The sequence below is a fragment of the Gadus macrocephalus genome, chromosome 14 (assembly GCF_031168955.1).
Source record: "Gadus macrocephalus chromosome 14, ASM3116895v1".
Classification (NCBI taxonomy): Eukaryota; Metazoa; Chordata; class Actinopteri; order Gadiformes; family Gadidae; genus Gadus; species Gadus macrocephalus.
The window spans coordinates 18,082,368-18,153,086 of NC_082395.1; the positions used below are offsets into that span (position 1 = coordinate 18,082,368).

The window sequence follows — 70,719 nt, forward strand, 5'->3', positions numbered from 1 at the left end:
CCATGGAGGACATATAAAAAGTTGTCTGTCAATTTTTCTTGAAATTTCCTATGCTCATCTTGTATGGCTCGTACCCTCAAAACACCTGCTGTCTGATTCTCGATTGCTGCATGCTCCGAGTCTCCATTTCCCATATTCTTTCACACTCCTTTGGTCTTTCACACGACTTTGCAAATTTATTTGATCAGAAATCGGTCCATCTTTTGTCCGGGCACATCGCGCTTGCTAGAATCGGATGCTTCAATGAATTAGCCACACTAATACTACTACGCTATTACTTCTACCACTAAGTGTGCAGTGTTGCCAGATTGGTGACAGTTTCCACCCCCTTTAAGTAAGAGTAATTTTATTAATTATGTGTATTGGCTGCATTATCACATTATGATTAGCTTCCATGCAGGCCACCAATTCAAGCGGTGACTGAGTGACAATGCTATAGACCGATAAAATGTCGATAATTAAAATCGTAATTTCAGAGACAACATATCCCAGGGTACATTGTCTCTTGTCCCAAATGGCTACATAGGCTTTCTAGTGGTGGGGACATTTACTTTGAATCCGAATTTGGTGGTAGATAGACATAAAATTTGAAACACTCATGAACATGGTGCTAATATGAATAGAATCAACCCTGTTGAGTGGTTCAGTTAATGACTTCTGTAGGGCTTTTGAAATATCCTATTTGAGTGGAGATAGGGGACATTTGTGTCAAGAGACAAATGGCTTTCAGTGTGACCTGCAGCAGAGAAGCTGTTGGTTGTCATCACACACACACACACACACACACACACACACACACACACACACACACACACACACACACACACACACACACACACACACACACACACACACACACACACACACACACACACACACACACACACACACACACACACACACCTGCCAGTCGTTCGGCCCAGCCCGCACACCGTCCCGGTCGCTCCACCCACTCTCTCCTCACTCCTGTCTCTCACCATTGACTCCACCCTGCGTTGAGTTCTCCCATCCTCCTTCCAAATGCTCTGCTTGTCTTCCCTCCCACACACGGCCTTCTCCCAGCCCCCCTTTCCCCCCAAGCTCACATTCGGCCATTTCATGCCCCTCCTTGCACTCTTCTCCCTCCTCATCCTCCTCCACTGTTCTGTCCTTCCTCCCTGTCCCTCCTCTTCCTCAGAGCCCCTGGAGGACCACCATGTGGCCCAGTTGTTGAACCGCTTCTCCATTGACCTTAGCCGTGGGGGGCACCTGTGCCTGGACGGGGCTCTAGCCCACCACCTTCACCAGTGCTCCTACCACCTGCGCCTGTTCCGCAACTGGCTCGTCTCCGGCCAGGACCCCCTAGAGTATATCTACGGTCAGCCCTCCCCCCCCCCCCTGGCCACTCCCTCCCTCTCTCTCCCTCCCTCCCTCTCTCTCTCTCTCCCTCTTTCCCTCCTCCGCTCCGAGCCATCGAGGCGCCTCTGCTTGCTGACTGGTGTGGGCTTGTTGTGAGCGCAGCTGACGCCTCTGTGCCGCCGGCTTGGCCTGATGTTGCTGCTGCTGCATGCTTGACTCATTCTGTACGCCCTCCGGAAGGTTGAACCGAGAGCCTGCGCGGCGTAGCCAGGCTCTATGAGCAGAGCTCCACGTCTGCCGGACAATCCTTTCAGCCGGTTCTGCTGTATGCAAGCTTGTGCTTGAATACTAACCCCGGGAACTTTGGCGAACCGCGAGAGGCCGTTGGTGAGCCCGCCATTGCACAGCTCGAAGTAGCCTCACTTCCCTCTGTCTTTGGATGTGTTTAATGTTTTAACTGGCATGATTGAAGTTTAGTCTCCCTAACAAAACACGTCTGTTTCGTCGCTGAATACCCATGGACACATAGGGCTATAAGCTCCTTTTATTTAGTCCACTTTATTCACTTTGGTTCATACATAAAGGCATTGTTATTATGCATCGTGTGTCTTCCTCCAGAGTACAAACACCTAACGTTGCATTGTTTGAAGGCACACCTCCACTGGTTCGGATAGGAAAAACGCATGTGGATTTCTGTTCCTGGATGTGTTAATGAATGTGCTTTCAAGTGAAAATAGCCAAGGCGTCTTCTTTGAGTTCTTGCGGTTCTTAAAATGTTGTATTTGCGAGTGGTTTGGATTTTCACGTTTGGTGTAAACTAACAGTGGCTGATTTCTCTCTGAGTTGTGCCCTCTGTCGTCGTGTGGATGAACAGCTTTGACTTCTGTGTGGTGGTGCTGTTACTTCTGCTGTGTGGTGCTGTGTGTGCTGCTGTTTGGACTGACTAGAAGAAGGGGAGCTTGGCAAAAAAATGAAAATGGTATTTGTTCTTTTAAGGTGCGCCCCATGTTTAAAGGTGACATATTATACCACCAGGCGTGATAAGCCGTTACAAGCCGTTTTGAAACAGCCTCTTCTGATCACAAGTGGGGGTGTCCACCTAGATGGATGACAGATGGATGAACAACGTTTGCTACAGTCCACTGGGGAGGCTGGTAGACTGATCTATCAAGCATACATCTAGGTGGACTCGCCCACTTGTGATGTGAGAAGAGGCAGATTTCTAAAACGGCTTGTAACGGTCACACCTTTGAAACACAATGAAGACATCCATCCTGTACAGCTAAAGTAGCCACCTCTACGGGGTCCGCAGGACATTTTGTATGACTTACAAGCCTGATTTGAAATAGAAGCTCCAGGACTTTGCAGGAACCTGTAGCACCCAGGGCAGCTTTGAGACATTTATCCAGCCTAGGGCATGCTTTCTCCAATTCACCCAGCACGCCAGGAGGCTGCCAGGAGAGCAGGGTTAGGCTGAACGGGGTGACTAACTATGGATGATAAGCTGAGCTCCAAGTGGCCGCTAGCCCAGTGCTAACCGTGACCGGACAGGCTCCCACGTTTGGCCCCAACTCTCTCTTCCGCATCCTCCTTTCTGCTGCAGGCTTCGAGGGCTGCTCCATGGTGCCGTCCATCTACCCCCTGGAGACGCTGCACAACTCGCTCTCGCTCAAACAGGTCAACGAGTTCCTCACCGCCGTCTGCGAGAACGCCGGAGATTCACAGGCCAGGTCCACCCAGGGTAAGGAGAAACGGGCCAGGGACTCGAATTCGGGCCACCTGGGAAAGATCACGCCTGTCCCTATAACACGTCGGATCTCTCGGCTGCTCTTTGCTCCTTGCAGCTCTGTCGGCCATGTTTGACACGCAGAACCAGCCCAACGTGGACTCGTACCTCCCCCAGAGAGTGCTGTCCTCCTCCTCCTTCAAGACCCGGTCCGACAGGCCGGCTTGGTGTGAGTCCCACCACTCCTCCACAACCGGGGCCTTTTTATTCAGATATTTTGCCACACTATCTCCCTTGGTGTTTCTATTTCTAGCACTTAAGGTGTCTGTTGGTTATCTATTTATGGGATGCACGATTCGCAGTGGCTGCCAGACAGTTCCCTTGTCAAATTGGTGTCCTTATCTCTTGATACTGTGTCGAGCATTGATTCTCAGCAATGCAGTGGTTCACGAAGAAGGGCTTTTGTTTCTAATATTGTTCTTTCAAAAGACATCGGGTATGGGTACAATTGGTACTCTTGGGTATAATAATTGGGTTGCTACCTAAATTCAAGCAAACAAAAAGCATTTCATTTTATGAATTTAAAACATACAACCAACTTTTGACCAACCTATATTTCAACATGTTTCATTAAGTACTGGATGCACTTTTAAAAATCATAAGCATGTACTTCGCTGAAAAGGCTATTTTAGATTTTTTGTGCAATGGCTATTCCAATTCTCATCTTGTCAGTAGTTCTGTATGTAGAGGAATGCAAACAGAACCACCTACTGACATACTTTAGTTCCTGAAGGGGCTATTTGATTTCCATTATACTCTCTGTACTACCTCAACCACTGAGGTAGTACAGAGAGCATAATGGAAAAATCGCAGTGATTCTCAACTGGTTTACTCTTAATTATTTCCAAAATTTACAGTAATCAATTTTACATTTTACAGCAAAAAAGGTGTACTAGCCTAGGCTAACAATTGGGGCTAAATTAAATAATAAGCCATCGATACATGGCATGGAATAACATTCAAACCCGGGCTCCATTCTAAAGATGGCTCTAAAGAGGTCAAATTGCTGTCGGGGTCGTGACCCACCCGTGGAGAACTCCATCAGTATACTTCCTCCACCCCCTCACCATACACCAACCACACCCTACTCCGTCCTCACTACCACCTCTCTCCCCTGCAGACAGCAGCGGTCCTTCCAGCACTGTGTCCAGCGCCGGACCCTCCTCCCCCACCACGGCCGACACCTCCCCGCGCTTCAGCTTCAGCGACAAGGTGGCCCTCAGCCCCCAGGGCAGCGAGGAGGCCCACGCCTGTCACCACGGCTCCTGCCTGCCGACGGTCGGCGCCCTGCGACCTCCGGACCTGACCGGCCCCGGCCTCTGTCCTCCTGAAGACCAGGGGACCTTCGGGAACCCCTCGCCACCAGAGTACCCGGCCCCGGAGACTGCAGCCCCGGGTCCCCACTCGGCCCCGGGGCCCCCAGCCCTGGGTCTCTCGGTCCTGGGTCACTCGGTCCTCGCTCTCCCGGCCCTGGAAGAACAACCCGAACACGGGCACGAGGAGGAGCCAGAGGAAGGCCCCGGCGCGCCGGAGACGCCCCGCTGCGAAAGCGCCGGCGAACCCGGTCCGGGTCGGACCCTCCCTCGCTCCCCCCTGGCCGAGCTCCCTCCGGCCCCCCCGGAGGGCTACTGCTGCCTGCCGGGCTCTCTGCCGGCGCTGCCGGAGCTCAGGGAGAGCGGCAGCGAGGCGGGCTCCAGCGCTCAGACGCCCCAGTCCCCGGAGGTGCCCTCCGAGGAGTTCTTCGACACACAGGAGTCTCTGGAGGGCTGGAGGGACGGCCTCGGCGGCCTCTCCCACTCTGGGACCCCGGTGGAGGTGAGAGCCCCCCACATGGCCGAGCCTTGAGGGGGGGGGGGGCGCCTGAGGGTCATTGATGACATCGACGACATGGACCTTGACGGTCCCTAAGCTCCCTCCTGTTGTCCCAGGGGGTCTGTCACAAAAGTGTTTTGAATCAAATGATCTTAATCTTTGCCTCTCGGGGTGTGCGTAGTGATGTCGTGGATCCTCTCCTTTGTTTTTGAAGTCACTGTAGCAGAACACTTGTTGTCCACCTTGTCCACGTCAATGTGGGCGATTCACAACATGCCGCTGGGCGTAGGGGGCGTCCAACGAAAGAGACCGCCGATCGTTGAAAGATGCATACCGGTGGTCCCCGGCCGCAGTGGCCATACGAGCCCCGGAAGTTCAGCTTTAATGTTTCATGTTTGACTCGACCCCGCCCCGGGGGGGCCCATGCCTCCCCCGCGTCCCCCTCTAGACTTGAGCCTCCGAGGCTCAACCGGCCTCCCTGGACGGGTGGAAGCCCTACACTGGGACTCTACGTGGGTCTCCCCGGAAGGTCCTGCACCATGTGTTCACAGACTGGGTGTCACCAGGGGGGTTATCAGGAGATGCTCCACCACCCCTGACCAGGTGAAGGAACGTCCTGTGGTGGTTCCTGTTGTGCAGGGGCCTGATTAATCGCGCAGACGCCACCACCACATGGAGGGACGCGGTTACAAAGTGAAAGGAGCATAGAGCAAGCTAGGTTCTACAGCTGTGGCCCCGGTGTTTGTGTTCCTGTGTTCGCAAGCACATGCCAGCATACATTGTCTCTGCCGTGTCTACGTGCCGTCACGTGTTGTCTATATACATTGGGTGTGGTGTGTTATGTGATTTTAAACAATGTATTTGTTTCTGACTGCCGTCTTGGCTCTCGTACCGCCTTGTGATGCTAGCGTTGATCCGGGTCCCAGGTCCGTCATATGTGCACTGCTTACTGTTTGGCAACCAGCCCTGGGATGAGTAACGAGGCTGGGTGACGATGCAAAAGCCGACATAGTTATATTTTTAATAGGGGAAGGGAGTGTGGGGAAGGAATGTGTTCTAGAGGGTTCATGATCCATGGACGAGGCGAGGGAGTGAGACACAGTAGGTCTGGGGCAGGGGGTATCCCACCGTAGGACCGCCAATTCTGTCACAGTTACAGCCCGTCGTCGTCGTGTCTGGTTGCTTGAGGGTGATCCGATTATTAACAAATGACAATTGTATTTTTAGTCTGCTTGTTTCCCTCCCTCCCAATCTCTTCTTCTCTACTTACTGTGTTTAACTTACCCTTGGAGATTCGGTTTGCCAGCCTTGCAATCACCTTCATTGTACCGGCTGTGTGCTCTGTGAGGGCATATAAGCCTCCAGGCTTAATAACCCTAGTCCCCCAAATCAGGCTTTAGAACGGGGCCTTTCCATTGCTTTCACTTCATGTTTGTTTTGACCAATCATGTTAGTCAGAGGCCTATTCACTCAAACACAAACTCGGCCAGCAGTAGTATGCTGAAAATTGTCTCTAAAAGTCACAAATCATCATCGTGCAGACTGTAAACGTCAACCTTTAAAGAAGCCTCTAAGAGCTTCATCCATGTTTCCTTCGGTAGATTATCTCCGTAACTAAACTGGAAACCAGGCCCCAGCAGTCCAGGTGTCCGGCCCAGGCTCGGTGTCCCCCTCCCCCCAGACATAGTGCTACTATAGCCCAGTAGGACGGCTGGACCCCAGATTATCGTTCCCCAGATTGTCTCCAGGCGTGTAACCTCCATGATTGCCCGAGCGGGGCTGGGAGGAGTCTGCCCTCCTCTCGGTTCTCCTCTCCATAACTGCCAAAGTCCTTACGCCTCATCTAGAATATAATGCATATAAAAATATATACAGACATTTATATCTAAATATATAAATAATTATTAGAGTAATCATTGAGAAAAATTTCTTATTTATTTTGAATTTGCTTCTGGGAAATGTGTATTTCTTTTGTTTGCCAACCCACTAGAAATGGATAAACATAGCTACTGTTTATTTTCTTATGAAACACCCTACTCTGTGAGAGAATCCTCAACCTAATTCTAAATGTATATTAACTAGAGATCATTTTAAAGTCCCTCAGAGGGGTGGGTCTTTCTTGTAGTGGGTTCTCTGTGGTCCTACTGTGCTAAGCACAGTACAATGTCACTGACATGTAGCAAGGTTTTGCAGGTCTGTGCTTCAAGACTGCAAAGAATTCAAAGCAATTCTGGTCTTGAGCATGTTGTCCCGTGATGTACTGTAGACTGGGGTTGTCTTGAAAGGAACCAGCGAGAGTAAGTTACCGTCAGCACTGCTGTGTGCATAACGTATAACTCCGTCCTGTCGGTGGACGTGTAGTTGAACAGATTTGTGAATGACAATCTGATCCTGTGTTGTTGTTTTTGTTTGTTTGTTTTGTTGTGTGTTCTTGCCGGTGCTATTGTGCAGGATATGCGTTGTATACTAAAAGCTTGCTTTATTTTTTTTCAAAGGAGTGGGTTGATGAGATCAAGCTTTCCTTAACTGAGGATTGATGGTTTATTTGATGTAGTTAAAGAAGCCTTTCTACAGAGCTTGTGTTGCAATTATTTGCTGAGATACGTGAACTGAAATGCACTTGTATAATAAACTTTAGCCTAAAAAGGAGCCTCATTAAGGTGTTAAGAAAGCTATACTTTACTACAGAGGCGTACTGTAATGTGCCGTATGCTAGCCTGCAGCTCTATGCCTTTTCCCTTTCTATAAATGCAGTTTTCATTCTGTAAATGCAGTTTTCATTTTAACTTCATAATGTCCTGCAATAAAATGCTATTCTGGAACATTCATCCAGGTGTGTGTGTGTGTGTGTGTGTGTGTGTGTGTGTGTGTGTGTGTGTGTGTGTGTGTGTGTGTGTGTGTGTGTGTGTGTGTGTGTGTGTGTGTGTGTGTAGTTCAGAATAGTACTTTAAGGGTTAGAGGGTAGGGTTAGCTAGCCGCCTAGCCCTATCACAAGTTACAACAATGTAACAAAAAAGTAGTCTACATGATATCTGCATTACTTTCTGCTAACAATTCAACAATGCAGTGTGGCAAATTGTATAGATGCAAAGATTACCATATACCTTTTTGCAGTTACTAGTTAAATGTTGGAGTAGTAGTATGGCTTGTATGTGCTATGACTATGAAACAGCAAAGTAACAGACCTATTTATGACTTGAACCAGAACCAAACACCAGAAGTGTCTGCTACACCAGTTGGCCGGCAAGACACGCCAAAACAAATTGTTGGTCTGGCTGCGTTTAGCATTGTATGTTTTCCCTCTGATTACACAAGCAATCTTGTTTCTTGTAAGCAGATTCATTGTTTACAAGTATTATTACACAGGTAGACCCTTTTGTATTGGATGAAGATGATCCAGTGTGAAAGTTTAATCTTGCTGATGTCTTATGTACTCAGTTGTGTCACTGGAACTTCTGCTCAGGATTTTGAATGAGCCTTTCCCAGGCATGGTACCAGTAACCAAAATATCTCTTTTGCAAGGCTTATGGAGAATATGCAAATGATGAACCACATTTTTAACTGTCCAGCATGTGGAAACTAAAAGCAGGCTATAGTGTAGTGCTGTATCCTGCGAGTCAGAGAGCTGTCTTAAAAGTAACAGTTTCTTTCTAGTGATTAGTTGTGGCTGCACAGACCAAAACATTGCTAGTGCATTGCTACAAAAAAAACTAGTTCAAAAATGATTTGCTGCCTGCAGATGCCATTTCAGATATCCAGTGTGGAGAAGAGTACCAACAATTTAAAGGTGACATAATGAAAACAACAATTTCTCTGGGATTTGGGGTGTTGTTTTGGGTCTCTGGTGCTGCCATACGCATACAAACTTTGAAATAAGGCCGTACAAGCTTTTTTGGGTGAGATCTGCATTTCTGAAAGTACCCCGCCTGCAGTTTCCAGTTGAGCCAGTCGGTTGGCCAATAGTATAGAGTGTTTGCGAATCACAACGCTCTATACTACAGGCTTTGAAACTGGACCCAAGTCTTGTGTCTCCCACTCCCGTTCCCCATCTACCGGTACTTATCTTACACTTATCTTCCCGCCCTGTATTCCCAGTATATTACTATGAAAAGAAACATCGACATTACAGTAAGAATATGTTACATCTCCAAAATCGTTCCACATAAACTGTGGTGCATTTCACTTAGTTTGTTTATGCAATTATTATGCAGAGTCCTTACACTTTTCCACATTAACAGTATACTTGTAAGAAATTTAAGAAATTACTTGAATATCCTGTTTTACAGGTTGATGAGTGTGCTCGCTGTCAGCGGCATGAAAAAATTAAAACAGTGGCACCTGTCCTCCATCCCATCCCTGTCAAAGAAGCATGGATCGTCCTCGGGGTCGATTTAACCGGTCCTCTTCCTACCACCGACAGGTGCTTCATATTGGAGGTAATCTTTCTTTTTTTTAAACTAGATCCTGTACACCTAAACATCAGGGGAATGTGTTAATAAGCTTGATTTTTCCTGACCTATATTTTACAGATGCTAACATCTGTGCTTTATGAAATCCTCAAAGAGGTGTTGATCCAGGAAGGACATAATGTCTACCAGACATTGGCTCTGGTGTGTTCCACATTCAGAGACATTGTGTCCACCAATTATTTGAAAAGACGGGCACATTTTCAGTGGCTTGACAGCAAGTCCTTTAATAGCAGTGCTATACAATACTTAAGTACTGTGGTGATTTTCATTGTCTCTATGGAAATCTGCTCTTTTGACTCACAATTTTGTTACACAGGTGTTGCTACCTGGAGTAGGTTTTCTGCAATGTACAGAAAAGCTTTCTGCACCATGTACACCATTGACACCTGCCTTGGATGTGGACGACTATATAAAAACTGCACACCAGGTATACATCTTATACAGTACTTGATAGTGTTTGTATCTGTGTGATTACACAGTATAGATGTCATAACTATGCATTGATCACATCTAGAGATCACTTGTCAGTATGTTTTTTGTTTTTTTTCCTCTTTGTTTTACAGGATATGTTGGGACAGGAAAAAGGGGAGTACTGCAAGCAGTCTATTCTGAAACTGTACATCCGGGATACTAAAAAGAAATCACATTGGCATGTTGATTTACGCTGTGTGGGGCTTATTTTCCCGATAAGGACCGGTGTTCTATACCTTGTCCCACTTATTACACGGCTACTTGCCAAAACGAAAAAAAAATAACTTCACAGTGCATCTTTTTACAATTTATTTGTTAGCATTCGTATTGTTGATCAGCAGAGAAATAGTTTGCCAAAGACGTTGACAACGCTTAGTAACCGAATACGCTGGGTATACAAAAATAGTATACAAAAATAATTGACAGCTGAACGTTGGGAAGGCCAATGCAATTGGAGCAGTCTACAGCATTGAGAAGGGCCATAATAATTCAACTCAAGTTTATTTTTTTTCAAGTGGTGGGTATAAAATTAATCTTGACTTAATCTTAATTAAAGTGAGTACTACTCATGTACTCCTTCATGTGAGAGCTTGCCCTGAAGAGCTTCATGCATTGTTTACAAATGTAGGGCTTCTCCCAGGAGTGGGTCCCTGGAGTGAGTCATCATGTGGGTCTTCAGGTTGGATTTTCTAATGAAGCTCTCCGTGCATTGATCACACCTGAAGGGCCTCTCCCCGGAGTGAGTCCTCATGTGGATCTTCAAGTGGGAGTTTCTACTGAAGCTCTTCATGCATTGGTCGCACCCATAGGGCCTCTCCCCGGAGTGAGTCATCATGTGGCGCTTCATGTTGCCTATCCATGTGAAGGGCTTCATGCATTGGTCACACCTGTAGGGCTTCTCCCCGGTGTGAATCTTCATGTGGATCCTCAGGTGGGCACTCCGTACGAAGCGCTTCATGCATTGGTCACAGCCGTACGGTTTCTCTCCGTTGTGGGTGGGCATGGTCATCTTGGTATTGTCGGGAACCCCCTTGCCAAACAAGACACGGGCCCGGCCCTTGCGGCCGCCCCGATGCCCGGGCAGCTCCTCAAGGTGGACGCGCCACTCGCCGCGCTCCAGGCTCTTGGCCACACTCAGGATCCTTAGCTCCTCACTGACCATCTGGGAGGAGCCAGGGGCGTCCACATGCAGACTCTCTGAGGTTGCGCCGTGCTGTGTGCTGCGGTCTCCAAAGTCAACGCAGTCTTCTGCAAAGAGGAAAACAAAGAGAGAAAGTAATTAATTCAAGTATTAATTCATTATTAGCACAAAGGGATACAGTATGTGCTTTGGAAACAGTTGTTTCCGATCACCTGTGATCACCAATACTGTAGTTATATTGGGAATCAGAGCTGATCTCAGCATTCCTGACACCTGTCTGCCATGAAGAAGATGTAACTCATTGTAGTATAAACTGTAGTATCAGGGCTCCGGACTGCGACCAAATGGTTGCATTTTGCGACCAAAATGGTGTGTCACATGTGCGATTTACTGGTCGCACATGTGCGACCAGTACATTTGCCCTTTTAAATTGTTTCATTATTATAAAAAAAGATATTATTATAAAAGAAAAAAGAGTTCCTAACCTGCTACGTGTGTTTGAACAATTCGCAAACTATTAGCTCGTTCTTCCGACATGCGGCTAGTGTGCGGCTACTTAAAACCGCATCAGAACCGTGTTAGTAGCGCGAATTACATTCCACACCCGCCAGACCCGATGAATTGATATCGACGCCCGACCCGCACCCGAAGGAATATTATGACATGGTAGATTGTACGCCGGGGAATTACACTACTTGGTGTTTTGACTGGTGCTTTAGGTTGCTGTGCAAAAAAACCACATCATCCACTGTTGACGGTTTTAGTTGACTCCTCCGCTCCTGAATAACATATCCAGCACCGGAGAAGTCTCGCTCGCAATCGCAAAACCAGCGTCCGACCAGCGCTGTTCAGGCGTCCGACCCGCACCGCACCCGTGTCCGACAAAGTAGCCTACATTATTTTTCACCTGTTTCAAGCCCGAACCAGGTCAGGACTTCATGAGCCATAAAGGGCTTTTCACACGGGAGGCGTTTGTCGCGCCTGCTGCATTCTCAATGGAGAGGCGAGCGGGCAGAGGGGATGCGCACGTACCGTCAAGCGGTACGACAAGCTGTCACACTCCCGTGAAACTGTCGCTTCCGTGCTCGTCGAACGCATGCGCGCACAAGTGGAAACAGTTGGCATAGATGAGAATCACAATAAAATCCGACACTGAATTTGAAACCGCACATTGTAATATCTGCATCCTTTATCAAAATACTTACCGTATTTTCCGGACTATAAGTCGCGGTTTTTTTGTAGTTTGGCTTGCCCTGCGACTTATATTTCGAAGCGATTTATATGCCAAAATTGTGCGTACATAATCTTTGGCCGCAAGATGGCACCGTCATTCATTAGGCCTACAACTGAACGCTGCAAGCCTACTGCACCACCGAATAAATTATAAATAAACTAGACCGTAGACAAAACAAAAGAGAACACAAAATAAAATGCCGCCAAAAAGAAAAAGCTATACTGCACAATTTAAACTGCAGATTATAAAGTATGCAGCCGAAAACGGCAATCGAGCAACAGAAAGAAAGTTTGGGGTGAGTGAAAAACTTGTCCGGGACTGGCGAAAAGCCGGGACTGGCGAATAGCCTATATTGCTAATGCAATTATATGCAGTCTCTCCAGACTAAACGTTCTTGTTTAAATGTTTAAAAATAAATGCGACTTATACACCGATGCGACGTATATATGTTTTTTTCCTCGTCATGGAGCATTTTTTGACTGATGCGACTAATACTCGGGAGCGACGTATAGTCCGGAAAATACGGTATTAGTAATAGTGAAAAAAAAGAAAAAAGAAATCACATTGGCATGTTGATTTACGCTGTGCGCCCCTAAACCTTCAGGTTGTGCTCCTACATTTTTCAGTTAGGGGCCGCAGTGCTCATTGTGAAAAAAAGTTAGTCTACTCTGGAGCCCTGGTAGTCCCTGTGTTTTAGCGGGGCTCTGGTCATGATGCGCTTTCAATAGAGGACCAGGTTTTTTTGCGCAGGTAGAATCGAGTACATTCTCAGTTGATCAAGGTCGTTTGGTGGCTTGCATAGATGCAATATGTATAACTAACCTACAGCGGGCAGGCCTCCACCAATATCCTCTTCAACCTTGATTAAAGTGGCGTCTGGGGTCTGCTGCTTTCCACATAAAGAAGGAAACACACACAAGACAAATTCTTTCATTTGCACAGAATAGTTTTCAATCTCCACTAACGACACATTGAATCATAAAGGTTTATGCCTTCTATGGTTGTGTGCTATAGTTGTAAAGGAAGCCTCTTTTTTGGATGGTGAATGAGAAGATGATTTCCAACCTGCACAGTCAGCTCCTCGCGGTGGACCAGCCGCTCGCCGCGCTCCAGGCTCTTGGCCACGCTCAGGATCCTTAGCGTCTTGCTGTAACTGAACATCTGGGAGGAGCCAGGGGCGTCCACATGCAGACTCTCTGAGGTTGCGCCGTGCTGTGTGCTGCGGTCTCCAAAGTCAACGCAGTCTTCTGCAAAGAGGAAAACAAAGAGAGAAAGTAATTAACTCAAGTATTAATTCATTATTTGCACAAAGGGATACAGTATGTACTGTGTAAACAGTTGTTTCCGATCACCTGTTTTACCAATACTGTAGTTATATTGGGAATCAGAGCTGATCTCAGCATTCCTGACACCTGTCTGCCATGAAGAAGATGTAACTCATTCTAGTCTAAACTGTATAAGTATCAGGGCTCCAGACTGCGACCAAATGGTTGCATTTTGCGACCAAAATGTGACAGTGTGCGACTGAATTTTCGATCTAGTCGCACATGTGCGACCAGTCAATTTGCCCTTTTTCATTTTTTTATTATTACACGTTAAACGGGGAAGGGGTGCGTCAACAAATCCGGATTCTGTAGCAGACCAATGAGTGTGAGAAGGATAGGGAATGACCACTGTTAGTGGATAATGCGTGGAGGGGGAGGGTCCTAGAGATTAAATATCCAGCGTGCGTAAACAACTGTGAGAAGGAGAAGATTTCCTAACCTGCTACTTGTGTTTGAACAATTCGCAAACTATTTGCTCGTTCTTCTGACCTGCGGCTAGTGTGCCAGTGCCAGAGTCCTGCACGGATTTTATTTTGCAAACCCGCACCAGCAATACTTAAAACCGCATCCGACCTGTGTCCCCACAGTAGCACGAATTACATTCCACACCCGACCCGCTATGAATTGATATCGACGCCCGAAAAAAAAAAAATCACATTGGCGTGTTGATTTACGCTGTGCGCCCCTAAACCTTCAGGTTGTGCTCCTACATTTTTCAGTTAGGGGCCGCAGTGCTCATTGTGAAAAAAAGTTAGTCTGGAGCCCTGGTAGTCCCTGTGTTTTAGTGGGGCTCTGGTCATGATGCGCTTTCAATAGAGGACCAGGTTTTTTTGCGCAGGTAGAATCAAGTACATTCTCAGTTGATCAAGGTCGTTTGGTGGCTTGCATAGATGCAATATGTATAACTAACCTACAGCGGGCAGGCCTCCACCAATATCCTCTTCAACCTTGATTAAAGTGGCGTCTGGGGTCTGCTGCTTTCCACATAAAGAAGGAAACACACACAAGACAAATTCTTTCATTTGCACAGAATAGTTTTCAATCTCCACTAACGACACATTGAATCATAAAGGTTTATGCCTTCTATGGTTGTGTGCTATAGTTGTAAAGGAAGCCTCTTTTTTGGAAGGTGAATGAGAAGATGATTTCCAACCTGCACAGTCAGCTCCTCGCGGTGGACCAGCCGCTCGCCGTGCTCCAGGCTCGTGGTCCCGCTTTGGTCTGCAGACAGGGAGCTCAAGGCCTCCACTTCAGACGCAGTGAAGAGGATGTCATGGCCTTCTGCCGCCAGTGGGCCCTCCCCTTTTCCGTCGGCGCTCAGGATCCTCAGCTCCTCGCTATGACTGGACATCTGGGAGGAGCCAGGGGCGTCCACATGCCGACTCTCTGAGGTGGCGCCGTGCTGTGTGCTGCTGTCCCCAAAGTCACCGCAGTCTTCTGCAGAGAGGAAAACAAAGACAGAGAAAGAAATTGCATTAATTAAGACTGATGAGAGGGGGCAGAGAGAGAGGTCATGTTTCCCGAAGCTCTTTTAGTTAATGATTTTATTACCACTTCTAAACTGGATTTTATGTTTTTAACTGAAACATGGCTTGAACAAAATAACACTGCAACCGTTCTGATAGAGACAGCTCCTCCCAACTATAACTTTTTTGATGCATGTACCAATAGATCTGGAAAAAGAGGTGGAGGGGTTGCTGCTATCTTTAAAAATGTATTTCAGGGGAAACAGATGTTATTTGGTGATTTTCCATCATTCAAATACCTTTTTGCTGTATTGAAATGCTCCCCCAGAGTTCTCCTATTAATTATTTACAGGCTACCCACATACTACATGCACATTTTGTCGATGACTTCACAGAATTATTGTCTAGCATCTTCAGAGACTTTGACTGTCTAGTTATAACTGGTGACTTCAATTTTCATACTGATGATTTGAATGACAAGTGTGTAAAAAAACTTTTTACCATTTTGGACACATTTGAACTGTCTCAACATGTGAAAGAGGCTACTCATTGTAAGGGGCACACTCTAGACCTGGTTATCACAAAGGGTCTCAATGTTTCTGATCGCTCTGTGACTGATCCTTCCTTGTCTGACCACTTTTGTGTTTTCTTTAATATATCTTTTATTCCCGACAAACAGACAAAATCCAATACTGTCAAAAAAAAGTTCATCAATAAAGATTCTAATGTACTTTTTAAAACGGCCATCTCCTTGCTACCACCTCTCAACCCATGTTCTGCTGATGATCTTGTAGAAAACTTTAATTTTGAAAATTTTGAAAGTGATGGATGTCATTGCAACTTATAAGGTTAAAAAGATTTCTGGAAAGCAAAAGGCACCCTGGAGAAAAGCTGCTTCTGTAACAGCGCAGAAAAAGGAATGCAGGAAGGTTGAACGCATCTGGCGTAAAACAAAACTTCATATTCACCATGATATCTATAAAGAGAGCCTCCGTGCCTACAATTTAGACTTAAAAAGTGCTAGAGAAAAAAACTTTCCTCCAATATCATTAAAACCAATACTAATATTGCAAAAACCCTATTTGCAACTGTTGACAGACTGACCAACCCCCCCCAACACAAATTCCACCTGATCTCCATTCCACGCAGAAATGCAATGAGTTTGCAGCTTTTTATACTGATAAAATTGAAGGCATCAGACGCGCCATTAATATCTCCACTTCAAACAAAAATGTTGGACTACCACCCCGTTCAGGCAAAAGTAACGTGGCAAGGACGGCATGCATTAATGTTATAGACTCTAAAACTCTTGTGTAAACTGTGACACAACTAAAGCCATCCACCTGTTGCCTTGATATTTTACCTACCAACCTCTTTAAGAATGTTTTTGACTGCCTTGCAATAGACATATTGCAGATAGTTAACAACTCTCTCCAGTCAGGCAATTTCCAAAAAGCCTTGAAAACTGCAGTTATTAAACCCCTTTTAAAAAAGCGGAGCCTAAATGCCCTTTATTATTAACAACTACAGACCAATAGGCCCGAGTTCTGTCTGGGTTAGAGTCCCGACGTGTGTCTGGGTTAGAGTCCTAGAATCTGGGTTACAGTCCTAGAATAGAAATTGACTAGAATCCGGGTTGGAGTCCCAAAGAAAGGACCAAATTCCTTTAGGTCGGGTTGTAGTCCCGACGTGGGTACCAGAGAGACTGTTGATCTGATCTTAAATACATTGCACTTTCTATTTTACTAATTTATTTTCATATGTTTTTTTACTTATCTATTATTTTATTGTATGACAATGTTTATGTGGAGCACTTTGAGTCTGCCTTATGTATGAAAAGTGCTATATAAATAAAGTTGCCTTGCCTAATTCATTATGCACAAAAGGATACAGTGTATTTGTACACGTGAAAGAAACCATTTAAATGTATGTGTATGTAACATTGACACAGAGGATTTAAAATGTGTACTGCAGACACAGATTCAGAGTTTTGGAGAGGGATGTTTCCTCCAGCCCCCTCCTCCCTAGACTCAAAGCTCAAACGGGTGACCAGGTTGAGGACACTGAACGAACACCAGTGCAAAATTATCTGAGCACAACATGACATGCGAGATAAGCACAATTATTATATTTTGACAATAACAAGAGAAACGTGTCATTCCCTGTAAGCTGATCAGCTAACATTTCTACGTTTTGAATGTATTGATGTTTGAGAGTGTTAAATGTGACATCTGTCTTGAAACCCTTCTGGGCTCTTGACTGTTCCCATCTTTGAAATTCAACTTCCAAGTTTGAGTCTTGTTTTATCAGGGCTCTGGTCATGATACATTTCAAAAGTACACCAGGCTTTTCAGCGCAGGTGGAATATAGCAGTCAGCCTAGAATCTATGCTGCCTAGAAACTATGGCTGATGTAAGACGAGGGGAATTTCCAACCGTGCTTTAGGCCGGATGGAAATTATAAAGAATACGTCAAAGACCAATCAAAGACCATTCAAAGTGCAGGAAACTGGCATATCATCAGATGATATTAGGCATGTATTGTGAGGTAGCCTGCTTCTCCGATATAAATAATTATTGATTGTTAATTTTGAATCATGATAAAAAATTACAACATGGTAAAACATAACAACACATATTGCCCCCTGAACACGTGGACCCTCCTGTTTTCCACCTATTACAGCCGGAAGTCAACTCACCATTCCCCAGTGGTTTAGACCCTGGTCGGCAGATGTTGGCTCGAGCCAGGGCCAAACGACTTGCCGTACGCAATGCATCACGCGATGCATTTGTTCTGGTCTGAAGCTGCAAAAAAAGCAGCTCCCTCCTCATCACTTCCATCCTCGTCTTCAGCGCTTCATTTTCTTTCAGGCTCCGAGTTATTTGTAAGCGAAGGGTAGCCGAGCCTTCCGAGAACAGTTGGCTAATTTCACATACGGCAGCTTTCGCCAGTGCGTTCATTATGGGCGAAAGCTGTTCTTCCATGTTGATTAACATATTTTACTCTGCTGTGGATAAAACCCCAAAATCGAATACTCGGCAACAAAACCTGAATTGGTTTGCAAAGAACTACAGTACACAACATCGGGTATCGAGTATCCCGCTTCCCCCAACATGCACTTGGCCAATCACAACGCTCTATACTACGGGCCTTGAAACTGGGCACACCTCTTGTGTCTCGCACTTCCGTTCCCCATACACTTACCTTCCCGCCCTGCTGTATTCAAAGAATATTACAATGAAAAGACGCATCAACATTACAGTAAAAATGATTACAGTGGAAGGAAGTTACATCTTAAACATTAGTTATATCCTAGGTCTTTGATTAAAATCCACTCATCACCTGTTTCATGAACCTGATCTTAAACCGACATGGTTTACCACATGTGTTTAAAGGCACCCAGTGCAACTTTATGTAAACATTCAATGAAAAATAAACATTCAATTTCTAGTCTTTTTTACACGTAGTAAGTTTCAATAACTCCATACCATTACATATCGACATTCAAGGAGCAAAGATGAGACGTCGTTGTGTGGTGAGAACTGATAGAAAATCGTAAACAACAACAATCGCCGGTGGGGAGAAGCCATTTTTCCATTGACTGGAAGCCTGCTTTATTTATTGTAGGTTACAAAAAATAAAGAAAATGGCGGCATTGTTGTTATCGATTTTGTATCAGTTCTCACCACACAACGACGTCTCATCTTTGCTGCTTAAAGGCACCCAGTGCAACTTTATGTAAACATTCAATGAAAAATAAACATTCAATTTCTAGTCTTTTTTACACGTAGTAAGTTTCAATAACTCCATACCATTACATATCGACATTCAAGGAGCAAAGATGAGACGGCGTTGTGTGGTGAGAACTGATAGAAAATCGTAAACAACAACAATCGCCGGTGGGGAGAAGCCATTTTTCCATTGACTGGAAGCCTGCTTTATTTATTGTAGGTTACAAAAAATAAAGAAAATGGCGGCATTGTTGTTGTTATCGATTTTGTATCAGTTCTCACCACACAACGACGTCTCATCTTTGCTGCTTAAATGTCGGTATGTAATGGTATGGAGTTATTGAAACTTACTACGTGTAAAAAAGACTAGAAATTGAATGTTTATTTTTAAGCCTCGAAAGTTGCACTGGGTGCCTTTAAATGTCGGTATGTAATGGTATGGAGTTATTGAAACTTACTACGTGTAAAAAAGACTAGAAATTGAATGTTTATTTTTAAGCCTCGAAAGTTGCACTGGGTGCCTTTAAGGGATGAGCCTTTTTTAACAAATGTTGTTCAAATATTAAAACATGCATTGAAATAATTCACAACAATACCACTATATGTGCCTGTGGTAAATATTCATAACGCTGACAGTGTCTGACTAACTGGAGTTCTGAGTATGTCTCTAACTTCTAAGATAAAGTAAGTAGGCTACCATGAGACAGGGAGACCGCAGGCGGGGCCTTTCTTCCTTTTGGACGTCACAAAGCCCTCGTCTCCCCCGCTCATGGAGACATGAGCCAGACGTCCCTCTCAGGGGCCACTACCACTACTTATGCGTACATTCAGTCAACGAGGTAACCAGGGTTCACCTTTTGTAAAGCAAATGGTGTCAACGAGAATTTTTAGCTTTGGTTGACCTTTCCTTCAAGGAGGCCAGATAATAATAATACAGTGTGTACTAGCAGACCTTGACATCAAAATAACCGGAGAGTCTCTGACGGGTGCAACCTTTTATTGCGGCATTCTTCTGTCAATATAGCACCGTGAAACTAGAAAAAGTAACACGAAATGGTTGCACTATTAGACAAATATATTAACATCAGTGCAGTACAATTTCCATGTTCACAATTTAAAGAAAGTTACACAAATTTTAAGATAGCATCCATGTGTGTGCAAACTACATAAACATCTGAAAGACCGTTACAATATTCACTTAAATTCAAATATTAATACAGTAAATAAAAGAATGACAGAAAACATGTGTGTGTGTGTGTGTGTGTGTGTGTGTGTGTGTGTGTGTGTGTGTGTGTGTGTGTGTGTGTGTGTGTGTGTGGGTGTGGGTGTGGGTGTGTGTGTGTGTGTGTGGGGGGGGGGGGGGGGGGTCACATGTTAATATTAACATGTGACTGCATACAAATGTGTCCGCAGACATGGTGACTAATAAGTAATAATGTATGATAATAAGCATGATTGTCCCTTAACACTTATATTCAGAAACAACACTGCCTCAAATGGCTATTTGCTTAAGCAACACCATAGAAGCATATACTTTTCTTTGAACTTGTACAATTTGCAAACGTTCAGAAACATAATATTTATGTGGCATTCAGTCCAATGCTTAAAGGCACCCAGTGCAACTTTCGAGGCTTAAAAATAAACATTCAATTTCTAGTCTTTTTTACACGTAGTAAGTTTCAATAACTCCGTACCATTACATACCGACATTTAAGCAGCAAAGATGAGACGTCGTTGTGTGGTGAGAACTGATACAAAATCGATAACAACAACAATGCCGCCATTTTCTTTATTTTTTGTAACCTACAATAAATAAAGCAGGCTTCCAGTCAATGGAAAAATGGCTTCTCCCCACCGGCGATTGTTGTTGTTTACGATTTTCTATCAGTTCTCACCACACAACGACGTCTCATCTTTGCTCCTTGAATGTCGATATGTAATGGTATGGAGTTATTGAAACTTAATACGTGTAAAAAAGACTAGAAATTGAATGTTTATTTTTCATTGAATGTTTACATAAAGTTGCACTGGGTGCCTTTAAAGGAGCATTTCACCGGTGGAGGAATGAATATGTATTGAAATTGGGTCCTATATGCAATGTAGTCGAATAATAAAATAAAATTCTAATTTGGTGCCGTCGTGACCGAGAAAAGGAGGTCTCGCTGCAGCCTGTAGGACATGGACATCCAACCATAGATATATTAACATCCATAATATAATAATAATATAATTATTATATTAATAATATAATATTAATATATATGCATCCAATGTCCAAGTGCTGTCACGTGACGACAAGATGGCGGACGCGATGAGACTCCTTAGCTGTGTTCCTATTCCTCTACGAATAGTCAAATCTCCTATCCTTTGCTTAACCTTTGTGGAAAACGTCATCGGGTCAAGGAGAGATGAAAATGTGCTTCCTTTCGAACATAGGAAAAGACAGCGCTGTTTAAAATGAATTCGACTCCACTTTTCCTAACCGACGTCATTGCGCGACGGGGAGTATTGCTGACCTCTAGCGTTTCTATGGTGGAACTACAGTTTTCCGAAGTTGGTCTGCAACAGGGGTTCTCAAAGTTTTGATAGCTGAGGGCCAATTTAGGAACCCAAAATTTGACTGAGGGCCGCCAAAGGAAAAAAATGTAGGCGGGTAACGCCGTCAGCATCCCAGTGGTGGAAAAAAAACTGCACCGTCCGTGGACCTCTGGGAGTGAGGTCTAGTGAGGTCTAACCCTAACCCTAAACCACAAAACGGAGGTTCATCCTTTCAAAGTAATGTACAGTCGGATTAAAACTAACAAATAACAGGATTGAATTGAAAGCTAGAGGGAGTCAACTTTTCTCTTTATATTTATTTATTTTTGTTTAAATTAATATTGATATAATAAAAAAAACAACGTACTGGCAATGATGGAAAAGTATCACAAAATGGGGAACGACTTCCAGTGACAAATGAAGAAAGAGGGAACAGAAATTGTTTGCTTTGCAAAAACGTCTGCATTTTTATTTTCTTGCGGTGCATATCGTATGCTTAATAACCATCAATATATGATTTCATTTCGATTCACAATTCGTTTTTGTAGGTCATTGTTACGGTTGTGTTAATATTGGAATTCACAGCACATCTGCTTCAGAAGAACTATACCCTTCAGTATGGAGATTCTCCAACAAAGTGGAGCACCACCACTTCCTGAGATGTGTTATGTTATGCTGTGGAAGATAACAGTATATCAGTCAGAATTAACTTCCAAAGACTGCAATGAGAGTAGACTGTTTGTACTCGACTACATCATAATTTTGCATTAACTTTAGCTGTTTCATTTTCGTATATTTTCCTTTATATATATTTGCATGTATCTAGTATACTATTTGAAATTTCGTTGAGATTAATAAATTGCATGTAATTATAACTATTATTTAAAGTGTCTGCTATCGTGGATAAATACGTTAGTTTAAGGCAGTGGTATCCCTATGCTGTTTTATTCGGGGCTAAAGCCTCGGACGGTATTTATTAGCCCTGAATATGATCTTTGGGAAAAAAAATTAAAGAATAAAATAAAAATATTCATAAACATTTATAAGTAGCCTAGTCTAGATAGACATAGTCCTTCTGGCAATAGAATAAACAACAACCTGTTTTCCACCTCGAGTGTATTAATCTTTCCTATCCCCAGTCAGATCTGTGCGTGTGTGTGTGTGTGTGTGTGTGTGTGTGTGTGTGTGTGTGTGTGTGTGTGTGTGTGTGTGTGTGTGTGTGTGTGTGTGTGTGTGTGTGTGTGTGTGTGTGTGTGTGTGTGTGTGTGTGTGTATGTGTCAGTGTATGTGTATATCTGTAAGGTCTGCCTCACTTGTATTCATTTGCAATAACTTGAATGGAACTTTAGACATTTGGGGATAAGCAGCATAACAGTCAGGTAGCTATTTAAAGCTATAATAAACCGCGTATTTCGTTTATTTAAATAAAGCATTATGAAAAAGTTTGCATGCACAATAAAGCATACACATAAATTTGGCGCACAGCATTTTCATTTTCACTCTGGGCTAAGCCCCGGATGTTTATGAAACCTATCCCCACCCAAAATCTATTCTCTTGAGTAGAGGCAATAAAAATGTGATATGTGTGGAAGAGAGACGGAAGGAGAGGAGAAAAGGATTAGAGGGGAGAAGGAGAAGAGTGAAGGAGGAGTAGTATTTAGTGACCAGAACTGTATGGAGTGTATCTTTTGCGTGTGTGTGTGTGTGTGTGTGTGTGTGTGTGTGTGTGTGTGTGTGTGTGTGTGTGTGTGTGTGTGTGTGGGTGGGGGGGGGGGTATCTATATAGTTTGTATCTATATTAAGTTAATATTTGGTGTGTGTCTATTTGGTGTGTTTATCTTTATGTTGTGTATCTATATGGTGTGTAACTATGGTGTATGTGTATCTGGTGTATACCTATGGTGTGCGTTGTGGCGTCCCGCCCCTTAAACCTCGGCCCTGACGGGCCCGAGGTTTCATCCTGGACGGAAGATACGACCGTCACCCACCAGCTGGCGACGGAGAGCACCTACCGAACCCCAATCAGCGAGATGGGAGACACCTGGCTGGACAGCCAGGAAGAGACTTTAAAAGGAGCATGAGGACTGACATTTGCGAGGAACGGGAGCCAGAGAGAAGGAAGCGCTCGGGTCCGCGAGGGGCTAGGCTCATGGAGACCCTAGAGTACGTGAGTATAATGTATTGTCTAAGATGTATGCAATAAATGCTGAGTGCGGCTTAACCCTCGCTTAAACGTGTGATTTGTACATGGAACCCGGCTCTTTGGGGAGGTGTGTGTGTTGACTCCAGTGTGTGTTGACTCCAGTGTGTGTTGACTCCAGTGTGTGTTGACTCCAGTGTGTCTGTGTGTGTGTTGACTCCAGTGTGTCTGTGTGTGTGTTGACTCCAGTGTGTGTGTGTTGACTCCAGTGTGTGTGTGTGTGTTGACTCCAGTGTGTGTGTGTGTGTTGACTCCAGTGTGTGTGTTGACTCCAGTGTGTGTGTTGACTCCAGTGTGTGTGTTGACTCCAGTGTGTGTGTTGACTCCAGTGTGTGTGTTGACTCCAGTGTGTGTGTTGACTCCAGTGTGTGTCTGTGGACTCCAGTGAATGTGTGTGTGGACTCCAGTGTGTGTGGACTCCAGTGTGTGTGTGTGTGTGTGTGTTGACTCCAGTGAGTGTGTGTGTGTGTGTGTGTTGACTCCAGTGAATGTGTGTTGACTCCAGTGAATGTGTGTGTGTGTGTGTGTGTGTGTGTTGACTCCAGTGAGTGTGTGGTGTGTGGTGTGTGGTGTGTGGTGTGTGGTGTGTGGTGTGTGTGTGTGTGGTGTGTGTGTGTGTGTGTGTGTGTGTGTGTGTGTGTGTGTGTGTGTGTGTGTGTGTGTGTGTGTGTGTGTGTGGACTCCAGTGTGTGTGTGGACTCCAGTGTGTGTGTGGACTCCAGTGTGTGTGTGTGTGGACTCCAGTGTGTGTGTGTGTGGACTCCAGTGTGTGTGTGTGTGGACTCCAGTGTGTGTGTGTGTGGACTCCAGTGTGTGTGTGTGGACTCCAGTGTGTGTGTGTGGACTCCAGTGTGTGTGTGTGGACTCCAGTGTGTGTGTGTGGACTCCAGTGTGTGTGTGTGGACTCCAGTGTGTGTGTGTGGACTCCAGTGTGTGTGTGTGGACTCCAGTGTGTGTGTGTGGACTCCAGTGTGTGTGTGTGGACTCCAGTGTGTGTGTGTGGACTCCAGTGTGTGTGTGTGGACTCCAGTGTGTGTGTGTGGACTCCAGTGTGTGTGTGTGGACTCCAGTGTGTGTGTGTGGACTCCAGTGTGTGTGTGTGGACTCCAGTGTGTGTGTGTGGACTCCAGTGTGTGTGTGTGGACTCCAGTGTGTGTGTGTGGACTCCAGTGTGTGTGTGTGGACTCCAGTGTGTGTGTGTGGACTCCAGTGTGTGTGTGTGGACTCCAGTGTGTGTGTGTGGACTCGAGTTTAACCAGTGAATGAGTCTCTCTGATGAAAGCTTCCTTCTCACACACTCACTCACTCGCGCACACTCACTCGCGCACACAGTAAGGTGAATTTAATGAAGACTTTTCGTTTTGAAGTATGAATCTAAATCAGTCAAATCAGACTCATCCCTTTAATTAAAATGAGGGAGTTCATTTAAGATCAAACACAGAGCTGAAATAGCCTCTCACTGTTACCAAGAAGACCACAGGGTGCCGAACCTGCATTGAGTTTTACTAATTAGCTCACCTGCCGCCGCTCGGCTGCCAAGTGGTTTTCTTAATTAGTTAATTGGTTGCATCTGGTGCGTTTCACTTAAGAGGGAACCGGACAGTACATTTGTGTGTTTGGCAGTGTAGCGGCTCCCAAACGTATGTTGTGTTCACAGAAACCAGAACGTGTGTGTACTGTTTTATTGAGGTCTGTTGTGACTTATTTAATATCTCTTCCTGTTCTCAGGTTAAAGACTTTTTGAAGTAAAGAGGAGCATCTCATCTGAACCTGATGTGAGTAGAATTGGCAAAGCACAACTGACGTGACTTGTATGTTGAATATAAATCACTGGAAATTGGGGATTTTGGTGGTTTAACTCTCATTTGAAATTTGGACCATGAGTAAACTGTTCCTTCCTTCAAAGGTCTATCATGGATATTTAACTGCAGTTCTGTGAGTATCCCAACTTAACCATGAAGATGAAGATGAACTGCAAACTGTAAGTCATTAATTTCTCATTACTCTTGGGCACATTGATGTATTTTGGCTTCCTGGTGAGTTAACCTGTTACCTGATTGTTGTTCTGAGTAGTAAGGATGTTTTATTGGTTCATGGGTTACTTAGGTGTTTGGTTGATGTTGGTTTTAATGATTTGTTAAAATGGTTACAGGCTAAAGTTATTGTAAGCTGGAATAATGGGTTGGGTTCTGATTTCGTCAGTCTTCTTTCATTCTACTCTCCTGAGCTCTGCATCTTCATCACATGAGTGTTGCTTTACTGATGAGGGTGTGGTCTGAGTGAGCAGAGGTGCATACTGGGAAACGGAGCTTTCTGAAGTCTACAGGTCTGTAGACACGCCTCCTCAGGGGAAACCAAGTGTTTGAGAAACTGTCGTGACGTCAGTTACATGGACTGGAATGTTCTTAAAGATGGACACAGGGATTCAGAAGGAGAAACACCAGGGGGAGATGAGGGGGCTCCTCATCTCAACGACTAAAACACAACTTCAGTCTGACACAGAGAACCATGGAACACATTCAACAGTCCCCTCCAGGCATCGTGACTCCTCAGGAACAGTTTCATTTCCATGATGGTCTTATTTGGGGCCATCCCCAGATGGATCCTGCCCCTCAAGAGCCACCCCACTCCACTGGGTGGTCTTCTGAACAGATGACCTCCTTCCTGTCCTCAGGCGGACAAAAGCTGCACCGTTTCCATCTCTGAAGGCCCCTCATTCAGAAAACCACTGGACTACAAAGACATGAATTTAGAGACGTTGAATCAACCTGGGACACATTTGGAGACGCCAAGCATAATCCATCACCAATGTGGGACGCCACTGAAGAATGTTGTAAATAATTTACGTCTCTGGAGACATTGGTTGTTCTGTTCTGGGTGCCCTGGCAGGAGAGCTGGGGGTGGATGATGGAATTTTATTTGGCATGAGGTTTTTACCCTGCATGATTGTTTGGCCTTTTATGGCTCAGTGGTGTGTGTGTGTGTGTTTGGGTTTGAAATTAAATGGATGCGTCCGTCCGTCCGTGCGTCCGTCCGTGCGTCCGTCCGTCCGTCCGTGCGTCCGTCCGTCCGTGTCCCACTCACACCTGGCATGGGGTTCTACGTGCGTGTCCTGGGTTCTATGTGTGCGTGTCCGGCTTGCTTTGGCAGTGATAATGTTCATACGGGGGTCTGTGTGATTGGCTTGGGATATTGGAATGGTCAAATAAATCATACCTCATGGATGGCCACATGTTTACTGAAGGGCCTCCAGTAGACATGAAGAGCCTGAGCGACGCTCCGGAGCGATATCCAACACACTGGGCAGGAAGGAGAGTATCCAAATCAAGTGTAAAAGGATGAAAGCGGCGTGTTCAGATCAGTGACTTCAAACTAGGACTACACCAATCAGGATCAATGGAGGATGGACACCTAAAGGCATTCCACAAGGAGAGTCTGAAGTTGGAAAGGGTCCTCAATGGATATTCAAGATGACCTTAAGACCTGTAATGAGACTGCTCTTCCTACCTGGCTGGATTGATGGAGAGCCCTGTGGATCTTGTCTTGCTCTCAGTTGCACGTCTTCTCAGGCTGAACTGTATTTGTTTCGGACAGGACTAGCTGAACGATTGGTTCCCTTAAATCAGAACCAATCCGGAAACTCCAGCTAGTGCGCTCTTCGAGCTGAAGTTGTGCTCTTCAGCTGAGGAGGTAAGGAAACCTTCAATGGGGCTTCAAGGTGTAAAGAGGAGAATGTTTCAAAGTGTTCCATGGTACTCTGATGAAGCCCGTTGTTGTGTTCCACTGGCTGAGAGGAAGAACCCACACATCTTCATCTTGGCCTTTCTCCTCTGAGAATCCTGGCGCCATCTTGAAGGATATTCCAGCTCATGTAACTGATGTCACGGCAGATTCTCAAACACTTGGTTTCTCCTGAGGGGCGTGTCTATAGAACTGAGAACTTCAGACAGCACTGTATCCCAGCATGCATCTCTGCTCACTCAGACCCCACCCCCATGAGTAGGATGTAACACTCTAGTGATGGAGATGTAGAGTTTTATAAGTAACGAGGGAGTAGACTAAGGTGATTAGAACACAATGGCATGTCAAGTCTGTAAATCTTTAAACAATGAAGATGGTTGGATAGTTCAGGAATTGGGCTTCTTTTTATTATGGGCAGTCCTTTCACTCAGATGCCCACTTCGCACTGGAGCTGTACATGTGTTGGCTGGCTGGCATGATTTGCTGTTGGTGATGAGGCGGTCAGGATGACGTTGCAGGGCTATGGTCAGCTCTCTGTGAGCACAACGTTTAGATTTGCTCTGTATGGTTTGTACCCTGAATAATCTAGATAATTGTAAAATGTAGACACGGTTTTGTATTGAATGATTCCAGGATTTTAGGTTTAAAGTTGTTTAAACGGATGTACATGGTAGTTTGGTTCTTCGTACGGTTTTGAGTGATATAACTTGTACACACTGGGTGCATAATAATGGAAAGGTACACTGAATTGTAGTTATGACCAACAGCAACAAACAGATCTCCTCAAGGTAAGTCTGTTGGCTGTGTTTTAATGAAGACCATCGCTGGACTTCAGGATCTTCATCCGTTCAGCTCAAGGTGAGGTGCTGGTTCTGTTTTTTCTTTGGTTGGTTCCGGCCGGAATGTTCCGCCGGAACATTCCGGCCGAACATTTGTGCTTCCCGACGTGGAAGGTTCTGAGTGCGATCCCTTGATTTAGTCCCAATGGTTAGCATAGGACGTTGTAGTCTGGTTCTGTTTTTTCTTTGGTTGGTTCCGGCCGGAATGTTCCGCCGGAACATTCCGGCCGAACATTTGTGCTTCCCGCAGTGGAAGGTTCTGAGTGTGATCACTTGAGTGAGTCCCAATGGTTAGCATAGAACGTTGTAGTCTTGACAACCATAACAAACCACCTGGCAGTTAGTTGGACGGGAGTCCCCTGAGGGGATCTGGCGGAACGTTCTGTATTGTATTTGCGTAACCCCGAGCCGTTGCCAACGGAAACAATTTTCAGGCGGTTTCCATTGGGAATTGTTGCCCCCTATCTTAAACAACTTAAGTTAGATATTAAATACATACTGACACGTACGTCGTACAATATGTTAATTTCCGATGGTTGCGCCGTACTTTTAACCACGATGACGTGACGGGACTCTCACTGCGTACAAAACAGCGTTCTACTTGCGGGCCCATTTTTTACATCAGGGAAGGCTGAAAATCATTTCAAGGTGGAAGATAATTTGACATTTCTTCAATGGAACCCACTACCTGAATATGGCTGAGTATATTTGATTTAATATCGATACTGCTTAGTGTTCTTTGTTACTTCAGCTTTTGTACGTTCTAAATATCTGCTGTCATTAATTGCCACAGAAGTTAAACCCTACCCAATGGAATGAGGTTAAACAACGACTTTGGTACAGAGTTACCAACTGGATAATATCAAAGCTAAAATAATGGCCATCATTCCCACATGTTACAGTAGAAGATACTCTAGAACTGTACAAGGTTAAAAAGGTAACATGTAGTTTGTCCCAAGGTGTCTGCCTCCTCACCCAGAGCAAGACCTCCACCTCCTCCCCCAGAGCCAGACCTCCACTTCCTGTCAGAAGTCCTCCAGAACAGGTCAGTGCTCTGTGTGAGTAGAGTCTTCTCACGTCAGTTTCAATGCATGGCCTGAACCACTTCTTTAAACTTGTGGACTGCTCTGTCTTCATTCCCAAAAACGGGCTGCTCATGTCTGGTTTAAGTCTTCTCTAGCCTTGAGTTATAAAATAATAGTTCAATTAATTGTGTACCTCGGTTTCGGATGAGTCAATTAAGTTTATTGTTGGGCAAATGCTGATATAAACCTGCTGCTGTAGCTGAAAGGCGAGGCTGAGAGGCTGGGGACCGGAGGCTTGTGGTGCCAGGGTGGACCGGAGACTGATGCTGGAGACCAGGAGCCTGCAGCACCGGACCAGAGGGTAACCATCACCAAGCTAATCTGAAACATTAAAATCCATGGTAGTTTAGGTCTGGTTTTCATCATCTTATGACTTTAATTCTGTGCCAAGCTGTGATTTGAGTTAATTCATACGGGGGTTATGCAAGAGTCATGAGCCATTAATGTTACTAGTGCTGCTACGACCGTTGTGGATGAATTGCTGAACGCGACAATCTGCAGACGTTGTCTAATTTAAGTGTTTAAATTTGTCATACATTTTACAAGTGAACCTCAGATGCAGGAGGTGGGGTGTGTTGCGTCCCCAGGTGATTTACTGCTGAGACCAACTGTGTTTGTAACCAGACCAGTAATCCATGGCTGAAGGAGCTGATGGAGGTGCCGAGCTGATGGAGGAGCCGTGCTGAAGGAGCTGATGGAGGAGCCGTGCTGAAGGCCCTGGGCTGGTGGAGGAGCTGGTGGAGGGCCTGCCTGGTGAATGACGTCTGTCGTGGGGTAGATGGTGCCTGACTCTGAAGTGATCATCACACTCACTGCCACTTCTCGTAGAATACTGCTATCCCAAACTACCGGCGTTTGTACCATATATACCAGACGACTACATCTGTTTTACCACATGTTGAAGCAAGCCTTCCGCTGTTTGTTCCAGACCAGGACTTTGTCTGAGGAGAGCTGATGGAGGAGCTGAGACGCTGGAGGACAACTAGGAATCGACCAACAAGGATTCCTCGTAAGTTTGTATTTACTTAACATGGTTGACTTAAAGGGCAACATACAGCTGTTACTTTGACATGCGATAACCAACTACCGCTGTGTTTTCTTACTAGAATGTGTTTCTGGAGCGGAGGCGAGTTGGTAGGGGAGCCGTGAATCTGGAGGATGACCATCCCTCTACCAACAAGGATTGTAAGTCTGTATTAACCTAACAAAGTGGAAATAAAGGGCTTTAAAATAAGACAAACTACATGTTGTCACTGACGTCACTTACGTGACTTGAATGTTGAATATAAATTACTGATGTGTGAAGGAAGTCTGGGATTGTGGTGGTTTTACTCATTTGAAATTTAAACAATGATTCTACCTTAAAGTAACATTTTAGAGACTATACATTCAACGTAAGAAGAAAATCACTCTTGACTTATGACAGTCAAATAATAAGTATAACTTGTATCAAAAAGCTGGATTAGTTAATTATCATAATCATTATTTAAAAGTTGCATGATCCCAAAAGCCCTGAATTTGTTGTCGTTCATCTGATTTAATGGAGATGGTAGATGTTGAACTGTGCGACGGTGGCCAAGTTTGGGGACCATGAGAAAACTGTTCTTTCCTTCAAAGGTCTATCATGGATATTCAACTGCAGTTCTGTGAGTATCCCAACTTGACCATGAAGATGAACTGCAAACTGTAAGTCATAAGTTTCTCATTACTCTTGGGCACATTGATGTATTTTGGCTTCCTGGTGAGTTAGCCCGTAACCTGACGGTTGTTCTGAGTAGTGAGGATGTTTTATTGGTTCATGGGTTACTTAGGTGTTTGGTTTATGTTGGTTTTAATGATTTTTTAAAATGGTTACAGGCTCCAAGTTATTGTTGTAAGCTGGAGTAATGGGTTGGGTTCTGATATCATCAGTCTTCTTTTCAGCTACTCTCCTGAGCTCTGCATCTTCATCACATGAGTGTTGCTTTACTGATGAGGGTGTGGTCTGAGTGAGCAGAGGTGCATACTGGGATACAGAGCTGTCTGAAGTCTACAGGTCTGTAGGCACACCCCCTCAGGGGAAAGCGAGTGTTTGAGAAACCGTCGTGACGTCAGTTACATGGACTGGAATGTTCTTTAAAATGGACTCAGGGATTCAGAAGGAGAAACACCAGGGGGAGATGAGGGGGCTCCTCATCTCAACGACTAAAACACAACTTCAGTCTGACACAGAGAACCATGGAACACATTCAACAGTCTCCTCCAGGCATCATGACTCCTCAGGAACAGTTTAATTTCCATGAAGGTCTTATTTGGGGCCATCCCCAGATGGATCCTGCTCCTCAAGAGCCACCCCCCTCCACTGGGTGGTCTTCTGAACAGATGACCTCCTTCCTGTCCTCAGGCTGACTAAAGCTGCACCGTTTCCATCTCTGAAGGCCCCTCATTCAGGAAACCACTGGACTACAAAGACATGACTTCAGAGACGTTGAATCAACCTGGGACACATTTGGAGACGCCAAGCATAATCCATCACCAATGTGGGACGCCACTGAAGAATGTTGTAAATAATTTACGTCTCTGGAGACATTGGTTGTTCTGTTCTGGGTGCCCTGGCAGGAGAGCTGGGGTTGGATGATGGAATGTTATTTGGCATGAGGTTTTTACCCTGCATGATTGTTTGGCCTTTTATGGCTCAGTGGTGTGTGCGTTTGGGTTTGAAATTAAATGGGTCCGTCCGTCCGTCCGTCCGTCCGTGCGTCCGTCCGTGCGTCCGTCCGTGCGTCCGTCCGTGCGTCCGTCCGTGCGTCCGTCCGTGCGTCCGTCCGTGCGTCCGTGTCCCACTCACACCTGGCATGGGGTTTTACGTGCGTGTCCTGGGTTCTATGTGTGCGTGTCCGGCTTGCTTTGACAGTGATAATGTTCATACGGGGGTCTGTGTGATTGGCTTGGGATATTGGAATGGTCAAATAAATCATACCTGATGGATGGCCACACGTTTACTGAAGGGCCTCCAGTAGACATGAAGAGCCCTGAGCAACCCTCCAGAGCGATATCCAACACACTGGGCAGGAAGGAGAGTATCCAAATCAAGTTTAAAAGGATGAAAGCCGCGTGTTCAGATCAGTGACTTCAAACTAGGACTACACCAATCAGGATCAATGGAGGATGGACACCTAAAGGCATTCCACAAGGAGAGTCTGAAGTTGGAAAGGGTCCTCAATGGATATTCAAGATGACCTTCAGACCTGTAATGAGACGGCTCTTCCTACCTGGCTGGATTGATGGAGAGCCCTGTGGATCTTGTCTTGCTCTCAGTTGCATGTCTTCTCAGGCTGAACTGTATTTGTTTCGGACAGGACTAGCTGAATGATTGGTTCTGATTTAAGGGAACCGTTGTTGTGTTCAGACTTAGGTGATTATAACACAATGGCATGTCAAGTCTGTAAATCTTTAGACCATGAAGATGTTTGGATAGTTCAGGAATTGGGCTTCTATATAATTGTAAAATCTAGACACGGTTTTGTATTGAATGATTCCATTGTTCTTAGGCAAGGATTTGAGGTTTAAAGTTGTTGTGGGACGTACATGGTAGTTTGGTTCTTCATACGGTTTTGAGTGATATAACATATACACACTGGGTGCATAATAATGTAAAGGTACACTGAATAGTAGTAATGACCAACAGCAACAAACAGATCTCCTCAAGGTAAGTCTGTTGGCTGTGTTTTAATGAAGACCATCGCTGGACTTCAGGATCTTCCTCCGTTCAGCTCAAGGTGAGGCGCTGGTTCCGTTTTTTCTTTGGTTGGTTCCGGCCGGAATGTTCGGATTCCTGTCGGACGGTGTGTGCTTCCCGCCGTGGAAGTTTCTGAATGTGGTCACTTGATTTAGTCCCAATGGTTAGCATAGAACGTTGTAGTATTGACAACCAGAGCAAGACCTCCACCTCCTCACCCAGAGCCAGACCTCCACCTCCTGTCAGAAGTCCTCCAGAACAGGTCAGTGCTCTGTGAGTAGAGTCTTCTCAGGTCAGTTTTAATGCATGGCCTGAACCACTTCTTTAAACTTGTGGACTGCTCTGTCTTCATTCCCAAAAACGGGATGCTCATGTCCGGTCTCAAGTCTTTCTAGCCTTCAGTTATAAAATAATGGTTCAATTAATTGTAATTCGGTTTCGGATGAGTTAATTAAGTTTATTGTTGGGCAAATGCTGATATAAACCTGCTGCGGTAACTGAAAGGCGAGGCTGAGAGGCTGGGGACCGGAGGCTTGTGGTGCCAGGGTGGACCGGAGACTGGGGCTGGAGACCAGGAGCCTGCAGCACCGGACCAGAGGGTAACTATCACCAAGCTCATCTGAAACACTAAAATCCACGATAGTTTAGGTCTGCTTTTGATCATCTTATGACTTTAAATTTGTGCCAGGCTGTGATTTGAGTTAATTCATACGGGGGTTATGCAAGAGTCAAAGTGACTCTGAAGGGATCATCACACTCACTGCTGCTTCTCGTAGAATACTGCTACCACAAACTATCTGTGTTTGTACCATTGTGAAAAATAGCTTTCTTCACGCACATTGTTGTTGTTAAAAAGCATCTCTTTACTTAAAACACAGCACTACTGTCGAGTCACTTGCACAACTCCAGCCCTCCAGTCTAAAACTCTGGCCCTCTTAAAGAGCACCAGAATGGGTGTGGCTCAATTAGCCTATGAGCCACACCTGCGGACTATCACGGCTAACCAGCCAGACAGGAGCACGTAATCTTTTAAAACATGTTTAAAAACAGTGAAGATGCCATTCACATCTTCACAACCATATATACCAGACAACTACATCTGTTTTACCACATATTGAAGCAAGACTTTCGATGTTTGTTCCAGACCAGGACTCTGTCTGAGGAGAACTGCTGGAGGAGCTGAGACGCTGGAGGACGACTAGGAATCGACCAACAAGGATTCCTTGTAAGTTTATATTTATTTACATGGTTGACTTGAAGGACAAAATACAGCTGTTACTTTGACATGCGTTAACCAACTACCGCTGTGTTTTCTTACTAGAACGTGTTTCTGGAGCGGAGGCGAGCTGGTAGGGGAGCCATGAATCTGGAGGATGACATCACTCTACCAACAAGGATTGTAAGTTTGTATTAACCAAACAAACTGGAAATAAAGGGCTAAAAAATAAGACAAACTACATGTTTGTTACCAGACTTTAGGGCCAGACTTGCGCTGTTTGTTCCAGACCAGGACTCTGGCTGAGGAGAGCTGATGGAGGAGCCAAGACTCTGGAGGACGACCTCACTCCACCAACCAGGATCCTCGTAAGTTTGCCAAAAATTAACAGTGGACTTGTTGTAACGCAGGATTAGTTTGTCCAGTACAAGTTGCGGCATACTATTGTGGTTGTTTACCAGTCAAACTACAGCTGCTACTTTGTTCCGCGCCATTAGAGCCCAACTACTCCTGTGTTTGTGACCTTACATTAGAGACAAACTACTCCTGTGTTTGTTACCTTGCATTAGAGCCCAACTTCTCCTGTGTTTGTTACCTTACATTAGAGACAAACTACTACTGTGTTTGTTACCTTACATTAGAGCCCAACTACTACTGTGTTTGTTACCTGATATAAGAGCCCAACTACTCCTGTGTTTGTTACCTTTCATAAGAGACAAACTACTACTGTGTTTGTTACATTACATTAGAGACAAATTACGTTTGTAACCAGACCAGGAATCTGGAGGACTGATGGAGAAGCCGTACATCTGGAAGGCAAATCCTGAGGACCACCAGGACTCTACCATCAAGGATTCCTCATAAGTTTGCATTATCTGGACATAGTGGACTAGGTAGGGGGTTGGGGGTTCAACTCTCAAACCAATGGTGCCGGGTTCAAGTCCTCAGAATACAGTGATGCGTCCTTGAGCAAGGCGGCCTAAAGACTGCCTGCTCCTTAATGACTTATCTTTGGTTCAGATAATGTTGCATCTTTTGAATATTGAACCTAATCAATGTCCTTGTTTGGTCCGGGCAGACACACCTGAGATGAACCTCACCTGATCCTGTTTGGTCGGGGGTAGACACACCTGTGCTGAACCCGCCCTGATCCAGACATCCTGCTGGTCCCGTCTCCTCAGTTCATCTGAGCCTCGTCCTCCAGAAGACCTGCTGAGCTCAGCAGTCTGAGGCTGATGGATCAATGACCTCCAGTGGGAGTGATCTTCTTGACCCCACATGTAACCGTGTGCTTCCACACGCCTTTCCCTCACGTCTGTCACTAACTTCACTTCTCTCTACTGCTTCCTCTTTTCTTCCTTCTCTGTGGTTCAAACCTTTACACTGAAGGTGCGTCTTCCTGCCCTCAGAGGGTTTAGCGTTAGGGTTGAGAGTCAGGGTTTAGAGTCAGGGACAGAGCTGGTCAGGGAGGACTGCTTTTACACAAACCTCTTCACTTGCTTGGTGGTGACATTTTGAAAAGATTCAATTGGGAAAATGTTTTCCTCTGCTTTCCTTTACAAAATTGTATTAAACTTCTGTCAAGTGTTTTTGTTTATATATTAAAATCCCACATTGACTTCTACATGTTTGGTGCGGTTCATTTAATTGTCCTTTATCTTGGTTAATGTCAAGCTAAACTCCTAAACTACTGTTCCCTCTTATTTCAAGCACACGGTTGTCCAGCCGTTGCTTAAAGGTCCCATGACATGAAAATCTCACTTTATGAGGTTTTCTAACATAAATATGAGTTCCCCTAGCCTGCCTATGGTCCCCCAGTGGCTAAAACTTGCGTTTGGTGTAAAACGAGCACTAGCTGTTCTGCTCGCCTTTGAAAAAACGGAGGCTCAAGTGCGCTGATTTGGAATGTCTGTGTTTAGGATGTCATCAAGCATCTAAGCTCCTCCCCTTACTCTGCCTGGCCTGCCCAGAGACGTTGGCCCGTCAATGAGACTCGACCGTGCGAGCGCCACATGTGTGTGTGACGTGTGAATGCACACACTGTAACGCAAGTGTTTCTTGTCGGTTCTTTGACATGTCTTGTATTTCCACAACGAGACTGTTGTGGGGGTTATCTGAGCCATAGTTGAGAAGGAATTGTGGGAAAGGAACTTTGGCTTTGACTCGCTGAAGTACATGAACTGCGACATGCCGCCGGTTGCCGCGAGGCACCATCATCCGGCGGCAGGCAGCGCGCGGTTCAGTCGACTTCAGGTTGATGTGAAAGTGGAAGAACCAGAGACGTCGCAGAACCAGACAAAGTCGTTTGTGATTCATAATATCGTCTGGAGGCGCACACAGCTTTTGGCCGTGATTCGTATTGGGGGTTATCTCAGCCAAGGTTGAGAATGAATTGGGGGGGAAGGAACTTTGGCTTTGACTCCCTCAAGAACATGAACCACGACATGGAGGAGAAAGAGATTGTTGGCGGCGAATGTCTCCCGCTTGAGCCCCGCTGAGGGACCACTGCCGGAGGCGGAGGTGCCTAAGTGCTGCCCGGCAACGATCCCTTTCTCCTCCTTGTCGCGGTTCACTCTACTTCACATTGATGTGGACGTTGAAGAACCAGGAACGTCGGAGAACCCAATGCGGTCGTTTGAGATTCATAATATCGGCTCACACAGCTTTTGGCTGTTATAAAATATATATGATATAGTTATCTATGTAGGCTATATGATTATATTTAGATATAGAGCTCCAGGACTCCCGTGTGTTCTAGAATATTTACAGAACACGGCTAAAGGCTGTGTGCGCCTCGCCATTGCGATACATCCACTGTAAACAGAGCGCATGGTACCGTGGCTGCAAGCTGGTCAGGGCCACACCCCCACCCTCCTCCTTGACCCGCCTCGCTCCTCATTTGCATTATAGCTACAGACGCCAAAACAGCGCATTTGGGGGAAGCTCAATGTGCGACTGGCTCGGAGTGGCTGTAACTCTGCACCACGGCTGAATTTCGGGAGCGTCTTTGAATACTGTGTTAGTTGCCCACTAATACCTTTATTAAAGAATACATAAAATAGCATGTCATGGGACCTTTAAGAAACATAACCTGGATGTGAACTGCCCAAATAACTACCGTCCCATATCTAAACTACCATTCTTTTAAAAAATTCTGGAAAAAGCAGTCCTCTCTCAAGTACTGCCATTTCTCAACTCTGCCAATGTCTTGGAGCCCTTTCAGTCCGGCTTTAAGGTACGCCACAGCACTGAAACGGCTTTGCTGAAAGTGTCTAATGACCTACTCCTCACGCTAGACACGGGTGAGAATGCCATCTTAGTCTTATTAGACCCAAGTGCTGCCTTTGACACTGTAGACCACCCCACTCTTCGAACCCGTCTCCATCAGTGGGTTGGTATTAGGGGCTCTGCAGTGGTTCTCCTCCTACCTCTCCCATGGATCGTTTTCAGTGTCCATAGGTCAGCACTCCTCCTCCTCTGCCCCTCTGTCTTGTGGGGTCCATCCTGGGTCCAATCCTGTTCAGTTTATATATGCTCCCACTGGGGAATATAATAAGAAAATATAACCGGTCGTTCCACTTTTTCGCAGACGACTCACAATTAGATCCAGGGACTGCCTTCAGACGCTCCTAGAGTGTCTCAAGGAGATAAATGACTGGATGGGGGATAATTTCCTCCAACCAAACAATAGCAAAATGGGCACGAAGCGTGCCCACTGCACCGTCAGTCAACGGACGTGGGAAGGCGTGGCTGACGGATGGGGGAGTAGTCTTTGCAGAGGCATCCGTCAGCCAATCAAATCGCTTCGCCGGGTTCTTCCCGCTTCTTCCTGCTTGTTGCGTTGTCATTGCACGATTTCCCGCTTTCCAGTTTCGTCAGAGCCCGAGTCGCGTCACAGTGCTTAAATTTACATACGCGATCTGATTGGATGACAGATCCGTCGCTGCCGAAAAAGTTGAACATTTTTCAACTTTTTGACGGAGCCGAAGGCTCCAACGGAACTGACGGATCCACAATGCATTGCGCGTCCGTCCCCATTCAAAGTCAATGGGGATCAGTCAACGGACGGAGGTAGTGGGCACGAGGCGTAACGCGTCCGGTGGAATCGGGCCTTCAGATCAAGCTTTCCTTGTCGCTTGGCCATGATGCTGAAATCACCTGTGCATGCCATGGCTCATGCAGCGTTGCTATGTCGCTGACGGAAGTGACATAAATTTGTGTGTGCATGTGCCCCTCGTCCACAGTATTTTAGCCTACTCAATGTGCGCAAAAACTAAATGTTGAAAATGAAATAGCGGTAATATTTCCACATTAATTGATAATATAACAGGGGATGGGCTGTTTCAGAAGGGGGATGATTTTGATAATTTTAATTCCAAAGGGGGATGACATCCCCCCTCACCTCATCAACTGATTATAACCCAAATGTATGAGCATAATTGTTATAAGTTCGGATGACTCTATATTCCACCCAGTTTAGACAGTTAAGATTAGGTTGCTCAGAGTTGCCACCGCAAACTTCATGTCTGAACTGAAGTAGGATCGCGGCTCTCCTCTGGGAACTCTGAGCAAAACGTCAACTGAGTGATCATTCCTGCGGGTGACGGGGAGGTGATGTGGGGCTCGTGGGGGACTCCAAGAGAGTGGGCAATCACGGGTTCAAACGGTGAGAATTCAAGTCAGTCATGATTAGAAAAATGGAAATAATGCATCGATTTGTAATATAATACATAGAAGTGCAACTCTGAAGGCGAAAATTGTACAGGCCTACGTCATCGTTTGTTTACATCCTGACAACCTGCCCGGCAACAGACGACGCGATGCAGAAAACATGTTTCCAAACGACGAAATAACATAATACAGATAGCGGATCGCTATCTGTATTATGATAGATAGAGATAACACTTGTTTTTACTTTATATTTGTATTGTATTTAATTGTTTAATCGAAACAATAAAAAAATTTGCCCGCGAAACGGGCGATCGCGTCAAATGACGTAGGAAGGTTCTTGAACATTCTAGACTATGAAACCTGCTTAAAACACTCAGTTTACTAGCTAAATTCGATTAAACAATTCAATACAATACAAATATAAAGTAAAAACAAGTGTTATCTAGCGATCCGTTATCTGTATTATGTTTCAAGAACCCTCCTACGTCATTTGACGCGATCGCCCGTTTCGCGGGCAAAACATTTGTCATTTGACGCGATCGCCCGTTTTGCGGGCAATTTTTTTTATTGTTTCGATTAAACAATTAAATACAATACAAATATAAAGTAAAAACAAGTGTTATCGCTATCTATCATAATACAGATAGCGATCCGCTATCTGTATTATGTTATTTCGTCGTTTGGAAACATGTTTTCTGCATCGCGTCGTCTGTTGCCGGGCAGGTTGTCAGGATGTAAACAAACGATGACGTAGGCCGGTACAATTTTCGCCCCCGGTACAATTTTAACGTGACACAGCCATCCGGAACATGGCAACCACGGTTGTGATCGCCATAATACTTTATTTGACATTTGCACATGTGCACTTCAATTTACTTGTTAAATATCTCTGTGTTTTTGGGGGGAAATTTAATGTTTCATGGCTTTTTAGTTTGCAATAAAGATGAATGATCAACTGTTTGAAATGTAGGCTAATCGGTGCCAACCATTAATTAAAAAAAAGAATTAGGCCTGTTGATTGCCTATTTTTTTATGATTAAAAAAACAAACCACCCCCCACCCCCCCCCCCCCCCCCCCCGCCCCCTCTGGTAAGCAAGTGGGTTGTGACCTTTCTATAGTTACATTTGATATGTTGTCATGTCTATCAATGTGTGGAGTTATATGTTGTCTTCTACACTTCTGTGCTAGCCTGCTCACCTGTTGCTATGGCAGATTTGGCTAGATGCCCATAGACCCTTTTCACAGAAGCATTGATGTATGACTAAAGACGTTTTTCTTTCCCCACATAACACTTATTATGGTTCTGATACTTGTATGTACAAGGAAGGTAGGTAGGATACTTATCATCATTAGCAGTACTGTGCTCTGGTACAAAAAGTGGCGGACCTATAATTAGTCCTATGAAAACCTGTGAAGGGTCCCCTTATCGACCGATAAGGGGAGGAATCGTGTCACCGCAGAGGTTATTTCTATGGATGGCGGGTAGCATTACAATATGGGAGATGTTCTCGGACGCAGTCAGAATCAGTACTGTGGTTGAGCATCAGCCCATTCCAATATCCGTAAACCAATGAAATGTCATATGAATATAATGCATAAATATGTAAGTAGATATAGACAAATTACATTTATCAACTTTCCTATGTTTGCCCTATACATGCTGCACTAACTCTCAATGACTGTCTGGACAAGTTTAAAGTCCAGGACAAATTTGCTTGTGTTTGGTAGCCTGGCACTACACAGCACAGACTGCTACCACAGCGGTGCGATGCTGTTCCTGCTCCAGTCTGGTCACGTGACTCAGGAGATGATGTCATGGTCATGCCCATTCAGTCTGTGCCAGAAGCCATTCAGCAGCTCCCTGATTATGTGCCAGCCCATGAAAGAAGAGATTGTACTGCGTGCCCTGCATCAAGAAAATCGACTTTAGGCAATTGTCCATACTCCTTACTCCATGCCTAATAATCATGTCTTCAAATTAAGGTTGTGGCATGATGTTTAAAGATGTATAATTTTGGATGTAAAAATTAAACACGAATGAACTTAATAAATAACTATCATCTACATTAGTGCAGACAGGGTGTACCTGTCTATATAGTCAAATATGTTTGAAGTTAAGTGTATTATGAGTTGCTATAGTAAGATGTATACTTTGTATTTGTGTATACGTGAAGCCAGCTTGTTTAATGAAAGTAATTGAATAATGATACATCTGTTTACCACTGAAAAAATTAACACAGCAATCATTCCCCCTTAATAAATGTACTTTATTGGTTTACCACATTTTCCTGTTTACAATTAATCATTTTCTTTCAGGCTTTTTTTTAAGAGATACATAAGAATATTGCACTTAAACCAGGAAATGAAAGGAAAGCTATGTTACAGGAAAAGATGGAAAGGGACCACAATGCATATGTGTAAAGCCACAGCACAACCAGGCCACAGAAGCCCTTCTCAGTACCACATAGTTAGTTTCTTAAATATACATCTTTTTTTTTTTTAATAACATTTTTCTATGTAAGTCGGTTTTCTTTAAAGCTATTACAAGAACCCAAAATCACACATGCACATACAAGCAGGTCTTACGGTTAACCAACAGGCCTAGCGTTAACAGCGGGATCCAGATGTGGGGTTGAGTTGGATACGTTTGATATGACAGAAGAAAAAATGCTTATTCTTGAGCTTGTTTTTTTTTTCCTTTCTTTTTTTAACCCAAAACTAAAACAGATGAATCTGTGTGAGGTTATAGATATGGTGCAGGTTATTATGTATTGACGGAGGGATCCGAGTCCCTCCACCTGGCAGTCTGTACGTTTGTGCGGTTATGCTACGCTATAATATAATTGATTATGTCACCTTTAGCTTAGAATAAGTGTGTAATTGAGATGAATGTGCACCATCTATATTTCTCTCTAAATGCAGAAGCCATATTTAGCTGCCACCACCCACACATTAAGGTTACAATCATCCGATAGATGCTGTTTGTTATGTAATTTGTAGAGTTGAAAGACCAATGAATCAAAAGCACTCATAGTGTGAGGAGCCATCACACTAATGACACAAGAATGCCCAATGTGGATTTTCTACAGTGAGCATAGTGTTCCTAAACTCCAGTGCCATGTTTCTTTGCAGGTGATAATTGGACTTGTGCTCGGGGTTGCACCATGTGATGCACAGTAACCAAGGCAACCAAGAGATCAGAGTCCTCCGGTTGGAGGATGTAAAGGTAATCTGCTTCTACACATTCAACTGAGGCCACTGAACATCCTCATCTTGTTTTTGCATGGTATGACCAAAGGAACCTCAGTTTAAAATCTGTCTGAACATGATGTTTAACAGTATATTGTTTGATACAACTGGGTGTCCTTTTGCTTTGAATGTGGAAGAGATGACATGCTCCGGGGTAGAGTTTTGGATTGCAAATACGGGTTGTAGGAATTGCACTGAATTATTTAATATTTCCAGGCGAGGCTTGTGGTTTAAGTTTTTAAGGTTTGTTTGCTCTTAAGTTGCCATTGAAGCTTGATAAAAATCAATTTTTCTTCCACAAAAACTTTAAAATAGAATCAATATCAAATCAGGAGACATCACACATAATACAGTGTTAAAATTGTAACCTGTTAATAAAAACACACCAAGTGATAACTATGTTTTCCAAAGATAACCATCTTAAAAAGGCCTGTTTAGAGTTCCAGTACATTAAAGACAAATGCATACAGATAAGAGAATGAAAAATCATCAATTTGATTAAGTTTTCCGTTATTCAATTGTAGGATAGAGCAACAGCACAACTGATCATATGTGAACAATGATACTTTCAGCCTCAGATTTGCCTTAGTTTTGCACATTGGTCTGTGTTTTAAATAATTTTATATTTGTGCTTCTTTGCAAATTGTCGCGATAGGAATGAAAGACCCTTTGATTAGAATTTTTTATTTTCTGCCAAAAGGTGCAATCAAGTATAATTAGAATGTGCAAAACAAAGCAGTTGAGACTTTTTGTGTAGCAGTTTTTCTACAGACTCTGACTGACACAAGAGGCCAGCTCACCAAGCCTTTAACACAGGCCAATCAATGAACTGTGGTGACGGCTTTCAAAAATCTGACATTCCATAGCCAATTGTGTTTCTCTAACCCCATACACCAGGGCAGAAAGGCACATGTGGGTGACTTTCTAATCGAATCCAACCATTGCCCAATCCAAAACTCTGTCACTCATTCCTCAAACAGCACACAACTATACCAGGCACAACTATCCGCCAACTCCCGTCAGAGCCACATGTTCCTATTGCTTCACATGAAATACAATCTTCCCCAGTCCTTTACAGAACTTTCACATTAAGGTCACCCACTCTCACCATAGCAGAGTTCATCAAGAAAACTTTTGAAATGTTCAATAAATAGAGACGTTAATATGTGGTGTTTTTAAATATTTTACAGTGTAACAATGCCGACCCTGTTGCCTACATCTTTTCATGTTGTTACTCAATATCCTGCCCTTCACTACAAAAACATCCACTGCAAGGATATGTTAACCCTAATGTCAATCGAAAAAAACAAAGCCAAGACAACATAAACAACATTAACAAAGCCAAGACTACTAAATAGTTATTTTTACCTGTAAGAAAACGGATAACTATGGACCCATCTAGTTCATGAAAGAACCTACTGCAATTATCTATGAAAGACGTATCAAAAAGACAGCTGGAGTCTACTTGGATCAATATCTGTTACTATGACAACAGTAGGCACAAAGCAGTACAGTTGGACTAGTATTGTTTTAGATGACATACAGACACATCTGTAAATGGTACCAAAAACCAATATAAATCAGAAACTTATAATAGCTGATGGCATAAATATAATTTGATTTACAGATTTTGTTGCTAATTATTCTACAAATTAACTTAGTAAAATAAAGTGTGCTTTGATTCATTAGTGAGAAAGACAAAGAAACAGTACAGAACCACTATATGATATAAGGCAAAATATTTTTTTTGTTCCATGTTCCATCCTTGGGTCAAATTAGCATGATTGTTTAGCGATTTCTTCCATGGGAACTGCTACCACACAACAAGGATGAAAAAGACGAATATATGCAATGATGTGGTCGACAGCGTTGTCTTAGGAGCACCCCAGCGATACCAATATAAACAAGAACCAAATTTTAGTAAGAGCTGGACAGACCGGTTGTCCGACCTGCCAAAGCAGAGACAGGTTATGTATAACGGGGTATAACAGGGACATACAAAGAGAGAGAGAGAGAGAGAGAGAGAGACACAGAGAGAGAGAGAGAGAGAGAGAGAGAGAGAGAGAGAGAGAGAGAGAGAGAGAGAGATGGCCTTAAAACTCAATCTTGCATGCCGGGAAGGACTCGTCCTGCATGACCACAGTGCTGCTGGAGGCCAGCACCATGATGTTGAGCTCCTGCTGCCTCTCGTGGGTCTGCTGGTACCACTCCCGGGTCACCTCCGTGTCGTGGGTTGGGATCAGTGTCACCTGAGGGAGAGGAGGTAGAGGACAGGGGGGGGGGGGGGGGGTCGTGTTCAGGGATCTTGTCTCGGGGACTGTCAGCAACAAGATATGTTTTTGCGTAAAAATTAAAAAAAGATTCTCGGATCCCATTATAATCCCCTGGATTTAAAATATCTTACTACTAGTACTACTTCTACTACCACTGCTACTACTTCTTCTACATAAGATGCTCGTGCAAAATTACCTGCAGGTTTGATCCCCACTGGGCCTTCCCATCGAGCAGCGCATCCAAGACATCTCGGCTAGGCTCTGCACTGCTTGAATCATTGCCACTGACAACGTAGTATGAGGATCGAACGCGCTTGAAGAACTCTTGGTCGATGTTCTTGGCACTGCAGTGGTTGGGAATGTAGGCCAAGTCCACATAAATGGGCATACCAGTGGTGGGGGTGGCTGAGCCTGACTTCAGAGAGCCTGCACCGGAAGAAGCAAACAGAGCAGTTAATGGTTGTTGGTGACATTCTCATTGATTATTTTCATACCAGGAGAAAAACAGGTGCAGCTCATACAGTTAAATCGATTCTATTTGTTTTTAGTTATGCCAGTGCAGAACTATTTTGTACAAACTAGCAAAGTCAATTTAGTTGCCAATGCTTGTTCTCCAGTACGCTTAAATTAAACAGATCCCTGCATAATGTTACACGGTTTAAATTAGTTAAACAAATGCTGCTCACCGGAGCTGCTCTTGACACCGTTGGTGGTTGCCTTTCCAGGGTTGTAGCTTGACCTGGAGAGGTCGTCATCCTTGGATCCCTGTCCGTCTGACAAACGAGACATCCTGGAGCTCTTGTCTGCCTCTTTCTTCTTTAGGGACAAAGTGTGAGGGGACGAGGTCTGCTTAAGGGGCATGGGGGACTTCTTACGTCTGGCAGGGGAAGCTGACTTGGTCTTGCCAGAGGTCTTCTTAAGGCCTTTGGGTTTGGCCTCTTTCTTTGTGAGGCCTTCGGAGGCCAGAGCATCTGGATCCACCATGCAGACATCAGGGTGAGGGGGACGTGGGTGAGGGTCCATGAAGGGGGTAGGAGGAGGGTCACGGCTGCCGGCGGTGGGAGAGCGCTGGCTGCCTCCTGCCATAGCGGTGGCCTTGTCCCTAGGCAGGTACACAGCATCGTCATCTGAGTCCATGTTGCAGTCTCCAGGGAGTGAAGGGCATTCTTCAGTGCCGCCAGGGACATCTGAGTCAGACTGAGAGGCCAAAGACTCGCTGACTGAAGTCGGCGGGGTGTCCTCGGTAGCCAGGGCCAGCCCCATGGACATGGTACCAGGTTGGTACATAGCGGCTGTTTCCTGGCTCTGTGACGGATGATGCGACGACTGTCGGTTGGCCCTTCTCTTGACTGACAGATCGTGCTCAATGCCCTCCTGGGATTGGTCACTCCTGCATCCCTGTTCGTCATCCTCCTCCTCGCTGGACATGTGCTTCATGCAGGGGTTGATGAAGGACGGCGAGAGGTCCCCTTTGCGCTGCCTCTGCTCCGAGGCGGAGTAGCCTGGGGAGCTGCGACTGACGTAAGAGGAGGCCGCCCCCATCTGTGTCTCACCCTCGGCCTCGTCCTGGTCGCTGTCCTCGTCGTCGTCTTCCATCCCGCCCTGGCTACACTCCTCAGTGTAGAACGGAGAGCGGAATGCCTGGTCGGTAGAGGAGAGGGAGAGAGGACGGGCGGGTCGTTCTGGTTCCGTCTCACGCTCCTCTTCGAATTCATCCTCATGGCGGTAATGTGGAGGCGAATCTCCGGGAACCATTCCGATCTGAGGCTTGGGCATCTCCCAATCGTACGTACCCCTGTAGCTAGCGGAGCTGGGGGCCGTGGCCCCGGACGCCGCTGCTGCAGGGGTGACAGGAGAGCTCATGCTGACCTCTGTGGGTCCATTGGCTGTGTCAGGCTTGCTTATATCAAATGGTGAGGGCTTGTAAGAGCTTAGAACATCAGGGACCTTAGCACCTGAACTCATGGTGGGGAAACTTGTTTTTTCACTTGTTTTTTCAGAGAACGAGAGGGCACCGCTAAGGCCGTCAACGCACGGAGACTTCTGAGCGACCTCACGCACGTAGGCTTCCTCATCCTCTTCTTCCTCACTGCTATCTGTCTCCTCAAAGTAATGCTTGCTTGCTGTCTCCGGGCGAGGTGAGGAGGTGATGCCGAAAAGAGCAGCAGCGGCTGATTCTGTGTCTTTGGAGGGTGGTGGCGGCTGGCCGAATGCTCCTGCAGACGCCCCGAACCCACTAGCTGTCTCCAGCTTGGAGTCCTCAGACCAACCGGGTTTATAGAAGTACTCAGACTGAGGCGTCTTCTCTGTGAATCCATCCAAGCCTGTCTTACACTCCACTTTGTGGTCGTCAGCAAAGGCAGTGGAAGAGATTGAGGGAAAGCTCTTGACCTCCTGGAATGGGAGTGGTGACGAGCGAGCTTGGCTAGAGGTGGGCTCTGTTGTGGAGGTTGTGGTGGATAGGGCATTCATCTGTTTCTCAGACACTTCTAGATACTCATCCTTTGTGGCTCCAGAGCTGGAGAAGGGTGAGTCAATGCTTGGGGAGGGTTCGTCTTTAAAGGAAGAGTATTCAAACAGAGGCTCCGCTGTGGCAGGGGTCTCCAGATCCTCTCCAAACTGCCGGCTGGTGGACAGAGAGCCAGAGGTGGAGGAGGAGTAGCTGTAGGCAGAAGAGGAAGAGTAGGCAGGAGCTGCTGTAGAGGTGTACTGAAAGCTTGTGTCCAGAGAGGATTTTCCTACATGGTCCGGTGTCTTCTGTTTATCATAATCAGAATCTGATCTGTCGCTCTGGTAATAGCGATCCTCTGATTTTAGAGAGATGTCCATCTTTTCATTGTCTTTAATCTGACTGGATAGGCATGAGTCTTTATCTCCAATTCCATAGGAATATTGAAACCCAGTGGAGGAGCCAGAGAACCCTGTGGCTCCTACGTCTGTGGGCTTGCTGCTGAAGGATTGGGAAACGACTTTGGCCTTCTCTTCAGCCTTGAAGGGTGGGCAGGCACTGCTTTCGGTGGTGCTTGGTTTGCTCTGACTGTCATAACCATAGCCAGCCATGGAAACCATGAACTCAGTCCTTTTGGACTCTATCATTTGGCTGACTGGACTTTTGACGTCCTTCTCAGATTTTTCTTTGGCTCCTTTCTCATTATCTGAATCGCTGGCAGCTTCCTCATCTTCCTCCTCCTCTTCTTCCTCATCATCATCATCGTCATCATCAATAACTTCATCATCATCGTAATCCTCTTCATCTCTCGCTGTTGGTGAAGCAACCTTCTCGTAGTAGCTTGCGGTAGAGGATTTTTCTGACGCAAATGCTGTTTGGGAATATGCACCGGACTTCAGACTGTCACTGTGATCTTTGAAAGAGAGTGCCTCTTTTTCTGGTGACAGGGAAGTGGAAGAGGCCTCAGGCCTATCAGCCACAGAAGGAAAACGGGTATCTCTGCCATACTCGTATACTTCGGTTTCTTTCTTACTTTCAAAGTCTTTTACAGGGCTTTTGGCCTCAAGACCGTATGAGGTGGAGCGATTTTTTTCGTAAGAGCTGATATATTCCTCTTCCTCTGGCTTTATGTGGGGGGCTGTGGGCAGGCAGGGGGAGCCGTCCGATTCTTTCTTTGAATCCAAACTGCTTTTTACAGTGGCTCTCTCCATTGTCACAGAAGCCCCCTGTTTAGAGTCAAGCGTGCTTGGTTTGCAATCATAAATGTCACTATAGGAAAATGTCTTGCCATGCACATAGGGGGTATCTTGCCTCATGTCCCTTTCGGACCCCTTTTCTTTGCTCTCTCTCTCAGGGCAGTTATAGAGACTAAAATGAACACTTTTCTCCTGCTCTTGGATTTCAGTTTGGTCTGGTTTTTCTTTGCCGTCTTCTTTAGTAATATGTTGGATAGGATCAGCCGTTGAAGGCTTAGATCCTCCCCCACTTTGGAAACCATAATCTTCCTCATCATCCTCTTCCTCGTCTTCTTCATCTGAATACATCACATGGCGTTTGGGCTGTTCTTCAATGCCTTGTCTGTTTTTAGTTTTTTCCGAGTCCTTGACCTGTGAATAGTTCTTTGATTCTATGTCATACTCTTCTAAGAGTTCATTTTGCTCTTTTCCCTCCATAGGAGGCTTTGAGTCAGACAGGTCGTCATCGTCTAGGAACCTCCCCTCCTTCTCCTCCATGAGCCTTGCATTCACAACAGGCTGTAGGTCTTTCTTGACATAATAATCACCTTCATCCTCCTCTTCATCCTCAGAGTCCTCAGAGCCTTCTGATGTTGAGGGTTCATCTGAGAGACCAACGGCACTGTTGTCAGTTTTCGGAATGTCTGCACTTGGCTTGCTTAAAGTCTCAGCTGCATTTAGTTTGCCTAAAGTTTGAGCTTCATTTTCCTCCATCCTAAATGGCTTTTCCTCAGTTGGAGAGTAGCCACTGCTGGTGGGGATTGACGGTGTAGGAGAAGCAAGTTTCATGGTGCTGTCATCTGGACTTAGGCATCTTTCTAAACTTTCCTGCATGGAGCCAGAAACCAACCCTGTGGAAAATGATGAAGGCTGTGAAGGTGACTTCTTCTCATCCCAAGTTGCAGACTCTTTACTAAATGGAGCTTGTTTTGCTTCAGTCGCGACAGTCACCTGCATGAAGCCAGAAACTAATCCAGTCGACAATGATGAGGGTGGAGAAGGTGACTTCTTCTCATCCCACCTCTTTGACTCATCACTAAATGAAGCTTGTTTTGCTTCAGTCGCGAGAGTCTCCTGCATGAAGCCAGAAACAATTCCAGTTGCCAATGATGAGGGTGAAGGAGGTGACTTCTTTTCATCATACTGCATTGACTCTTTACTAAATGGATCTGGTTTTGCTTTGGTCGGGAAACTCTCCTGCACTAAGCCAGAAACAAATCCAGTAGACAATGATGAAAGAGGAGAAGGTGACTTCTTTTCATCATACTGCATGGACTCTTTAACGAATGGGTCTGGTTTGGCATGGGGCGTGACAGCCTCCTGCATGAAGTCAGAAATGAATCCAGTGGACAATGATGAGGGTGGAGAAGGCGACTTCTTTTCATCCCACCTCTTTGACTCGTCACTAAATGAAGCTTGTTTTGCTTCAGTAGGCCGTGTCGGAGAGGGCTCAGTGTCAGAGGAAGGAGGTGAAAACATAGTAGCTGGAGAGGATTTCTCCTTCTCCTGGAGCATCCCCGAAGCAGCCCTTTCATAGCCTTCATGAAGTTTACCGAGAGGAATGTCATGTCTCTGTGTCTCGTCACTAAAAGGATCTGGTTTTGCTTGGGTCATGACAGTCTGCTGCATGAAGCCAGACCCTAGCCCCTTGGAAAATAATGAAGGGGATGAAGGTGACTTCTTTCCATCCAACTGCATTGACTCTTTACTTAATGGATCTGGTTTTGCTTCAGTCTCCTGCATGAAGCCAGAAACAAATCCAGTAGACAATGATGAGGGTGGAGAAGGTGACTTCTTTTCTTCCAACTGCATGGACTCTTGACTAAATGGATCTGGTTTTACTTGGGTCGTGACACTCTCCTGCATGAAGCCAGAAACTATACCAGTGGACACCGATGAGGGTGGAGAAGGTGACTTTTCATCCCACCTCTTTGACTCGTCACTAAATGAAGCTTGTTTTGCTTCAGTGGGCCGTGTCGGAGAGGGCTCTGTGTCAGAGGAAGGAGGTGAAAACACAGTAGCTGAAGAGGATTTTTCCTTCTCCTGGAGCATCGCCGAAGCAGCCCTCTCGTAGCCTTCATGAAGTTTACCGAGAGGAATGTCAACATTGGGAGTCTGGTCCTCATCCTCATCTTCATCCTCATCTTCGTCCTCTTGGACTGGTTTGGCCTTCATATCTATAGCCTCCATCTCGGGAATAATTGGCTGGTACTCCTCAGAGGGAGGTGATTTGAAACATTTGTCTTCCTCCAGGGAGGAAGTGGGGGAGATAGTTCCTGCTGAGTGTAGATAATCTTTCCCATGGGTTGCCTCAGTGCGGGAGGGAATGCCGTTGATGGTGTCCAGGTGGAGTGAGCTCTTCCCAGTCTCCTCGGTCCGAGGTGCAGTCACTGATGCTATGGACTGGTCCTCTGCCATGGATGTGGGGAAGGAAGACAGTTTGTCGTACTCGGTGATCGAGGTGGCAGAGGAGATGTGCTCTTCCTCTGCCAGTGGAGCCGTGATGATGCTGGGAAATGCTGAAAGAACGGGGTCATGACTTACCATGAAGCCTTTGGGTTTAACGTCTTCCACCTTGGAGACAGTGGGGGTCTTTATCTCCTTCATGCCGTGCATGGAGTCAAACGTTCCTGGGACGTCAGGGACCGAAATGTTATAGGAGGCCGTGTCATACTGAAGCTGTGGCATCCTATCTTCTGTTTCTTCGTGAATCTCCTCATCAGAGATGGTCTGTTCTGTTTCGGAGTAACCAGGAATGGTCTCATCTTGGATCAACTGAAATGTTTCTGAGGCGGACATTGCTGTTGCTTTCCCAGCTGTGGCAATGGCCGAAAGGGGTTTCTGTTCAGTTGGCATGGTGCTCCACTCTTTTCCAGATTCCTTTCCTTTCTTTGCTTCCTCCGTTTTGTACTTGAACTCCTCATCGTCTTCTGTTCCCTCCAGGTCTGCTTTTTCAATAACATCACTCTCCTCCTCTGAGCTGTCGCTCCTCCTAGACGTGTCTTTGATGTCGGATTTTGTCAAGTTGTCATATCTTTCCATTTTATCCTCCTCACGCGTTCTATCTAACCCAACATTTTCTTCCTTCTTCACTATGTCAGAGATCGGTTCCGATGGCCCTTCATCGTTGCTTTCTTCTCCCTGTTGTGCTGTGTTGAGCGGCAGAGGGGATGTAGACTCTGTGTCTGGAGATGTTATTTTCTCATCAGTGAAGATTTTAGCATCTGTATAATCCGATCGCTGGGACATCATATCATTTTGTATAGGCTCACTCCGAAGAGTGGACAGCTCGTCCTTTTTAAGGGCTTTGAAGTCCTCAGTGAGGTCCTCAGGGGAGGAAAGGACGGACCGGTTTATTAAAGCTGCAGCAGCTTGTTCCGGGGCCTTTTTGGGGACCGCCTTTTTCTCCTCCATTTGCTCTTTGGCCGATTTATTTTTGTCCGTCTTGGGTTTAGTCTGAGTCTTTGCTTTGTGTAAAGTCTTCCGAACTTCAGGAGTAAGCGGCTTCAGGTCTGGTTTAGTGATTTTTCTTAGCTCAGGCTTGTTCGGGTCTTTCTTCTTATCCTCCTTGACCTTGGAGTCTTTTTTATCGTCTTTCTTCATGATGTTTTCCTTCTTGACTTCACGCTTCTCTTTCTTGACTTCTTTCTTCTCCATGTCTTTCTTTTCGTCCATCTTGGCAGTCTTTTCTTTCTTGATAACTTTGTCCTTGGCTACTTTCTTTTTCTCCAGTTTGGCTGCCTGGGGAGCTACCTCACTGTTCTTCTGCTGCTTGGTGGCTTTTGTACTAATGCTTTTGACTTTCTTCTCCTCTTTCTTCTCTACTTTGTTTTCTTTACTCAGGTCATTTTTGGACTCTTCTTGTCCACTGGTTTCTTTCTTGCTGGTCTTAGTGTGTGGTTTGGGGGAGGATTTCAGACTCTCTTTGCTATCGGTCCTTGATCTGATTTTAGTTTGTTTGATAATAGGAGGTGGTGCTCCAGAGGATATGTCTTTCTGAGTCGCCACTGGGTATCGCAGGAAGTCCAGGTGTTTCAGCTTCTCAAGCCCCTCAAAGATCTTGTTCTGTGATGCGTTTCCAGGGAACAACACACGCACAATCTTTTCTGTGGGACTGTGCGGAATCCAAACAATGAGGGCTGTGACTGAAGTTAAATAAGGGACAGAGATCTCTCCTTCTTTCCCATTGGACATCACAATGCCAGTCTTGGCCTTGCTGTTCCCAGCCCATTTCTGCATGAGGAACTGCATTTCTTTGCTCTCTTTGACAGGGTTCAGAACGTACATGTCTAGTTTCCCAACACCAAGTTTGTGGAAAAGAGTGATTGGTTCAATAGTGTTGCTGACGACCCTGAAGAGTGGTTCCGGCTTGATGCCGAGCGTGTTGAGGTACTGCAACGTAAGAGAGGCCTCCTCAATGCTGCGCTTTACCTTCGCTGTGGACTCAAGCATCCTCAGCTTCTCTGGGACATTGTAAAACACCACCCCGAGCTCGGGAGAGATCAGGTTCTTCATCCAGTCCCCATCGGAGTCGGATCCCTGTTGACGCTCCGCTTCCTGTTCGGCGATCTTCCTCTGGAGCAACCCGTTGATGCCCGGGAGGTTGTCCGCCCCGATGTGGGTGATCAGAACGGAGTCAATCCGGTCCAGGTGACGAACAAGCTTCCAGAAGCAGGACTTCCGGTCGGACCCGCCATCCACCAGGATGTTGAATCCATTCACAGCAAACAAGGCAGAGTCCCCCCTTCCACCTGGGAAGATGTAGCAGCACGGCTTAGACAGCTTCAGAAAGCCTCCAGAAGTAGGGGGCTCCAGTAGCTCGAATGGCGAGGAGACTGCATCCACTGCCTCTGCATTCTCATACTCCGCGAACTCCGTGCCTCCGTCCATGTCTGGATAGGTTAAGTGTTCTGGCAGTATTCCAGATGGCTCTGGAGCAACTGATGATCCTGGCTGACCAAGGAGCTCCAGCCCCTGACTCCCTGACTGGACACAGTAAGTCTTGGAAGCTGCCCTGAAGATGGACACCAGAGGATCTTGATCACCTTGGGAACATAAACAGAGGGAACAAAAAGTACATTTCATACAAGTGTATCAATAGCTACCTTTGTATGTTGTGCTACTCGAAAGATCTGTACACGATAACTGTAGAAAGGCTTACTTGCGGTAGAGACACAAACTCAGAGAAGTCTTTCCAGGTGAGGGCACCACCCTGCACCGACAGGTTGCGTCCCCTGCTTGAGCTCAGACCCCTCAGCACCAGTCACCTGAATCCAGTCGTTGATCACAGATCTGATCTGAATAAGGTGTTTGGGAGAACACACCTTCCATGAATTCACAGGTCAAGGACCTTCTATACTCTGGATATTCGATTTTGAATCACAAATATATAGATATATTCTTTTTTTAAAGGACAGTGCACATTAATCTATATTTTTGTGTTAGCCAGCAGGCTATTTTTCAAATGTAGTCCTTTGGCAAGATGTTAAGCTGGGCAAAGGATGGCTAAAAAGTAAATAAACATATTAAAGAATACACACAGCAACAGATAACAACAGTATAAAATGATGCCAATAGACTCCATTAAAACACATAAACATACAACCATTTATACGAACCATCATGGGTGAGACAGGAGAGCTACAACAATACATAGCAACAGACAACATGCACTGCATAAGCAATGTTTAAAATGGTATTTTCTGGGTGTATCTTACACATATGCATTTACATTATACCATACACAGTCACATACATATCACAAATATGTAATCATACAGATCGTTAACTTACAGTGGTTGTAACTTAAAGGGGGAAATGGCTTTGCATGATTACGCGACCTTCAACATCAGTCAGAATAGACAGCAGTGATTCGTATAAATCTTTATTGTCTTGGAACATGAAATCTTGACTCACCTCTAAAGCAGCACCTCAGAACGGTTCAATAACACCACTGTCTCAAGGACATCACTCTTAAGCTGAAGGTTTAGCAGGCCTGAAAACAGAAAGGCATAAACAACAGTCAATATCACAGGCAAATGCAATTGCCTTGGGGGATTCTTAGTCGCATAAATCTGACTTTAGATTACATGTTAGACAATCTGAAATCTGTGATAATTTTATTTTGCTTCATATTTACTACTTCCAATCAGGTTGCTGAAGGTGGGTATTTTGGACATAAATTGTAAAAAAAAAAAGAATGAGTGTCTGTTGAGATCTCCAATCCACCCTGTGTAGACAGGCCACTCTATCCCTATTAAAGTCCCCATCTAAAAGCTTCATCCACTCACGCCAATGAGTTTTCCTCTGTAGAATTTCTTGTAACGAAACAGGAAACAAGGCGTAACTCTGCCCCTTTAATTTTTGGTCTCAGGCTCTGTGCCGTTTCCCCCCAGAAGTGGTGCTATAACACAGTGGGACGGCTGGATCCAAGATTGGGGGGTTCAAGCTAATTTCTAACTGTAGATAGCAGTCATTGGACCACACCAAATACCAACGCAGGAGCTCTCGAGCTTATTTCCCTGTCATCGACCACCGAAGCCCTCTGATGGGTTGAATCCTGCCACTGCAACACTTCTTATAGAATCGCATCAATGATACAAAAACGAAGCTCTGTATTTGCCGTCTCTATGGAGCTGCTAATCAGCCTTCCTCCGCCAGGCGAGTTACACTGACCCAGTCCTGGCTGAGCGAGACGCATTGCAGCATTTCTGAGAGGGAGGGGAGAGAGAGAGCAAGAGAGAGTGAGAGAGAGAGAGAGAGAGAGAGAGAGAGAGAGAGAGAGAGACAGACAGAGAGAGACAGAGAGAGAGATAGAGAGACAGCCCAGTGCTACACATAGAGGAGAATGGCAATTGCAGATGGCAAACAACAGCATAATAAGCATGTGTGGCTGCTGCATCAGTTATCTGTATTTAGCATGACAAATGTTACTGGCAACCCCCCCCCCCCCCCATCTGGATATTGTGATGCAAGGGTATTACAGGGGGCTTGCATCTGCCCCCAGCCTGCTGACATACGGAGGCTAGGGCATTGAGGGACATAATTAAAGGCCAGAAGGGAAGAAGCGTGCCATTGTATGCAGAGGTGAAACGTATGGTCGAGAGATGTTTTACATGCACAAGGCAGGAATACAACATGCAGACAAACAGGCACAGTCATGGTCTGACACTTAATATTCTAATAGCTTTTTCAGCGTCTGACGCGTCAGCAACAGCATAAGCCAAAATTAGCTCAACAGACTATGCTTACAGAGTTCACATATTCTGGGCCAGTTACATCACATTGTGTTTTATAAGTCACTTCCTCCTGATATTAAACATAAATCCTCACAATTAAATTACATTCCGAAAATTGCAACATACAGGAATTTGGTCACTTATTGGCATTGTCTTAAGGACCTCCTTCACTCTCTTGTAACTGTATTTAAAAACTCAAACAAACCCAAGCGTGTCTAAATTTAGCCCATCGGGCACAAACAGGCCTGTCTGAGACAATTATCAGGAACAATTGAGTTTGCCTCTTCCAGTACATGACCAACTCTGGCTGCAAGCAAAACAACACTGACTCACACGTTTAATTTATTCTGAGATTTTTTCGACAGTGTAGCTTTTGAATAAAATGTGTGTTTCAAAAACATGCGTTATGTCTCACATTTTGAGCTGCAATTCAGTTATTTATTTGATAAGTTGTGCCCTTGTAAATGGAGACAAATGCCCTTCAGTGAAAAAGCCTTTTGTGTAACATGATGAAACTGCTTTAGATCCTAGAAACACGTTTGACCCGATGACCTTCAGAGGCATACAGCCCTTCCACCTCTTTGCTAACATTTTTAGCCTTGTAGTTTGAGCCTTATAAAGCCTACTCAAATCGATTTCTGCATAACATATGAATTAACTAACTTATCTTATGATAAAATAAACTGCTACCAAAAACTTAAATAGGTTGTCCAACTCAAGTGAATGCAATGTCTCTTCTAAGATGTAAACATTGTTTTTGTTTATGGGAAACTATACTTAAGATCTTTGGTGCATACCATTCATCCTAAAAAAGCGAATACAATTCAAACACATTCATCAGCAACACAACAGTGTTGTTTCTCATGTTTCAGTGCCTCAAACAATGGACTCAAGTTGGCACTTGGAAGCAGTGGTGCCCCCAAGGGGGGGGCACCCACATGCCTAAAATGCATAATATGTTTCTACTGATATTTTTCATTAGGTACTGCTTACCAAGCGAGTCCTAGTAAATGTTTTGTTCCTTGGACTTCTCCAAATTAAAGCTGAATATTATTGTTTTTAAAACTACACAACCTATTCAACACTTGTATTTTTTAAAAGCTGTTTACAAAAACTTTACTTACGATGTAAAAATGTATAGGTGTCAAATTACCTTGTAAAATAGAAACCAGGGTATACCAGTATCTGATTCCATAACTTTCATATTGACATTGTTTTCAACTAACCGACAACAACAGCATAATATAATTCCTGAAATTCAAGTCACAGTGAATCTATGGATCAACAATGCTCCACATTTATCCCTACAGCAGACCTACCTGTGGGTTTTCACATCTTCCTCAGTGATCGAAATAGCACACTTCTGATAAAGGACCCGGACAAACTTTTAAAAGTATAAATAGGCTTTACACATAATGCGTCAGCCTATATTTGGTTCAGAGAACTGGGTGACCCAATTCATGACATGGGAAAAAAGATGAAATGCCCACTTTAAGGCAGCAGTTGAGATTTATAGTGAACTTTAAAGAATTAGCCAGCACATTTTGGAGAATTTTCGACAAACTAAGTAATTAATACGATAATTAAACGTGTTTAGAAAAGATTCTAAGCCTAAAACCAGGACACTGGCAAGCAGAGGGCTGTCGTGTCTCTAGTTGTAATCACATCTCAAGCAATTAGCTCTCCTGCAGTTAATGTTCTTCCCTCTAGTGTTATGAAGGAGAATGGATGGTGAAATAATCTCAATAAATAAAGCCTTAATCATTTACACTCTCTGTGTAAATATGTAAAACAAAGAATTGCTTGATAAGCATGATCCTAATACAACTGCACCTTGCATTTCTACTGCAACATTGTAGCAGACAGTGCAGACATTAGATGGCTTAAAATGATCGCACTCCCAAGTCCATGGTCAGTACTTGACTAGTCTCTAAACTGAATAGCAGATGTATCACGCCTGTACTCTCATCATTTCTCCATTTGCTTGGTTAATGATCCATTTATGTGAATAACAGCAGAGCACGCACGTTGGGAAGCAGTGCTGTAATCCTGTGTGGGTTTTTCTTTCTCCAGATTTGTACGAGAACAGCAATGCTCTCTTTATGACGTTTGTGTACGTGTTGGCTGATGGTGAGTAGGAGTTTGCCATATCAAGGAGAAAGCACGAGAGGAAAGGGATCCGGTGTGGGCGGTACACCGCCGTTTGCAGCCACCGCTTTGAATGCCGGCTCAGAGGACAGTGGCCTTTTTATGGGCTCAACTCACTTTGTGGATGTGGATGTGTGTGTTTTTATGCGTGTGCATGATTGCGTACACATGGGATTGTATGTTGGCAATTATGCTGCATGTGTAAATAGGGCTGGGCGATTAATCAAATTTTGATGGCGATTTCGATTTTAGTGTCAAATGATCACACAATTAACATAATAAATTTTTGTTTTCATTATTTTAATTTTTTTTAATATGTATTATAGAAAGGGCAGAACAGCTGGATACACATCTGTAGATTATTTTAGATTGGAACATTTTCTTTTTGACCATTTTGTTCTCAGTTACAATTTTTTTTAACATGTTTACAAACTCAAAAATAATCGTTTGAATAATCGATAATCGTGATTTCAACATTGACCGTGTGTGTGTGTGTGTGTGTGTGTGTGTGTGTGTGTGTGTGTGTGTGTGTGTGTGTGTGTGTGTGTGTGTGTGTGTGTGTGTGTGTGTGTGTGTGTGTGTGTGTGTGTGTGTGTGTGTGCGTGTGTGAAAGCAGACCTGTCCTAAAAAGGTTTTTCAGAGGGGCTGTATACATGACTCTACTTGATCCTGCTCACCCTGGCTGAGAACAGCTGGCTAAAAGTGTGAAGGAATAACGCCTATGGCAGGTTGACATTTCCATTTTGACGAAAACGTAGGAAATGGCGTCAAGTGTGATGGGGGAAAGGCCATGAGAAGGTCAGGCAGAAATGATTCAATTAATTATACTCCTGGAAAATAAATTCTGGCGCTAGAGCAAAATAGAGTCGTTAATAATTCAGAAGTTCGGTAAACTTCCAAGCATGTATTTAGATAGTTTGCTACACTGAATCAAATGTATAATTGATGACTGCAATAATGTTCATCTTCATATCTAAAGCAGCGCCAATGTTAGGGCAAGACCAAAACACTCTGGCCGCATGCTAAATTGGATACCAATGGTTGTTCAATAAGAATGATTTGAATAACCAGATTTGTATGTTTGAATAAATGTCATGGGAATGTATGTTCTTTCGTTGTTGATTTAATTTCCCTTAACACACTGAGCATTAAGGAGAAACATTTAATCTGGTTATAAGAGGCCCCAAAATGGCCATTTAACAGTGGTAAGAATCACTAACTGTGTTCTTGATGAGTGGTCTACTCAGCATTAGCAGTTATAATGTATCAAACCGTAGAATATATCACGGAATGCAATTATTTTCACTTGGCACACAATCAACGATTGACCCGTTATGGACATATTTGATAAATATCTAGAACAAATGAGCCTATTGCATGCAGCCATGAAGGTGATCTATTGGATGCTGTTGAAGCGTGAATTTCGTCCTTCTCTCAAGGCAATGCTACAAGGGATGCTAGGTAACGCCAGCTAATTAACGCTGTACCATTCTACTCTTACCAATTAAGTCGTCATCCTTAAGCTTGTCAGTGATCTGCCGAAGAAAGGTGTCATCACTGCATAGATCTGTGACAACTGACACAGTCAATAACCAAACACAAACACCAGCGACAGACATTACGACCGGTACAGCATGTGCATCAAACAGTAGATCTGAAATCAAAGCAATGGTGACACGGTTCAGTGGTTCATGGTTCAATCACGCCCCCTCCTAAAAGTCCAACCATGCAGGGAATCATCTGTCCTTTTTATTGGCTGGGAGGAGCTACAACAAGCTGAGCTGAGAGCAGTTCGTAAATAAACACCAGGGATTAATTCTCCAAGCAAAACAATGAGACCAGACTAATTGGTTACCCTGATTGGTCAAGTCGACTGGAATCACCTTCACAGCAGACTGTCGTTTTGTGACAGCTGTGGCAGTAGGATGCGTGCATGGTGAATTAGGATGAGGCTGGGTGATTCATCTTGCCGTCTCTTTATTAGGTGTTGCTGAGTACCTGGGGCGTAGCCAAGGGGCCGGCTCTATCATTTACCAATGATCGGTTGACGTTTGTTTCCAGTGTTACCGAAATGCCCTCATTTGCTGTGTTTGTTTGTAGAATGTTCCGTACATTTACAACAATATTTGATTGATTGGATCCCATTTTGGCTGGGTCCATTCCATCTTCTTCATCACAAATGAAAATCCTGTGGCCAGTAGCATGGTCAGCACAAAACGTGTGCACAAGAACGATGAAGGAGAGCACGACAATAGTAATACCATCGCTTTACTTTAAGAATGCAAAGACCAGAGCGGAAGCAAAGCGAGTACAAAATGATTCCTTCGCGCTGCATCTATCCACGCCCCAGCCCATCCAATACTGCTGAGCTCAGCGCAAAGAGACACATGCCCTGTAGCATCATGGGCCCTGATGAAAACAAGCCTGTGTGGAGCTAAGGGTGTTTTAACCATTCAGAAATTACTTTGTTTAAAATATGTTAACTTTAACTTGCATGACCCTCTCAAAAGTATATGCATCATACACTTGTGAGTATTAAAGTTTTAGTTTCAGGCTCTTAGGGCCACCAAATGTATTGCTGCAAGGGATGACTGAATTCAGGTGGACCCTGATATAGTTTAGCCAAGAAAGTTAGTCATAGTTATTTTCTGAGATAGTTAACATGACGGGATTGTGAGCATATATAATCATACTAATAAAGAAACATAGCCTACATAAAAAAGTAACCTAGCAGTAAAATAATATGAAGTCATCGAAATGGCGTCAGATCACATTTGCATAGGACTAAATTAAATTCATTGGGGCTATTGCGGTGTTTGTTATTTTGCCATTTAGTAGGCCTATAGCCTTTTTAACAATAATGCCTTCTCTTTTTTTAATTTGGACTGATCAGTTCTGATCAATTATTTAGGGTACTGTAAGCTAAATCAGCTCTTAAACCTAAATAAAAATTGCCAATGTATCAGTTGGAAAAAAAATAGGATGAAAAATAGGTTGACGCATTACATGGCTTCTTATGCTGTGGGCTTTTCGGGATGGATTTATAACCTGTCAACTATAACCGACTATGTTCCCGATTACGGAGCAAGGTGGCAGCCAGCACCGAAAGGCCTATACCGTGGGCCTGTCAAGGATAACCCGACTATCTGAGCTTTGATTTCACCAAGAAAAGCGAATGCACTGACATTTTAGCTTATGACAATCAATTAATAAATCCCATTCGGTTGCTCTGCTTCACTGGAGATGGGTTGTCAAGGTTGAAATGTGGATTCAAAACATATTCGCACTCTTACTTGTACGGGCTAATGGTCCAGGCTCGTTTTAGCGACAGGGTATACACAACCCACTCTCATGTGTCAAATGAATCACAAAGATCAGAGGATTTCCCATCGTGTATACAGCAACAGTTTCGACAGTGTCCCTTTTAACGCCGATGAATTGCGTTTAAATGAGCCTCATATCACCCGATGATGGAGATTATCTACGGCTTCGCCGAAGCCGACAATACGCATAAAATGATCGAGAGACATGGTACAACGAATGACAAAAATATGTTATAGTTTGACTTACCGTTATTTGACAATGTGAGCGAAATTCAGAGCATGGAAGGTTCAACACACGACAGTATGTTCCAGTCTGGGAGAATGTGTGGAAGAGGAAGAGTGGTGGGCGGGGCGGGGATGAGTCGGTGGATGTTAGCCTCTGCTGGCTACCAGGATATACATGGCCTGCTGGTACCCAAGGCGAGTCGGTGACTGGATGCTGAGCCTACGTGGCGTTGCACTGATTAGCCTACATACATGAAAGGCAATATGTGTGACATGTGATATTATTATTATATTATTTTTCTTACATAGAATAGCATTGGTGGACTTGATTGTGGCAATGTTGTCGCGAGGCTAAATGCGTGTGTGTGTGTGTGTGTGTGTGTGTGTGTGTGTGTGTGTGTGTGTGTGTGTGTGTGTGTGTGTGTGTGTGTGTGTGTGTGTGTGTGTGTGTGTGTGTGTGTGTGTGTGTGTGTGTGTGTGTGTGTGTGGAGAGGTCTGGGATGTGAACAGTCAATGATCTGAGGGTAAAGGGTATTAGTATTAAGGGTAGTTAATTTTTTTACCATATATCATTTAGATGGTTTGGATAAACACACACACATGCATGGGAGCACACAGACACACACACACACACAAACATACAAGTGTACACACGCACAGTCGCACACTCAAACACACATGCACACACACACACACACACACACACACACACACACACACACACACACACACACACAAGCAATTGTTAAGGACAACAACCGAAATGGGCCTTTAAAACCCGTTGAGAGCCCCTCCCTTAGGTGAGGTTGGCATTTGGTTGACTGTTGATTCTTTCAATAATTTACCATAGTTAATCTGTTATGGTAGACTTCAATGATAATTTGTTCTATTAAAACCACAAACCCAGAATATATAGATCCATGACAGTATTCATTGTGAAGCGAATCATAGGCTACAATCAAGGTACATGAAGGTTTGAATGGAAGCTCTTATGTCTAATTACATAAACTGTACTATTTGCATTCCATGATGATTAACTGTAAACAGATTATATTTTGGAGGTATGCATTTCAGCCAACTAGATGGTTATTATTATTATCTTTTGGGATGTTATATGCGTGTCTGTGTTGGAAAAGGGACTTTTTCAAAAAGCTGTGACTCAAACTGCAGCTGTTGAGTTGAAACTAATATAGACCCTTGACTCTAAACACAGACAGCACAAAATGTGCAACCCAAAATGAATCGTGCTTTGAGGAATAGAGAGATTTAAGCGAGGACCAGAGAGAGAAATACAGCAACGTTTAAGGATGGGGAGGGAGTGTGTGTGTGTGTGTGTGTGTGTGTGTGTGTGTGTGTGTGTGTGTGTGTGTGTGTGTGTGTGTGTGTGTGTGTGTGTGTGTGTGTGTGTGTGTGTGTGTGTCAGATTCAATGTGAGCTTGTCTAGATGTTCCATCAGCTAATAATAAAATCTGTACTTTACTTGTAAACGGTTCATATTGTTTGATACAGAAATAGCACAATGGTGGAATTTGATCAAAAGTTCAACACAACTTCACTATGAGTAGTCTCTTTTCTTTCTGTTTACCATTGTAGCAAACACAATCAGAAATAGTTTCTCACAAATAGTTCCCACCCTCCCCCCCACTGTTCAGACCATCACTGATCAAGAGACCTCTTACATTACCAACACTGCCCCTAAATATCAATCAGCTGCCACATGTGTTCCTGGCTACGCCCTTTCTCTCCAGAATTGTTCCCTCCCCACTTGAAATCACAACAATTCCGATTCAACGTGATCTTTCCTCCTTCCTTTCCTTACGTCACTCTTCCCCCCACACACACATGGAATGATTCATGGACACACACATAGACTCTCTCTCTGTCTCTTCCTGGCTGCCATACACACCCAGGACCGGGCCAAGGTGACCGTGCTGTTTGAAGGTAGTGGAGGAATGCTATCATGTAGGATTAACCCCATCGCTGCTGTCTGGCTACATGTTGTGTTCACCTCCAACCCTCAGTGTGCCTGTGGTTAACCTTAAGGTCTGACGATGAGGAAGAATGTATTATTGCTGCAATAAAAGTGATATTATTTCAATAGTCACATGGGAATGCACATATATGTCACAATATATGCTTTTAAACATTTTAAGTACACAAATAACTGTATTGCAACGGTGCTCCTGAAATAATGGATTGTAATCATAAAATATTGTATTTTCGTATGGTCCAGGTGACCAGGTCTTGCGAGAAGATGAACGCACGCAGCCGATGAACACTGCCCATAGATGAGGGAGGTCTTCACGTCCACTGCAGTGAAACTGAAGGACAAATCAATGTGGACAGCTGAATTATTAATAAGCCCTCCTACATGACACCGGCAGTAACCCCAGTCAAGAAAACCATCCTTAATGGCGTCAATATTCAATTTCATATGCAATGCATTTGTCACAATGACTCTGACTGTAAGTTGTTGCCACATTTATATTTCATAAACCCTATCAATATACAGTTGAACATCGCATTTCAGATGGGAAATGCGATGGAACAGCTCAGTATTGGCTCAGTGTAAGCAGCAGAAAGGGTGAACACAAAAAATAGATTGGGAAAAGGGAACGATAATAAAATAGATTTACAGTCAGCTAAATGATTGTACTAGTAATCTAGTTTCTCCACCCAGGGAGCCATAGGTTGTGTGACGTGCACGTCAGTGTTAGAACATCTTCTGGCAACGTGTGCTTTGGTCCCTGAAGGATACAGTACACACTGCTGTTATCCTCTCCCAGCATGATTAATATCTGAGCGTGGACGGAATATTTATATTTTGTATTTGTGTGTATGTTGGCGTAAGTTTGTGTGTGCATGCGTGCAAGCGTGCAAGCGTGCTTGTGGGGTTGTGTGATTGCATCGATGCATGTGCAGGTTTCTGTGTTTGCGTGTGTTTGCGTGTGTGTGTGTGTGTGTGTGTGTGTGTGTGTGTGTGTGTGTGTGTGTGTGTGTGTGTGTGTGTGTGTGTGTGTGTGTGTGTGTGTGTGTGTGTGTGTGTGTGTGTGTGTGTGTGTGTGTGTGCGTGCGTGCGTGCGTGCGTGCGTGCGTGCGTGCGTGCGTGCGTGCGTGCGTGCGTGTGCAAATGTGTGTGTGTGATAGGGGGGATGGGAGTGGTGGTGGTGTTTCGGGGGGGGGGGGGGGGGTGGAGGAGTGCTGGCTCTTTGTTCGACGGCCATTCATCTGGAGAGGAGAGCCTTTGCGCCTCTGTTAATTGCAGGGTGCAGGCAACAGCTGTGTTCATGGAAATCATTGCAGTTCTCCTCTCCTTCCACTTGCCCAGGGGACAAATGATATTTCACGCTGCCAGATTGTCCACGCATCCAATCAATCAATCAGGTGCAAGAGGAGCCGTGCGTGGGGCAGGGGGCGTGGGTAGGGGAGGTCTGCTGGAGATCTACATCCTCCTCACTGAGGTGCTGTGATGACGGGCTGACTGGTTCCGATTTCATGTCAGTCAGAGCACGGTGAGGCTGTGTCTGCGTTATATTGATTGATGAAATGAGAGTTCAACGGGCAATAATTGGTGTACAATTACCGGAATAAGATCCAAAAATGATATCTCACCTTCACATTTAGTTGGGCTTTTTTTTTTAAATGATCTACCATTTATGCACACAGCAGCTTGCATTCAACTTGCAGCGTGCACCAATAACTTGACATTAGCACTGGAATAGTTCAAATAGACATATTTCATAATTATCTAATCTCTTTATTGTACATTAATTTGCACACCATTAGGGGTAAGGCTAGGGTAATATTAGTGGTCTTTTGGGTCACATTCAAAGTGCTCTTATTCTGTAGATGGGGATCGACCTGGGATGATATCATCCATTTGATGATGTACATTGTTACTTGTTTCTAGAGCATGCTGTGCTTTAGTTTCTGCGGTCATTATGTATATGATACAGGACTTTAATGCGCGGTTCAGCCCGATAAGCTTTAATCTCATTCTGTTACTCCCTTATCCTCCAAATACAGTCAATGTGTGTATATGTGAATCTGAATAGGACAAGAGGAGGATGTGATGGATATACTGGTAAACACAGGTCTGAATTTCTCCTGTTATACACAGTTTGAAGAACACAGATTTTTTACTTATTATATAAGGCACACACACACGTGTGTGTGTGTGTGTGTGTGTGTGTGTGTGTGTGTGTGTGTGTGTGTGTGTGTGTGTGTGTGTGTGTGTGTGTGTGTGTGTGTGTGTGTGTGTGTGTGTGTGTGTGTGTGTGTGTGTGTGTGTGTGCTTGGTTTGTGTCTGCTGGTTAGAAGTGTCGTGATTGAAGTGGCCCAATTGGGATCCTTACAAAAATGTGCTTAATAATTACAATTTAGTTTTATTCTCTCTAGTGATTCATTTTGCACGGATGATTGCATCGCCTGGATCTAAATCTGTCTTTCGCTGCTAAGAAGCTGGATCTCTTAACCCCCCCTCCTTTTCCTCATCAAAAATTGTGATGTCTGAGGTAAGTGCTAAGGATAATAGTCCCTGAAGAGACTGGATTGGTTGCTATAGTAACTATGAAATGATTGTTGGAAGCAATTTCAAGTCATTTGCATACCATTGTTAAAATTGAGCAAGACCAACATAGGATGACATCCTATTAACCGTTCCTCAATATATTTAACTTTTAATAATTTCAAATGCCTTGTATTCTGGTTATGTTTTGTTGGGTTCACTGTATGCACAGTGTACGTGTGTGTGTTTTTGTGTGTTACTGTGTGTGTAGGTGTTTGACTAGTGTGTTATGGTATAGTATGATGACTGGTGTGTTATGGTACAGGTGTATTGACTAGTGTGTAATGATACAGTAGGTGTATGATGACTTGTGTGTTATGATATAGTACTTGTATTATGCATTGTGTGTTAGTAAGTGTATTATGACTTGCGTGTTATGATATAGTAGGTATATTATGACTTGTGTGTTAATGTCCAATAGATACATTATTAATGAGGCTGCAGCAATAATAGACATGCAGACGGCCAGACAGACGGACAGACAGACAGACCATGCAAGGCAGAACAACACACAACACTGAGAAGAGCTGAGTCAGGAAAAAAAGGAACAATAATGAAATTGTATCGACGTAGGGTAAAGTTGTTTCAAGATGATCTTTTCATAAGCAGTTTTTTCATTGATGCAACACCTTATTTTCAAAGGCTTAATATGACAGTAATGCACTGTAAGTGGATTACATCAGAGGTGATCGTAGCTCTATTATAAAGATGTATTCTTTGTCATTTTCTTTGGATAAAACAGTCTAAAAAACAACATAATCTAATATAATACACATGCATTATGTAAGACCTCTCCCTTCCTCAACATAGAGTTGCAATTATACCTAAGTGGAAGGTCATCAAATTTAGTTTTGTACCCCCCAGATTGAGCATAATGTTCATGTTGTATGCCGTATTCTCATCTATTTTTGACACGTCACTAATTGGCAACGTCAGTTGCTCAGTGAAAGGGCAGTGTAGGAGGGCGGCCCTTATTGAATTATGTGTGAATTATGTGTATACCACTGTGATATCTACCTTGAGAAGTGCTCATAAACAACTTCTGCATCACTGATGGTGGTGCCACTTCAATCTAGTTTGCATTAACAATGTCTGGATCTGCTGTCTATCTCCTTCCACCAGATAGTGTTCACTCCCAGGCCCATTGATTCTCAGCCTGACATGTATCCGGGAAATGTAATCGATGAATGCTAAAGTATACGGTTTCAAGCTCCCCGGAGCTTCTGTCTGTCTGGTGGAAAGGGGGCGACTGGAAGTGGGCTGACGAGATTACTAGCGCCGCAGAGGAGCCAATGGACCATGTCTGTGTCAGTCTCCAGGACCTCTGGACACAACACCGTGGGGGCTGGTGTGAATGGGAGGCCACGCCCTCTGAGCCTCATTGGCTGAGATCAGGGGTGGTCAAATAGCCACATCTAGTCCACCTTGATTTGGTTCGGGTAAACATGCTTTTCATTCATTTTTTGATCCCTTTTTATTTTTTCATACAGTTTTGTGATCATATTCTTAGATTAAAAAAATAACATTATGAATGCGTCTTCAGTGTTTTGTCACGTCTAGCTCAGCTGGTGGAGCATAGCATTAATTAAGCATTACTGCCATCTTGATGGTCAATTCTCGGACGTCTTTTAAACAAAGAATATGATCCAAAAAAAGGAATCCAAAAATAATAACTTTCTTAAAAGCATGTTTGTTTAAAGGTAACCCCTTTTTTGAACATTTTAGATGATATTCATTGATTCTATTTAATGCTATTAAGAGAGTTGGATTTGCACCACTGACCTTGGCAGCGTTAATGCAAGGCAGCCAGTTGAGCTACAGGGGACCATTCAGTGAAAGATAGAAAACACACAGCCAGGGTGCATTTTTTTTTAGAATAGAGCACAATCCAAAAATTATGTTTTTCTGTGTCACTAAGACACTGGGAATGTTGCCTTCTTCTCAAAACCACAGGTGCAAATTGCACACCCTTTGATAAACCTGCTGTCTGCTGATTGCCTGATTCAAAATTGAAATGCCAACATTTTATTATTTTAATAAGCGATTGGTATTCTTTGAATAACAAGTCCGCTTCAAAAGGTGTCAGAAACTGGAAACTTATCTTGCACATAGAGGACATCTCCCTTGACAAGTTGTGCGTGTCCTGAGGCGTTGACGTCACAGTGTCCATTACAACTAGTGCTGGCACCAATTCGTCTGCGGGGGGCGCAAAGTCACATAGCTTGTACTGTCAAAACATGATCGGAAGTTTTATCTCATTGCCCCCGACTGAGGACACAGTCAGAAAACAGTCAGCTGACTAAACTAGTCAAAAACAACAAATAAACGAAAAAAATAGTATAATAACTATCAGGCCTCTAAGTATAATAATATTATTAGCTGAAGGAACACAAAGAAGGAACACAAAAGGCTATTCTTGCATTGAATTCGTTGCTCTACATCGTTCTAAACGGTGAAATTCAGCTGAAACGAAAGTCTGCGAGATAGTTGGAGTTCGAAGAGCACAGTGTGCAGACGCGTAAAGATCAGTTCCCTTCCCTCACCAGAGGAGGGCGGTCTCTGCACACGGTAGACCTATTCGTGGGTCTTTTGGCGGCTATGACTTCGATGAGAGAGTTTCAGCGAGGGAGTGTGTGAGTTACAGCTTCTGACATGTAGATGTCGTCAGAGAGACAGAGCCGGGCCAGAGTGTGAAATATTAACCAGGAGAAGATGTTGAGTGCAGATCAAGTCCTAACTAATCAACTATAGCACACTGAGACTCCCTGTAGCTCATTTCCCCAGCTCTCAGGATGAGCCAAGAATGGGAAATAGTGTGGGTGTGTAGGGGTGTAGGTGTGTGTGTGTGGGTGTGCGTGTGTGTGGGTGTGGGTGTGTGCGTGTGTGTTTGTGAGTGTGTGTGTGTGTTTGTGTGTCAGAGAGAGAGCGAAAGAGAGACAGAAAGTGTGTCTATGATTCAAAGTTTTGGATTGTGTGGGTGATAAGATTTGTGTGTATTTATACCAAGCAATGTTGCCATGGACGCGTTTGTGTATTCATGTATGTATTCTTGTGCGTGCGTGCGTGTGTGTGTGTGTTTGTTTGTGCACATGCATTATGTATTCTACGTGTGTTTGAAAGTGTTCAAGCTTGCACTTGTGTTGTGTGTGGATAAGTTTGTGTGTGCGTCTGTATACCTGTGTGTGTGTGTGTGTGTGTGTGTGTGTGTGTGTGTGTGTGTGTGTGTGTGTGTGTGTGTGTGTGTGTGTGTGTGTGTGTGTGTGTGTGTGTGTGTGTGTGTGTTCTTTGTGTGTGTGCCAGCTTTCTTGTTTGTCTGTGTTTCTGAGTGTACCTCTGTATTAAGCGTTTGTGTTTGTGTGTTGGCACTGAATCATAGACTGTTAGTTTAAGTAGTAGTAGTAGTAGTAGTTCTGATCCGTGCAGAGATGAGCTGCAGGTAAAGAGCTTCTCATTACCTGCAGAACCGCAGGGCCTGACAAGCACTCTGTCTGTAACCATTGACGATTTTACTGCAACATTGGTCAACATGTAATCAAACCTTGTATTAGATTCTGATTCAGATCTGTATTTGCCAATGTACATGGAATTCATCCTGCTGCAGGAAAATTATTCATAGATGTTAGAGATAACAATAAAAAAATAGACACTAAAGTTGAAATCGAGGAGCACCATCTCTTTAGTATTTTCCCAGAAAATACACACTTTACCCAAACAATTAAAAGCAAATATCAAGGCAACAACATTGAGCCCAGCCGACATTGAGCCTTGACCACAGAAGGTTTACAATCCCTTTAAATGTCTGGCGAAACTGTTGTGGTGAAATGCCTCAACTAAACCTTGCCTACCATCCTAAAGTTGGACATGGCAGACGGTCCCTATTAAAGGCTTTGTGTGATGTTTGTCTGTCTGCTCATTAATAATCATTTGAAATATTAGAATGACAATTACAATCGGTTGCAAATAAACCACCATCGTTAAATATTACCTTACTATTTAATATAATCCGACAGTTTTTGCTTTGTCTTCTATTAGTTTCTATTATATTCTATTAAATTCTATGACATCAGTTCTCTTCTAATCTGTTTCATTCAGTTATTTTGTATCAAATTATACCTAGTTATATTCTGTGCTATTCTTTTGTTTTCTTCCAATCTGTTCTGTTCTATTATCTTTCATAATATTCTGTTTCTATTCTTTTCTATTCAAAGAGCAAGCAAGGATCGCACCACCAAGTCACAACTCTCCCCTGTTTTGCCACCGTGATGGTGGTACAAGCTCGCTGCCGATGTCAGGACGGCAGAGTTGCTCAGCAGCTTCCGCAAAAGGGTCAAGACCCACTTGTTCAGAGTTCACCTGGACTCTGCATAGCCCCCGCCCTTACCCCCCAAGCACCCCTTCTCCCTTACCCTCCTAGAACACCCATCTTACGCACCTATTGCATGTTGTACGTCCTAGCACTTAAGAATAGTGCTTAGCATTGTGCATCTTTGTTGTGTACGGGGAATGGGTCAACCTAGCAATTGTTAGTGCTTGGCACTTGTTTCTATGACCATCCTTACTGTACAGACAGCAATAAATTGTTGCTATTTCTTTGGACATATTTACTTACTGTAAATCGCTTTGGATGAAAGCATCTGCTAAATGCCCAAAATTTAAATATAAACCTAAAGATTATTTTCTGTTCTATTCTATTCGATAGTTTATTCTATTCTATTCTAATATGTTAGATTATATTATGTTCTATTCTGTTCTATTCTATTCTGTTCTAGTATGTTATATTATATTAAGTTATATTCTGTTCTATTCTATTCTGTTCTATTTTATTACATTGTATTCTATTCCAGGCTTTTGTTGTTATGCCATTCCTTTAGCGGCCCACTGCTGTGACCTCTGGGTGACCTTCACCTAACCTCTGACGCAGGAGCATGCTAGGATTGGGATCAACTCCGATTTTCGAGGATCTAAACAAATCATTGTACCGTTCCTAAAGCAGTTGACCCCCAGACGACCCCACCACTGTTCTTCAGAGTCAGGATTAAGGTGGGCTTCGTAGAAGTGTGTGTTTTTACACCAATCCGACGGCTCAGCATGCGGCAGCAGTCACGCCTGCGGCCTCAAACACAAACAGGCCACTGTGGCTCTGTTAGCAATCACATGCTAATATAGGCTTTCCATGCAGCTTAGAACGGCAGCCCAGATTACTGGGAAGCTGTTCCTTGTTCCTTTTTAG

General features: G+C 44.4%; 3 protein-coding genes and 2 long non-coding RNA genes across 22 annotated transcripts in view; 2 read left to right on the top strand and 3 right to left on the bottom strand.

Moving 5' to 3' along the window:
• Window positions 1–7,764, top strand: part of LOC132472510 (inositol hexakisphosphate and diphosphoinositol-pentakisphosphate kinase 2-like) — a 40,188-nt gene extending 32,424 nt beyond the window's left edge. For 3 of the 5 annotated variants that reach the window (XM_060072156.1, XM_060072155.1, XM_060072157.1), the window contains 4 exons: window positions 1,178–1,357; window positions 2,942–3,079; window positions 3,183–3,293; window positions 4,245–7,764. In XM_060072156.1, coding sequence (XP_059928139.1) covers window positions 1,178–1,357; window positions 2,942–3,079; window positions 3,183–3,293; window positions 4,245–4,969 — 1,154 coding nt within the window. In that variant the 3' untranslated portion in view covers window positions 4,970–7,764. The remainder of the gene's footprint in view (window positions 1–1,177; window positions 1,358–2,941; window positions 3,080–3,182; window positions 3,294–4,244) is intronic. The other 2 variants (XM_060072158.1, XM_060072159.1) reach the window with 1 other exon arrangement.
• Window positions 7,765–10,360: 2,596 nt separating this feature from the next.
• On the bottom strand, window positions 10,361–18,178 carry LOC132472511 (zinc finger protein 850-like). Of its 3 annotated transcripts, none has more exons than XM_060072160.1 (6): window positions 17,741–18,178; window positions 14,730–15,013; window positions 14,487–14,553; window positions 13,317–13,498; window positions 13,074–13,140; window positions 10,361–11,124 (listed from the first exon to the last, which is right to left on the bottom strand). In XM_060072160.1, the coding sequence occupies exons 1-6, from the start codon at window positions 18,036–18,038 to the stop codon at window positions 10,493–10,495; spliced, it is 1,530 nt and encodes a 509-aa protein (XP_059928143.1). In that variant the 5' UTR covers window positions 18,039–18,178; the 3' UTR covers window positions 10,361–10,492. The 3 variants fall into 3 exon arrangements, with proteins under 3 accessions (XP_059928143.1, XP_059928145.1, XP_059928144.1); XM_060072162.1 differs by having other exon boundaries at window positions 14,487–14,550; window positions 17,741–18,177; XM_060072161.1 differs by having other exon boundaries at window positions 13,074–13,137; window positions 17,741–18,177.
• Window positions 18,179–25,234: 7,056 nt separating this feature from the next.
• Window positions 25,235–35,743, top strand: LOC132472149 (uncharacterized). 12 transcript variants are annotated; one of them, XR_009529021.1, is made up of 10 exons: window positions 25,235–25,286; window positions 25,418–29,136; window positions 29,376–29,477; window positions 29,801–29,833; window positions 29,877–29,950; window positions 30,105–30,185; window positions 34,216–34,293; window positions 34,367–34,478; window positions 34,883–35,003; window positions 35,189–35,743. It is a non-coding gene; the product is annotated as an uncharacterized LOC132472149 (long non-coding RNA). The 12 variants fall into 12 exon arrangements; XR_009529019.1 differs by lacking the exon at window positions 30,105–30,185 and adding an exon at window positions 34,039–34,119; XR_009529020.1 differs by lacking the exon at window positions 34,216–34,293 and adding an exon at window positions 30,283–30,361 and having other exon boundaries at window positions 29,801–29,957; window positions 30,081–30,185; window positions 34,860–35,003.
• LOC132472165 (uncharacterized) lies at window positions 30,919–31,433 on the bottom strand. The gene is made up of 2 exons (XR_009529029.1): window positions 31,226–31,433; window positions 30,919–31,194 (listed from the first exon to the last, which is right to left on the bottom strand). It is a non-coding gene; the product is annotated as an uncharacterized LOC132472165 (long non-coding RNA).
• A 5,722-nt stretch (window positions 35,744–41,465) lies between the features above and the next one.
• Window positions 41,466–53,033, bottom strand: map1aa (microtubule-associated protein 1Aa). The gene is made up of 3 exons (XM_060070857.1): window positions 44,991–53,033; window positions 44,501–44,730; window positions 41,466–44,280 (listed from the first exon to the last, which is right to left on the bottom strand). The coding sequence occupies exons 1-3, from the start codon at window positions 52,876–52,878 to the stop codon at window positions 44,125–44,127; spliced, it is 8,274 nt and encodes a 2,757-aa protein (XP_059926840.1). The 5' UTR covers window positions 52,879–53,033; the 3' UTR covers window positions 41,466–44,124.
• Window positions 53,034–70,719: the final 17,686 nt, after the last annotated feature.

Excerpts from the sequence above, each read along its gene's own strand:
- LOC132472511 (XM_060072160.1), bottom strand. The coding sequence starts at position 18,038 with ATGTTAATCAACATGGAAGAACAGCTTTCGCCCATAATGAACGCACTG. Across the intron at positions 14,554-14,729 it reads GCGAGGAGCTGACTGTGCAG|CAGCAGACCCCAGACGCCAC; the intron begins GTTGGAAATCAT and ends TTATGTGGAAAG. Across the intron at positions 13,141-13,316 it reads GCGAGGAGCTGACTGTGCAG|CAGCAGACCCCAGACGCCAC; the intron begins GTTGGAAATCAT and ends TTATGTGGAAAG.
- map1aa (XM_060070857.1), bottom strand. The coding sequence starts at position 52,878 with ATGGACGGAGGCACGGAGTTCGCGGAGTATGAGAATGCAGAGGCAGTG. Across the intron at positions 44,731-44,990 it reads CGGTGTCAAGAGCAGCTCCG|GCTCTCTGAAGTCAGGCTCA; the intron begins GTGAGCAGCATT and ends CTTCCGGTGCAG. Across the intron at positions 44,281-44,500 it reads AGTGGGGATCAAACCTGCAG|GTGACACTGATCCCAACCCA; the intron begins GTAATTTTGCAC and ends CCTCTCCCTCAG.